The sequence below is a fragment of the Rhinopithecus roxellana genome, chromosome 8 (genome assembly GCF_007565055.1).
Source record: "Rhinopithecus roxellana isolate Shanxi Qingling chromosome 8, ASM756505v1, whole genome shotgun sequence".
In the NCBI taxonomy this organism is placed as follows: Eukaryota; Metazoa; Chordata; class Mammalia; order Primates; family Cercopithecidae; genus Rhinopithecus; species Rhinopithecus roxellana.
The window spans coordinates 127877878-127949966 of NC_044556.1; the positions used below are offsets into that span (position 1 = coordinate 127877878).

Here is a 72089-nt window from a genome sequence, read left to right on the forward strand (position 1 = left end):
GTGGAGATTGGAGCGGTGTGGCCATGAGCCACCAGAAGGTGGAGGAAGCAGGGAACGGATTCTCCCCGGGATCCTCCAGTGGGAACCAGCACTGCAGACACCTGGATCTTACCCCTGCAAGACTCGTTTCAGACGTCTGCCCTCCAGAACTGTAAGGTAATAAATGCATGTTGCGTGAAGTCAGCAAGTGTGGCAATTTGCTACAGCAGCCATAGGAGGCTTTTATAGCTGGGAAACCAATTATATCCATCACAAGTAGAAAAGCACTGGAAAAGGCCTGTTGGATCTTAGGAAGACTTTCACTCAACTTTTAATAAACAGGGGCTTTAATAAAAATTCATCACAGCCCCGCCTGCTTCTGGCTTCTTCCATAGCAAGATGTTGGAGGCTGAGGCCAGCCCTGGGCCAGTTCTCTTCCACTTGGCTTGGCCTCTGACATAGCAGTAGCTTTAGGAAATACTATTTTCAGACCTGACATAGAGAAATCATCTTATTTTTTAAAGAGCATTTGCTTCCCTAGCTTTTTCTCTCTTTATTTTTTTTCCCCAGTGGGAGGAGGAGAAAGAGAAGACTTCATGCCCTAAAGTAGAGATAATTCCCTTCCAGATTTTAAGACCACATTCCCACTGCTTATGCCATTCTGATCAAAGTCAATCACGAATGAAGAACAAACTGGGGCCCTCTATTCACTATTTCTTTAAATAATCTTTCTTCCTCTCCTCTTTGAGGAAAACAAAATTTTAATCCAAAGGCTACTATTAACCATAATGATCATGTTTCACATTTATATTCTCAAAGAACATCAGCATCATTAGGCAGTTAATGCATCTGCCACTTCTCTTGGTGAGGCAGGTCAGTACCATTCTTCTCTCTGAGCAACAGTCATCCAGGTGCCGTGAGATTCAGCATTCACTCATCTACTTGTCATCTATCAGTCACAGAGTCAGGGCTGGAAACCAGGTCTGCAGAACTGCAGATCTTTTCAACATACATAGGACCAGTAAAGGCCAATGGCCTCCGGAGAAGATTGAGTTACAAAAGAAAAAGTTTATCAATTAATAACAGGATTTAAATGAATTGTCCCCATTCTTTAGGAGAGATAAGATTTGTGACTAATAAACAGAGAACAGAAGACAATGTAAAATCCAAGAGCTACGTTGTATGGCATAGACAACAGAGCTGCAGCAATTCAAAGAAAGGAGAGGTGATTAAGGAGGCATGTCCCCGTGGAGTTCTCTTTTTCCCATGGTTTATATCAAGTAGAATTGTCATTCTCAGAGAGGTGCTCTGTATTACGTAGAGCACATATATGTTCTACCTAAAGACAAAACAGCGACTACACCCACGGCAAAAGAAAGCACATTAGACATTGGTAAATTGGGCCTCTGTGCCCCTGTTATTGACTGACCTGGATTTAAGAAATCTCCTATGTCTTAGTTATGGCATGGCTACAAGCCTGTGACCCAGCCTGGATCCCTGCTCTGAAGAGACAACACAGAGAGGAACTTGTACGACTTGAAGCATCTTATCATTTACTGAAATGTGCTATTTCTTTTAAGGAGCCCAGTGTCTCACTTAAGGCCAACAGGAGATGTCAGCGAGTTTTTTTCAGATAAGACAGAGATGAGTTGTCAGTGGTTCCAGACTATAGGATTTTAAAGACTCATGAAACATCCTCTCCTCTCCCTCTCAAAAAAATGTGGGTGATTCAGGAACCCGCAAAAAAAAAATTAGAAATTTGTTGTTTTACCAAATAAAGGGACTTAAGAGAGAAAAAAATAGCAGCTATTATCTACTATTACCTCTTTTTTTTTAGAGAAGAAACTTTAACACCAAATAGAGTAAAAGGACCTAATCTTAGAATTCTAATAGATAATACATTTGGCTCTATGAAAAGCTCACTCTACTGTTTTTATTTTTTCATCTCATTGCAGATGGGCGAAAATTTTGCAGTGTTCTGGCACCAACTGCACACCTGCATTTGGAAACCACCAGGGTGAGTGCTTCCTGAGGTCTCTTACAGCCCTTATTCTATAAGATTCTATTTGCCATTTTACCTTTTCATACAAATTCAAGGAAAGCCATGCCACATATCTATCTTGTTCCTTCAAGCCACAGTGACTGCAGATTGTGCCTGCAGAGGACAGTTCTTGAGGGAACACTTTTATCCATCCACCTATCTACTCATTCATTCATTCATTCAACATTTAGTAAGTACCTATTGACTATCAAGGACTATATTGGGAAATGGAGAAGCAAAAAGGAATTTCAAGTCCTACTGACACACAGATCATGAAACAAGAAGACAAAGTTGCAGGAAGACCTACAAAAGCAGTGCCGGAGCCCATCCAGGTATGATGGTTGGAAGGCAAGGGGGTTTGGGGCATAAGGAAGGTGGGGTAGTATGTACATGCTGCCCCCACCAAAAAGTACATCTTTCATTGTACATACCCCGGTAATGATGCTGAGCTGACAGCAAGCGTATCTTCAGATAAGCAGACAATGATACATCCCACTGTTCTAATTCTGGAACTGCTATGCCACCTCATTAATATGTGAAAATGTGTTAAAAAGCTGCTGATAAACAGCTGCACAGAGGCAGAAATAGTGGCTCCCATCACATTTGCAAGCTTTATTGGCTCTCCAACATGGCGTAAGAAAGGAAGCTTTGCCTGCATGTATAAACTCGGTAATTTGCTATAATGCTCCACTTTATTGGTAGACATTTTGCCATATCATATCTCCCCAACCACAGTTTAAGGACACTTCTGTTTTACACAGCTCTGTAAACTGCCTCTTTCTTAGGAAGAACTGTCATGTTGACTAGTAACGTTGCTTTAACATTCCAATTTATCAATAAAACAGAAGATTGACTAGCTTCCATGCATTGCACAATTTCTAACAACTGAATTTCTACTTGCTCAGAGAGCATTTGATTAAGAAATTAAATGCTAGTTATGTACGAATCAGTGCAAGCCCTGAGTTGACTGAGGCCATGGAAAGTGCAGTTCTTAGGCAAGGGGAGTAAAATTTTATTCTAATCCAAGACCAGCCCAAAAGTTAGAAAAGAGCCTTATCTGAAATGTTACAGCCACAGCAGATTTTCAAACCTCAAGGGCGCTACTTTCCAGCTCCAGGACCAAAAGTCCTAATTTACCTGACCTCAGGGATGGCTCTGCTTCGTATTTCTCCAGCTACGCTTCCAGCTAGAGAAAAAGTCCCACTGAAGCACAATCCAATTACCTCCTTTCTCCCGCCACCTCTCCCCTTTCCAGTGACAGATTGATGGACTCCTCAGGTGCCTCCTGAGTGTGTCCTGAGACAGGAAACAGAAACATTGAGTTCACGGAATTGATTTCCACCTGCTACCTATTTCGACCAGGCCTATGGAGGTGATTTTCATCACTGACCTCCCCTTGACCCCTCACCCCTTGCCCCACCCGATAGAGGAATTACAGCCTGTTGGGGGAACCCTCTGCTCTGGATAAATATTATACTGTTTGCTGTTTGGTACCAGGTGGCAGTTGCTCCCTTCCTTCTGGGTTGGGGATTATGTATTTGTATAATTTTTATATTATGTTTGTTTTCTTGGTGGATGGTTATCTCATTATTGGGGTGGCATGCTGGGGAGAGGGAGGGTGTAACTCTAGGGGTATGGTCTGCTTGATAAAAGGCAGATAATAAAAAGGTGGGTTTTTTTTAACACAGAGAGAGCAGAACTATATAATTTAACCAAATGCAAAGAGCCTTGCATCCTGCAATTATCCAAGCAATACTTGGAGCAGGATAACTTCGAGACTGAATTTTCTTTCTAGAAGCATTTAGATGATTCTCCTGGCACACACATCTCCTTTGGCCTAGTTCCCCTGGACCCCTATTCCCTTCCTACCCCCTTAGAAGAGTGCCCATATGGCCTTATCAGGGTGTCTCCATCTCTAAAAAAATGTGAGTGCTTCCTGGCAGTGCCGAGAGAAGGGGGCCTTAGAATTGCAAATACAGCATTAACTTAAAGCCCTTGGTATAAAATTTGACCTAATTAAGACACTAGCGGGGCAAAGCATTCCAATAGCAATTACACAGGTTGTAAAGGGGTAAATTACCTTTTAAAACCAAGAAATGCTTTTGCCAGAAATAAGCGCCCCTGAGGGTCAAACGAGGAGTTGTAAATACAGGACATCACTTGCCTTGACCTCAAGTAGGGTGCTTCCCTTCCCTCAGCTGCCACAAATGTCGCTGGCCTAGGGACGAAGCACTAGACTCCCTCTTCTGTAGACCTCCATCATCTTTTTCACAGACAGTTTCTCAGAAGCTGTGATGATCCTTTCATTTTGCCCGCCCTTACTAAGCCACTCATCCCTTCACAGATTTTGTTTGAGCACTTACCATACGCCAATACCTGTATCAGCTTCTAAAGATGCAGAAAAGGATCAAACTCTAACAAGAGAATGACTTCACATGATAATCTCTAGACCAAATATAATTTGTGGACATTTTTTGCAAGTTCTCCTGAAGTTCTCATGGTGGGAAATTATTCACTCAGTTCTGTTTTGAATATTGAGCCCTTATTAGGCATGGGTACTGTGCAAGGTGCCAGAAATACAAAAATAAGTAAGTTATAATATCATCCCAGTCCCTGAAAGTCATAAGTCTAGTGGAAAAACTAGGCATACACATAAACACTGGAGACAACAAATAATAGCCCTCAGTTGTACTTGGGAAAGAAAGGCACACAGAATCACCCTAGCTGAGACAGCACAAGACTCGAAATAAAGGTCAGTGGTCCTATTTGGTATTGCAGTACAGGTCCACCCACTTTAAATTAAGTGAACAAGAGATAAGGGTACAGGCCAGACTGCAGAAGTTCAAATACCAGGTCCTCCACTTTCTATGGGTGGTTCTGGGGTAGTTACTTACATTTTCTGCACCTCCATTTCCTGATCTATAAAGTGAGCTAATCAAACCCCCTCTCTAAGTTGTTTTAAGGATTAAAGACAACATATGTAAAGTACCTGCCTCGATGCTCTCCCAGTTCCATCATTAGCTGTGTAACGTTGGATGAGTTATTTGAACTCTGTGCCTTAGCATCTTCCAAATATCTACTTCCTAGGGCCATTAAGAGAATTTAATGAATAAACACATGTAACCTCTTACATAAAATGCCTGGCACAAAATCTGTTATTATACTGATGTTTTTATTAACCACAAATATACCCTCAATGTAATAATTAAAAAGCTTTACATTTTAAATTATGTTCTCCTATTCGAAGAAAAAGACCATCAGCCTGGAAACCAGAACTTTAGGAGGATTTAGGAAAATTGATTAACCTCTCTGGACCATAATTTTTTCACTGATAGAGCCCCCTCCTTCCAAGCCTTCCTGAAAACCTCCTTCCGTTGTAGGCAGAGTAGGGGCAACATGACACAACAAGGGTCCCTGGAGAAATGACTATCCTGGGTTGCCCTGGATCACTTATTAGTTTCCTAATTCATCTGTGAGCCCTTTGAGGGCTAGGACTTTGATCTCACCTATATATCCCACAGAAGGTCCTAAATAAATGCCCTTTGTTGATTGAGCAAGTGCCAAGTTTTTAGCTGAGATGTTTGGGGGCACTGAGAGATTCAATTGACATACTTTTAAAGTCAACCATCTAGCTAGCAGAAAATGTGAGCCTGGAACTGAAAGTCTTCTCATTCTTACTACAATGTCTTCCCCCAAGACTACAAAGTCAGCATCTACGAAGTGAGAAAATGGGAACGATTGTTTTCTTTATAAATAACTCTTTATTTCAGGGGTTTAACATCAATTACCTTTAAATTGTAAGCTACTCCACTGCATTTAAAAATTAATTTGATTTAGAAAATGTCAATGAATCTGCAACTCGTCAGAAATGTACCTGTTGCTCAAAGCAAATGAGGCTGGATCCCGACTCACAGTTTTAATTGATGTGTATTATTAGGATGACTAACGCCATCTGTGGGCTTGGGGTTGGTTTGTTGTTGTTTGCAAAGAGAAGCAGCTGAAAAATTAAATAAAGAAATCATGACTGTAAGTCTCTCATTGGTTCTTACTTAATTCGTGGGCATTTATCCAAATACTCAAAGAAGTGGAATGAAATCTTGACGCACAAAACTCATATTATTTTCACTCCAGGACAGTGAGGTTTTCGCATGACCCCAAATCATGATCGTAGAACATTAAAACAATGAAAAACAGTGATTATCTTTTACATTCCAAAATGAGCCCTTAAAACTCAGAGACAAGTTTTAGAAGTCAAGGTCTTAGATTTCTAAGAACCAGTTTGGGGAAACATAAAATTAGCTAAAATTTGCTAGCCAAAAGTCTGGATGTATTGACACAATCGTGTGCTGGTAAGTGGGACTTCACCGAGTCTTCGTAGTATCAGCCACTTGGAAGATGCTTTATGGAGAGGCTGTCTTCTGGGTAATTCTCTCTTGGGAATAAAGAGTAATTGCGAGGAAGGGGAAGTTAAAGAGGCTAGGAGTGGAGATTAGGTGAAAAGAGACATTCCGAAAGGAGCCTCATGGATAGCACCCACGCACGTGCACACACATGAAACCATATACACTCCTCACCAGGGCTCTTGCCTTCAAATGTGTTCCATTGCAACATTCACAGTCCTTTCCTGCCTCCAAACCAACAGCATGGAGAAGCGGGAAGAATTTCTGCAGTGGCAATTTGGCAAGTCTAAATCAGATCATCCTCCTTTCATAGATCATGGTAGTATTTGTGATCACAGTACACTATTACCCTTGTACATCCAGACTTTGTGTGCATCCACCACATCTTAAAGCCACTTTAAACTTGGCCAACAGATACGCTACTCTACATAGCTAGCAGTGAACTTCACCTTCATCCTAACCTATAGGGATGATATAATTTGAATATTTTATGTATTTCCCTCAAAATTATATAAATATGTGAAATTCATATATTATTAAGGGATTGAAGCTACGAAGTTATTTGTACATATATTTAGAACAGCTCTCACATTATGCAGAAATTTCTGTGTTTACATGTCTGTCTCTCCCACTAGACTGTAAGTATTTTAAGTGTCAGAACAATTTTTGTTGGGAAAACAGCAATGCCTGACATGCTATTCAATTAATATTTGATAAATCAGTGAACAAATGTACACATGTCCAGGGGCAACGTGGCTAAAAGCCCAGATTCTGAGATCAGACTACCTGGATTCTAATTCCAGCTCCATCCTTACTAGCTGTGTATGTTTGGACAAGTTACCTTACCTCTCTATTCAGTTGTTTTATTCCTAATATATGTTGAAATCACAAAACTATATACTGCATAGAAAGTATACATACATAGAATGCAAGTGTCTAACACAAAATACTCAATAAACGTTATACTATTATTATTGAAATTCAGGATGTCTGAACACTGGAGCTACCAAAAGACTCCTAGCATTTATCTGGTTTAATCTCCAATTCTACTGAAGAAAACCCCATTTTGTAAGACTTCATTTCATAAGCTGAGGCATGATTCAATGACCTTCCAAAATGTGAACGAGTTCCAAGGCACAGGTGGTGGTGAGCAGCTGTTTTCCATCTCTGCTGAGGACCAGTTAAGAGTCTTAAAGAGTCACAGGAGTGATTGGAATAGAAAGTATTAGAAATAGCTTCCTAATGTTTGAGGAACCACGGGCTGAAACCTCAAAGGAAGCCATGGAATCCCGCTCTGTTGAGAATTCTTTAAAAATTGGGTAGGTTAACTGGCTCTCTCTAAGATAGGTAAGGGCCAGGAAAACATCTCACAGTAAAATAACAAGCAGTTTGCAAAGGTCATTTGAGTTTGAGTTAAACTGCTGTTGACCCTGATTATCTGGAAACAGGAATATACAAAAAGGAAGAAAGTATAGGAAGCAGATTTCTCTACCTAGCACGATTGTAATGAAAACATTTTCATATGCTGTTAATCCTCGTTCAGAATAACTTTAAATCTCATTAAGAAACTATTTCTAAAGGACCTGAATGAATGATGCCTGGTATAAGTATGGCCAATTAATGAAATGAAAACAGGCCGTTGTTGAGGCCACATTTCGGGACAACCTCAGTTAAGTACCTAACATTCTGTTGCTTGCAGATCATGCTTCATGCAACTTCCAGCTTAAGGCAGCAAATAGAAGAGGGGAAAAGTCACTTCCATTCCACTCTCTGGTGGAAAAAGTGAGAGAGAAACTCACGTGATAGGAGAGACCCAAATTACATACCTATTATTCTTTTCAAGCAGAAAGAGGGTTTTGCACATTCCCTCTTGGGTAGAAAGTCTTCTGATGTTAGTGAAGAAGTAGATGCAGTCTCTTGCTCCTCTTCTTGGTTACTAAGAGGAAGCTACCAAAAAGAGACTTTCTAGGGGAAAACAAAGCTAGCAGAGGCTTTGATCCTGAGCAACCTGAAGCCTGGGAGAAGGCTGAACAGAGAGGACACACAGGTGACTGAGGACTCGCGGCTCATTTACAGCTCTATAGCCACATGAGGGGATTAGACAGAGGGCTGGAATGGTAACATGTGATAAAGACCCTGAAATGGAATTTAGTGGTTTGTTCACTTTCAAATTATAGAACATTACATTTAAATGTTTTCATATAAATATTGAATTATGTGTATATGGCAGAATCATAAATTTGCCCACTACTACTCAGCTTTTCAAGGAAACTATGGTTCATTTCGTATGACTGAGCTATTCTTCCTCCAAGCTTGGACTCTGTTGAGAAGCAGGTGAAAAAACAAACTTGCCAATTAACAATATCTTAGGCTCTTCCCTTTCATACCGTGTCTTTTGATAATTCATTTTTTGAGAGAGAAAGAGAATTCTGTTCATTCTCTCTCCCCAAACAGCTCACGGTGACGGAAAAGAGGGCTATGACCTTCACAGTGTGACCTATTCATTGCTGGTGGCTTGTCTGGCCCACTCCTGACCTTTTGCCTTTTGGGAGACTACTTGTCCCATCTGACCTTTGGGGTCATTATGTAATTATTCCCTGCTAGAGTCTACACTACAGCAGGCTTCAGGGAGCTCGGAGCTCTACCTCAGATCCCCAAAGCCAAGCTGCTATGGCTCCCCAGACACACTGGACACGTTGCCAAGCCAAAGCCGGCTTCTCCTCAAGTCTTGCAGCCTCCCTTCCCAAGGTTACCAGGGGAGCTAGAGGAAAGGGCCACTAGCCCAGTGTGCTCCCTTTCATAGCAGTGTATATCTGTCACAACCTACTCTATTTCCCAAGCTTCCACCTTATAAAAGGAGAAAACAGTATTTTCTTCTGACAGCTGCATTTGTTTCACCAAAACAGATTTTAACCAGTTGAAGTCGTAAAATAACCATGACCTTTAGCAATACCACCACCACTACCCAAACAGCACAGATGAGCAACTAAGAACTGAGAGTGACTCCAGCTCCTCAGACCCTTACTGGACCTAACCTAACCAATGAGCAACTGGGCTTGTTTTAACCAAGCATACACAGATTAATAGACACATTCTGACTTTGCCAGAGTAAAACCTTTAAATTATGAATTACCATAAACACCAAGAACCTCCTCCCTTTCTAGTGCATAGAAACCCTGACTCTTCCTCTTCACAAAGTATATTCATTGCTCTGTATTCCTTTGGCTGGGAGGTAACTAAACTCAGTGCTTGCTTTGTTGAGCATGACAGTAGCCACTGGTATTCCATGAATTCTCTTAACAGGAGGAGGACGAGAGGACACAGGCATCCGAGGTCTGCGCCTTCCTCTTTGGTCTGCACTCTCTCCTCCCTAAAGTGCTTTATTTCTTGGACAGAACCTCCCCTACACCATTGTTCCCTTAGGCACAAAGCCTCATGGCCTAATGTTAGTGTTAGAAGGGATGCAGGAAGAGAAACTGACTTGGCAATGACACATATTGAGAAGTATGTTTTAATCATCATCCCTGTCCTATACAGCTATCAAGAACAAAAAATCTATAGTCAGATCTGGTAGGCCCCAAAAAACAGTCAAGATCTTATTAGATTGCAAATTAATAATAAAAGACACCATAATAAAGTACAGTTGAGCTTTGAACAATGCAGATATGAGGGGCACTGAGCCCTGCAAAGTCAAAAATCCACATATGATTTTTTGACTCCCCAAAAACTCAACTACTGATAGCCCACTGTTGACTGGAAGCCTTACTGATAACATAAACAGTGTATTAACACATATTGTATATGTTATATGTATTATATACTGTATTCTTCAAGTAAAAAACATGATTAAGAAAATCATAAGAAAGAGAAAATATATGGGCTCTCCATTGAGTGAAAGTGGATCATCATAAAGGTCTTCATCCTCATAGTCTTCACATTCAGTAGGCTGAGGAGGAGGAAGAAGAGGGGTTGGTCTTACTGTCTTGGACAGGCAGAAGCAGAATAAAATCCAAGTACAAGTGGACACACACAGTTCAAACTCAGTTTGTTCAAGGGCCAACCATACTTAGCATATACCAGGCCCATTTCTAAGGGCCTGACTCATTTAATTTTTGCCATGTCCCTATAAGGCAGGTACTATGATTATTATCATCTTAATTTTATAGATGAGAAAACTGAAATACAAGACAGTGAGGTAACCTTGCCCAAGGTTACAGGGTGAGCTGCAGATGAGCCAGGATGCAAGACTAGGCAGTGTGGCTCCTGTGAAACTCACACACTAATGCCACAGCACCACCACTGGATGTCAGCATACCAAATTGAAGGAGCAGCAGCCTTTTAAGGAAAAAAGGGGAACAGCATTTACTGAGGGCCCTCCAGGTGCAAAACATTTATGCATACATTTTCTAATTTAATCTAAGAGGTTAAAACAACTTTTTGTGGAACAAAATACACAACATTTAGTTTAGTTAGTAAAGTGACTGACTTGCATCAGAGGAGCGTTTTGTTCATATTTTTTAAATTGGAAAAATAATAACATTAAAGTAGACTTAGAAGTTAAGAGGATCTGTCCCTAGATTCTTCATTAACAAAGGGCTCTTTCCAGCTATTCACACTTGATCACACAATAAAATCATTATTAGAAAGACTTCAGGGAAGAGACCACCAATGTACTGTCTTCCTCTGCAAAAATCAGCCAGAGACAAGCATTTGCTATAAAATTATCTAGGTTTAATTATTATCAACATCAGAACTATAGAACATTAACGTACTAAACCTGTATTTACAATTACATGTACAAAAAAATGTTCTTTGTGAGGAGCAATTTTCAGCAAATCTGACGAACAGCAAGAGTCATTCCTATTTTGGGTTTGAAAAGAGAAATGGAAATTTCCAAGACGCCCCCCTCCTCCCTCTCACTCCAGTGACCCTCCGAACATCAATTTGCAAAGGCCTGAGGTAGAAAGGGAGGTATTAACAATATCAGGCATTCATTCTTCCCCTCTTATGAAAGGGATGAATTTTTAGGAACCTTTTTCCATCATTTATTATACTGATGTGCCATCCATCTGCATCATTAGGTTCAGTAGTTACCATGACAATATGATGCCTAGAGCAATCTAACTTGATAGCCACATGCCAGAATGTGAAAAAATAGGACCAGCTAAGAAAGTGAGAGAAATAGAATTAATCTGAACCACATTTAAAAAAAAAAAAAAATGTGCACAAAACTAGGACCAAGAGGGAAACTGCTGAAGTATCATTGAAGAGGAAATTATAAAGGGCAGTAATAACCAAGTTTCAGTATAAAAACTTTGCTAAGTAGAGCCATGTATTGGTCTATTACTAAGACAGGAAGAAGTCCAAGTTGGTCTAGAACCTTGTTCTGAGCTCCTGCCCCTCCCCTGCTTCCCATTTCCTGCTACAGGGCCCTGTGGTCCCATCTTTGATTCTAGCTGTTAGGGCCCTAATTTCCCCAAGGCTCTCAAGCCACCACCATAAGTGCCACCACCATGTCACTCTGCTCATGTGCAGTCTGCTATTAGACCCAGACCTTCCACCTGATGAAATAATTTCCGGCGTTCTGAAGCTAATCTTAAGACACTGAATTGTGCTGTGTCTTGAGAGGTCTTGTCCTCTTGCCTCCTAAGTGCCTGGTGGAGGCATCGGGCTGACACAAACCTCTTGAGGGTCCCAGTATGGTAGAGAGGGACTGGGAGATTGAGAAAAGGAGAGCAAGCAAAGTTGCGGAGATGAACGTGGGACGCGTATTTATTCTCAGCATGGCTGAGTGGGATAGCGACGCTGAGCTAGGCGATTTGGCCGATTGAGGCTAGTGGCCATGGGCAGCTGGAAAAGAAGAACAAATATTACACTGAGTACAGCCCCAAACATGACTCTGCCCGGGATTGATTGGATGGATGGAGCTAGGGCACCCTGAGCCTCTGTGTAGAACATTTCCCAAGATTGTGTTCTAATTATCTACCTCCACCCAACACCGTCACCTAACTCTGGTGAAAAGAAATAGGATTTTATAAAGAGAGGAGGCCAAATGAGACATTAGCAGAGCTAAGTCTACCCAGTTTGCTGAGGAACAGGGAACTTAGCTTCTCTCAAAGTTTCCAATGATCCCTTTATCCCCAGGACAGACTGACAGTGCACCCACACTACTGATGCCAACACCGACTGTGTCTCCCACATCTCAAGAGCTGTTAAAATTTAAATACGATATTAAGAGTAACTACATTTATTGACCATTTTGTGGGTTCCAGGCCCTTCATATACATATCTGTGAGCTAGCTACTAATGACCTCATTTTACAGATGCAGAAACTGAGACTTGGACAGTCTCAAGACTTTCCAATTGCTCAAGAATTCACATATCGTAAATGGCAAACTGGGATGATAAACCTAGGTCTCCTTAATCCAAAACCTGTGCTCCTGGCCAGCCCCTCCCCCTGAGGGTTTCCTTACCTGAGGGACCTGAGATGGGTTGTAAAGAGGAACAGCCCCTTTTAAGGCAGGTGGAGGAAGCAGAACACCAGGGTTGGAGCAGAGCTCAAAGGAAACACTCTGTGATAGAAAAGCATGGAAAATCCCATCAGTGCCCACCTCCCAGATTCCAGAATGTTGAGGCTTTCAAGAAGCACATCAGGATTATTTGGTATTTTTCTCAGTGATTTCTCTGAGTTCCTTATCGACTCTCCAAAGGACATAAACAGAAATTTCTCAAAAGAAGAAATGGCCAATAAACAAATGAAAAAAATGTGCAACATCAATAATCTTCAGGGAAATGCAAATTAAAGCCACAATGAGGTACCATCTTACTCCTGCAAAAATGACCATAACGAAAATGTCAAAAAATAATAGATGTTGGCACGGATGTGGGGAAAAGGGAACACTTCTACACTGCTGGTGGGAATGTAAATTAGTTCAACCTCTGTGAAAAACAGTATGAAGATTCCTTAAAGAGCTAAAAGTAGAACTAACATTCGATCTAGCAATCCCACTACGGGGTATCGGCCCAAACGAAAAGAAATCATTATTTGAAACATACACTTGCACAGGTATGTTTATAGGAGCACAATTCACAATTACAAAATGTGGAACCAACCTAAGTACCCATCGACTAATGAGCACGTAAAGAAAATGTGGTGTACATCTACGATGGAATACACTCAGTCATTCAAATGAACAAAATAATTACATCTATGATGGAATACACTCAGTCATTCAAATGAACAAAATAATGTCTTTTGCAGTAACTTGGATGGAGCCAGAGGCCATTATTCTAAGTGAAGTACACAGGAGTGGAAAACCAGGAACCATATGTTCTCACTTTTAAGTGGGGAGCTATGAGTACGTGAAGACATACAGAGTGACATAATGGACTTCAGAGACTCAGAAGGGGAAGGGTGGGAGGAGGGTCAGGGATTAAAAAAAACTACACACTAGGTACAACCCACATCCATGCCAACACTGCTTGAGTGATGGGTGCAATAAAATGTCAGAATTCACCACTATATAATTGCTCTAGGTAACCAAAAACCACTTGGGCCCCAAAAGCTACTGAAATGTTTTAAAAGAGAACCGTATCAGAAGGATTTCTTAACAGAACTCAGGGAATCTCAAGCAAGCAAACATGGTTCAAGTGGACACATCCAACCCCTGGGTCTGGAGTGGCAATATTGACAAAAAGAAAAAGCCTCAATAAATTATACTGATACTATCATAAAAAGTAATATACCTTCAAAAGGCCTAAAATTATACAAGTGTTATCTAACCAGGCTTAAAGAAATAAAAATGTTTTCCTAGCAATAGATATGAAATCCATACTAATGTGGACAACTCATCAAGAATTTATCATAGCCCTGGACAAGGTCTCCATCGAATTCTGCCTCTTCCTGGGACAGGTAAAAAGGCAATTCCCCAGGCTTCCCCTGAGGAAGCTGTTATAGGTTGAAATGTGTTCTAAGAAAAAAAATCACGTGTTGAAGCCCTAGCCCCCAGTACCTCAGAAAACATATGTTTGGAGAAACATGAAAATACAACATTTGGAGATGGGGTCTTTAAAGAGGCAATTAACATAAATGGAGGTCATATTGGCAGCCCAATCCAGTATGACTGATGTCCCTATAAGAGGAAGAAATCTGAACACAGACATGCTCAGAAGAAAGGCCGTGTGAAGACGTAGAAAGAAGATGGCCAGGCACAAGCCAAGGAAAGAGGTCTCAAAAGACACAACCCTGCTGAAACCTAGACCTCAGCTTTCAGCCTGCGGAACTGTGAGAAATTAGGTTTCTGTGGTCTGAGCCTCCGTTCTGTGGTACTTTGCTATGACGACCTGAGCAAACTAACACAGCAGAGAAGCATTCCTCATGTTCCCCAGGAGTCAGCACCGTCCACACTGAAGGTTCAGTCCTCACACACAGGCATCTGCTGGGATCCGAGGCTCCAGCCCAGGGGCTGCTCACCTCAGGTCCAGACAAGCCTCCAACCCCAGCGTCCGCAGCTGCTCCCCCACTGGATGTGGATCCTCGGCCTTCACCCCCACCTGGAAAGCAATGAGTCAGAGCTGTTTCCTCTGCTCAGGACTGGAGGTCCCACTCCCAGAGGGCACCCCCACCCTTGGGAGTGCTGAGGGGACCACCCATGGCCCAGAGGACGCGAGGTGGCGGTACCTGTGCCAATGGAGAAGGCGCTAAGAGCTGGCAGAGGAGGGGACTCAGGGGAAGGTGTCAGTGAGAGGCCCAGGCCAGCCTGGTGGGGAGAAGATGCTCTGGGGGTCTCCCGCTTTGTGGAGAAAGAAAGGCAGCATTGGCGACATTGGTGGTTAACAAATTCACACCCACCCACTTGCGTTCCCACACTCAGGATGGCGGCCTTGCCGCAAACTGCTGCTGGGTACTTCCCAAAACCCCCTCTCCTCATCCCACTCTTCTGCTCAGTAATCCACACTAGCTCCCTACTGCTGACCCTTTAAAGTTACATTTCTTCATCACAACTTTTTTTTTTTTTTTTTTTTTTTGAGACGGAGTCTTGCTCTGCTGCCCAGGCTGGAGTGCAGTGGCCAGATCTCAGCTCACTGCAAGCTCCGCCTCCCGGGTTCACGCCATTCTCCTGCCTCAGCCTCCCGAGTAGCTGGGACTACAGGCGCCCGCCACCTCGCCCGGCTAGTTTTTTTTTTTTTTTTTTTTTTTGTATTTTTTTAGTAGAGACGGGGTTTCACCGTATTAGCCAGGATGGTCTCGATCTCCTGACCTCGAGATCCGCCCGCCTCGGCCTCCCAAATTGCTGGGATTACAGGCTTGAGCCACTGTGCCCGGCCCATCCCAACTTTTTAAAGCTTTTATAATCTGCCTTGCCCCCACAGGACCAATTCATTTCCCACCATCTTCTGTCACAAAACCTCTGTCTCGTGTGGCCTGGGGTAGAGTCAGGTGCCAGCTCTGAGAGCTCCTAGGTGCTAAGGCAGCTCCCTCTGAAAGACCCACAGACAGAGGCATCCTCTCCCTTCCACAGAGCCAACCTCAGAGTCAGGGCTGTCCGAGGAGTCCTCCTCTCCAGAGGGAGATGCGTTCTTGGTGGGCTTCGATCGAAACCAGCTGAACCAGCCAAACCCTGGGCTCTGGAAGGGGAAGAGGACATTTTATGACCTGCAGGTTTGCTTCTCCCCCGACTATGAGGTTAACCCGCCCCCATGTGACAGTCAGAGCCCAGACTTCCAAGTCTGCACCACCCTTAAGGAAGGGAATGGCAGGGGGAGGAAAGCCGGGGAGAGAAGAACAAGTCCCTCCACCTTTGTATGCTCCTTCCCATCTCTGAGCTTGCCTCTCCGGGCAGTATTTTGGGGAGAGTTTTTATCAGCCTCATCGGAGGACTCCTCCTCATCCTCCTTGGCTGAATTGGTGGAACTCTCAGAAATACTTGGTGCTCTGGCAGCCAGTGGTGTCTGGAATTAAAGAAAGAACTCACATTTGCATGGCACTTGACAGGTTACCAAACACATTTGCACGTACTCCCTCACCTGACCTGCTCAGAAGCAGTGGGATTGTCTCTCAGAATCATATTGTACTGAAGAGGAAGGAAGGCTTAGCCATGAAAAATGACTTGCTGAAGGTCGCAGGATAAAGTCAGAGCCCGAGCCCATGTTATCCCTAATCTTACAGACCTTCGTCTGTGGTGCCACCTCTCTAGAAACATACAGTTTTCAGAACTATGCCAAGGCCTGGAGCAGGGGTTATGGACTGCTACTGCTGGAGATGAAGAGAGCCAGAAAACACCCCACAGAGGCCCACAAGCACCCCCAAAGAAAACAGAGAATGTAGCAACCACCAAACATAACTTGTCTTAGAGCTCATTTCCTAACAGACTTGCTCAAGATCAACTGTGAACATATGCACCAGAGGGGGGTAAAATACACCCACATTCCTTTACATTAACTTTTTTTTTATTGTGGTAAGATAGATACAAAATAAATTTTGCCATTTTAACTATTTTTAAATGTGCAATTCAGTGGCAGTAAGTATACACACAGTGTCGTACAACCATCACCACTAGCTGTCTCCGGAAGTTTTTCATCATCCCCATTTGCCCCTCCCCCAGGCCCTGGTCACTGCCATTCCACTTCTGTCTCTGAGTTTGCCTATTCTATGTGTCCCACATAGGTGAAGTCATATGACATATTGCCCTTTTCTGTAATATTTACATTTTTTACTCTCAATAAAACACAATTGATACAAACCTTAGGAAATACTTTGGCAAAATAAAGAAAAAAACTTTATTTTTTATTCAAATGCATATAGTGTTGACTGTGTGCCTGGCACTGTTCTAAGGGCTTTATATGTAGTGATGCATTTAATCCTTACAATAGTCCTGTGAGCTAGGTGCTATTATCTCATTTTATATATGAGAAAACTAAGGCACAGAAAGGTGAAGCAAGCTGTCTCGGGTCACCCAGCTCGTAAATGGCACAGCAAAGGCTAAAGGTAGGCTGCCTGGCTTTCCTTCTAGGAATTCCTCCTAAGTGAATGATTCAAGACATAGACAAGGGCTTATATACTAGGATGCCCAGCACTGTGTGTTATATATGAGTGAGAAAAGGAAGAAGGAATGGAGGGAGGGAGGGGAAAGGATACAGCACTCACAATGATTAACGACAACACGGGAATAATCTACCAGAATGCGAGCTCCTTACTGTGGTCATGGAGGCCCCATAAGCTTGCCTCTGCTGCCCTCCAGCCTTGTTTCTCAGCCCTCCTCCCTACTGCTCCCCACTCTCAGGGCACAGTGGCTCCCTTGATCTCCCTTAACTACACCAAGGGGGCCACTGCAGGGCCTCCAGTCCTGCTGTTTCTCTGCCTCGAATGCCTTTCCGCTAGATATTCACCTGGCTCATTTCCATGCTCCATCCTCATCTCCACTTGAAGGCCTCCTCAGTGACACCTTCCTTAGCCACTCCTCTGAAGTGAGATGCCTGGCACGTATACTTGTCTATGTTTAGTCACTTCCACTAGACTTGAGTGCCTGAGGGAAAGCTTGGGCTGACGTGCTGATGCCTCCCCAGCCCCTGTGACAGAACTCAGAGAGTATTTTGAATAAATGAATGAATAGCACTACTTTCATAAAATGAATTTTGCCATGCCAATACTAAAAATTATATTTATGGGGGGCACCAAGATGGCCGAATAGGAACAGCTCCAGCCTCCAGCTCCCAACGTGAGCAACACAGAAGATGGGTGATTTCTGCATTTCCAACTGAGCCTCCGCTGCTGCTACCCAGGCAAACAGGGTCTGGAGTGGACTTCAAGCAAACTCCAACAGACCTGCAGCTGAGGGTCCTGACTGTTAGAAGGAAAACTAACAAACAGAAAGGACGTCCACACCAAAACCCCATCTGTACGTCACCATCATCAAAGACCAAAGGTAGATTAAACCACAAAGATAGGGAAAAAACACTGCAAAAAAGCTGAAAATTCAAAAAATCAGAGCACCTCACCTGCTCCAAAGGAGCATAGCTCCTTGCCAGCAACAGAACAAAGCTGGACGGAGAATGACTTAGACAAGTTGAGAGAAGAAGGCTTCAGTCGACCCAACTTCTCAGCGCTAAAGGAGGAACTATGAACCCAGTGCAAAGAAACTAAAAACCTTGAAAAAAAGATTTGACAAACGGATAACTAGGATAACCAATGCAGAGAAGTCCATAAACGACCTGATAGAGATGAAAACCGTGATATGAGAACTACATGACAAATGCACAAGCTTCAGTAACCGACTCGATCAACTGGAAGAAAGAGTATCAGTGATTGAAGATCAAATTAATGAAATGAAGCAAGAAGAGAAGTTTAGAGAAAAAAGAGTAAAAAGAAATGAACAAAGCCTCCAAGAAACATGGGATTATATGAAAAGATCAAATCTACGTCTGATAGGTGTACCTGAAAGTGACGGGGAGAATGCTACCAAGTTGAAAAACACTCTGCAGGATATCATCCAGGAGAACTTCCCCAACCTAGCAAGGCAGGCCAACATTCAAATTCAGGAAATACAGAGAACGCCACAAAGATACTCCTCGAGAAGAGCAACTCCAAGACACATAATTGTCAGATTCACCAAAGCTGAAATGAAGGAAAAAATGTTTAGGGCAGCCAGAGATAAAGGTCGGGTTACCCACAAAGGGAAGTCCATCAGACTAATAGCAGATCTCTCGGCACAAACTCTCCAAGCCAGAAGAGAGTGGGGGCCAATATTCAACATTCTTAAAGAAAAGAATTTTCAACCCATAATTTCATATCCAGCCAAACTAAGTTTCATAAAAGAAGGAGAAATAAAATCCTTTACAGACAAGCAAATGCTTAGAGATTTTGTCACCACCAGGCCTGCCCTACAACAGCTCCTGAAGAAAGCACTAAACATGGAAAGGAACAACCATTCCATGTTGGAATGTACCAGCCATTGCAAAAACATGCCAAAATGTAAAGACCATCGAGACTAGGAAGAAACTGCATCAACTAACAAGCAAAATAACCAGCTAACATCATAATGACAGGATCAAGTTCACACATAATAATATTAACCTTAAATGTAAAAGGGCTAAATAGTCCAATTAAAAGACACAGACTGGCAAATTGGATAAAGAGTCAAGACCCATCAGTTTGCTGTATTCAGGAGACCTATCTCACACGCAGAGACACACATAGGCTCAAAATAAAGGGATGGAGGAAGATCTACCAAGCAAATGGAAAACAAAAAAAGGCAGGGGTTGCAATCCTAGTCTCTGATAAAACAGACTTTAAACCAACGAAGATCAAAAGAGACAAAGAAGGCCATTACATAATGGTAAAGGGATCAATTCAACAAGAAGAGTTAACTATCCTAAATATATATACACCCAATAGGAGCACCCAGATTCATAAAGCAAGTCCTTAGAGACTTACAAAGAGGCTTAAACTCCCAAACAATAATAATGGGAGACTTTAACACCCCACTGTCAACATTAGACAGATCAACAAGACAGAAAGTTAACAAGGCTTATAATTAATAATTATTAATTGAGGCAATAATTAGTTGAGGCAATAATTGAGGCAATAATTAGTTGAGGCAAATAATAATTAGTTGAGGCAATAATTAATAACCTACCAAAAAAAGTCCAGGACAAGATGGATTCACAGCCAAATTCTACCAGAGGTATAAGAAGGAGCCAGTATCATTCCTTCTGATACTATTCCAATCAATAGAAAAAGAGGCAATCCTCTCTAACTCATTTTATAAGGCCAACGTCATCTTGATACCAAAGCCTGGTAGAGACACAACAAAAAAAGAGAATTTTAGACCAATATCCCTGAAGGACCTCTTCAAGGAGAACTACAAACCACTGATCAGCGAAATAAAAGAGGACACAAACAAATGGAAGAACATTCCATGCTCATGGATAGGAAGAATCAATATTGTGAAAATGGCCATACTGCCCAAGGTAATTTATAGATTCAATGCCATCCCCATCAAGCTACCAATGACTTTCTTCACAGAAGTGGAAAAAACTACTTTAAAGTTCATTTGGAACCAAAAAAGGCTATCCAGGAATGGAACTCAACTCTGCACCAAGCGGACCTAAAGATATCTACAGAACTCTCCACCCCAAATCAACAGAATAAACATTCTTCTCAGCACCACATTGCACTTATTCCAAAATTGACCACATAGTTGGAAGTAAAGCACTCCTCAGCAAATGTAAAACAACAGAAATTATAACAAACTGTCTCTCAGACCACAGTGCAATCAAACTAGAACTCAGGACTAAGAAACTCAATCAAAACCACTCAACTATGTGGAAACTGAACAATCTGCTCCTGAATGACTACTGGGTACATAACGAAACGAAGGCAGAAATAAAGATGTTCTTTGAAACCAATGAGAACCAGATACAACATGCCAGAATCTCTGGTACACATTTGAAACAGTGTGTAGAGGGAAATTTATAGCACTAAATGCCCACAAAAGAAAGCAGGAAAGATCTAAAATTGTCACCCTAACATCACAATTAAAAGAACTAGAGAAGCAAGAGCAAACAAATTCAAAAGCTAGCAGAAGGCAAGAAATAACTAAGATCAGAACAGAACTGAAGGAGATAGAGACACAAAAATCCCTCCAAAAAATCAATGAATCCAGGAGCTGGTTTTTTGAAAGATCAACAAAATTGACAGACTGCTAGCAAGACTAATAAAGAAGAAAAGAGAGAAGAATCAAATAGATGCAATAAAAAATGATAAAGTGGATATCCCCACTGACCCCACAGAAATACAAACTACCATCAGAGAATACTATAAACACCTCTACGCAAATAAACTAGAAAACCTAGAAGAAATGGACAAATTCCTGGACACATACACTCTCCCAAGACTAAACCAGGAAGAAGTTGAATCCCTGAATAGACCAATAGCAGGCTCTGAAATTGAGGCAATAATTAATAACCTACCAAAAAAAGTCCAGGACAAGATGGATTCACAGCCAAATTCTACCAGAGGTATAAGAAGGAGCCAGTATCATTCCTTCTGATACTATTCCAATCAATAGAAAAAGAGGCAATCCTCTCTAACTCATTTTATAAGGCCAACGTCATCTTGATACCAAAGCCTGGTAGAGACACAACAAAAAAAGAGAATTTTAGACCAATATCCCTGAAGGACCTCTTTAAGGAGAACTACAAACCACTGATCAGCGAAATAAAAGAGGACACAAACAAATGGAAGAACATTCCATGCTCATGGATAGGAAGAATCAATATTGTGAAAATGGCCATACTGCCCAAGGTAATTTATAGATTCAATGCCATCCCCATCAAGCTACCAATGACTTTCTTCACAGAAGTGGAAAAAACTACTTTAAAGTTCATTTGGAACCAAAAAAGAGCCCGCATTGCCAAGACAATCCTAAGTCAAAAGAACAAAGCTAGAGGCATCATGCTACCTGATTTCAAACTATACTACAAGGCTACAGTAACCAAAACAGCATGATACCGGTACCAAAACAGAGATATAGACCAATGGAACAGGACAGAGGCCTCGGAAATCACATCACACATCTACAACCATCTGATCTTTGACAAACCTGACAAAAGCAAGAAATGGGGAAAGGATTCCCTATTTAATACATGATGCTGGGAAAACTAGCTCATAAGTAGAAAGCTGAAACTGGATCCCTTCCTTACTCCTTATACAAAAATTAATTCAAGATGGATTAGAGACTTAAATGTTAGACCTGAAACCATAAAAACCCTAGAAGAAAACCTAGGCAATACCATTCAGGACATAGGCATGGGAAAGGACTTCGTCTCTAAAACATCAAAAGCAATAAAAACAAAAGCCAAAATTGACAAATGGGATCTAATTCAACTAAAGAGCTTCTGCACAGCAAAAGAAACTACCATCAGAGTGACACGCAACCTACAGAATGGGAGAAAATTTTTGCAATCTACTCATCTGACAAAGGGCTAATATCCAGAACCTACAAAGAACTCAAACAAATTTACAAGAAAAAACAAACAACCCCATCAAAAAGTGGGCAAAGTATATGAACAGACACTTCTCAAAAGAAGACATTTATCCAGCCAACAGACACATGAAAAAATGCTCATCATCATTCGCCATCAGAGAAATGCAAATCAAAACCACAAGGAGATACCATCTCACACCAGTTAGAATGGCGATCATTAAAAAGTCAGGAAACAACAGGTGCTGGAGAGGATGTGGAGAAACAGGAACACTTTTACACTGTTGGTGGGAGTCTAAACTAGTTCAACCATTGTGGAAGACAGTGTGGCCATTCCTCAAGGATCTAGAACTAGAAATACCGTTTGACCCAACCATCCCATTACTGGGTATATACTCAAAGGATTATAAATCATGCTGCTATAAAGACACATACACACATGTGTTTATTGCGGCACCATTCACAATAGCAAAGACTTGGAAGCAACCTAAATGTCCATCAATGACAGACTGGATTAAGAAACTGTGGCACATATACACCATGGAATACTATGCAGTCATAAAAAAGGATGAGTTCGTGTCCTTTGTAGGGACATGGATGCAGCTGGAAACCATCATTTTCAGCAAACTATCAGAAGAACAGAAAACCAAACACTACATGTTCACACTCATAGGTGGGAATTGAACAATGAGATCACTTGGACACAGGAAGGGGAACATCACACACCAGGGCCTATTGTTGGGCGGGGAGAGGGGGGAGGGATAGCATTAGGAGATATACCCAATGTAAATGACGAGTTAATGGGTGCAGCACACCAATATGGCACATGTATACATATGCAACAAAACTGCACATTGTGCACATGTACCCTAGAACATAAAGTATAATTTAAAAAATCATATTTATGAATGACATAGAAAAATCTCATTATATAGTGTTAAGTAACAGGAAATAAAGCTTTGCATACATATGTTCTTAGCCATTTAAAAACATGTATATGTGTATAATGTATATATAGACATACATATATGTGTGTATACATATGCATATACAGAAAAATAGTGTAAGAAAAGAAAAACACTTTGACTGTTGGACTGAGTGATATTTGATTCTTTATATGATACTTCACTTTTAGATTTTTCTACAACAATAATGTACTACTTTTCAGTCAGGAAAAAAAAAAAAACGAAAACCATAGAAGTTTGTTAAGACCTGTACCCCTGTTTTTCTACTTTAAAAAGTTACAGGATGTAACCCTCCAACCAGGAGAAGCTGGAGAACGCCTGAGGTTTGGGACCAACACTGCCCATTGCTGAGGGCAGGGGTGTGTTCAATCAGAGCTAGAGAGAATGATTCGTCAGACATGGTCACCTCCAGGACCTTAGAGCCTAACTGAGGAGAAAAGACAGAGGCAGGCACTGTCACAGCTACCACAGATCTTTCTTTGAAATAAAGCCAAGTAAAAATTAAAACAAGGAAATATCAACAGTCTTCCATGGCAGGACAGGGTATGGCAAGCACTTTGTGCAGCACTGAGAAGATGTCAGAGGTAACAGAGATCTGAGAGGCCAAAACAAACCAGCTCAGTTGCTCCCTCTTACCCCATGGACATAGGTTGGTGGGGTTGAGTGTAAACAAGAACACAGCCTCCCGCCCAGCTCCCAGGAGTTGGTACAGGAAGAGGCATGGCGAGATGTGGAAGAGAAAGCTGCTGTAATGCTGAGGAGGAGCTTGCATGTGGCCAAGAAACCAGGGCAACTGGTAAAAACCAGAAGCGTTTGAGTGGGCAGTGGTATCTTTTATGCTGTGTGCTCTCACCTTTGCTTTGGAAATGACCTCTTGGCCATCAGGAGGCTGGGAGGTTTCTTGAGACACTGTGTTCTCTCCTGAGTCACAAACAGAAATGGAAATAGCAATGGGAAGTTGTGCTTTTCCCATCTATCTTGAAGAAGAGTAACTGGGACACAATCAGCTTTCTTAACTGCAGCAGAAGCTCCGAGTCCATAAGCCCAAGCCAATCACAGCAAATACAAAGAACGCTCACATGGCTCAGCTCAATACCAGCCACCCCAGGACATGCTATTCAACTCATCCTCTACTTCCACAGCCACTCTTCAGGAATCTTGGAAATCAGAACATCAAGCGAGGTCACAGGGATCCTCCACCACCTTCCTCTCCATCTGAGCCTTCATCTTGGACAGGACCTAATCCTGGAAGGTCTAAGATCTAATCATTCTAGGTGACTTCCAGCATCTCCCTGGCATCGCTCAGCATTGCTCACCCATACTTGGCCATTGTTGTCAAAGGTCTGATGAGCCTGAAAAAACTCGGGACCAAGACAGACACATGGGTTTCTGCTGGAGACCCTGATAGTAAGCTTTTGGGTGCAGGATGATTGGAGAAAGAGAACTTGGCCTCTATTTCTCCATCCTGTAATCTCTCTCCTAGAAACTATGTAATCATTTGTATGGCAGGTGTGGCTCCATTTGCCCTGCTGTACCCAGAGGAGATGTGGACCGGGCTGGAAGACAGCAATCTCCTTCAGATACATGCAAAGCACCAGTATAGTGGCTGAAAACTAGCAGGCCCTCGGTAACAGGCACATACCCCCGCATCTGTGTCCTTCCCAGCTCCAACCCAACCTCCTCTGACTGGTCCCAGCACCTCCCTTTCCTGCTTCCTCCCTACCCAGACCCTATACTCAACGTGGCCACCCTAGCTGCCAGGTCTTACCAGGGCCCAGGTGTGTCTGCAGCGTTTCCTCCCAGACTGTTCCTCCAGGGGCCTCTGTCACTGCCACGCTGCTGCCAGTTCCTGGTAGGTGGATCTCAGGAACTGAGTAAAGAGGCATTGGTGCCCCTGTCTGCCCTGCACCCCCTCCTGCTGGGTAGGAGCCCGGCTGGAGAGGGAGGGGCTGCTGTGGGCTGGGCTGGTGCAGGCAGGTCTGCTCAAGCGTCAGCCACAGAGCTGAGCGGTACCCAGGGGCTTCAGAGTAACCTTGACATCCAGAAAAGTCCTGGTAGAAAGTGTTTTCTAAGGACATAGAACGAAGGTAAAGAAGTGAGACCTGAAATGTGGCATTTGCATACTGATCACACCAGAAACATTCCTGCTCATGTCTGTTTTGGAAAGCAGTCACAAGGACAAGCTATCTAATGTGGCTTCCAGTAACGTGATGACAAGTAAAACACAGATGATGGTAACACCCTCATTGCTGTTTACAGAATTGTTTCCTTCACTAGTGTACCCTAAAAATAAAATCCTAAGCCCCTCCATTGACTTAACAGACCCCCTCTTGGACAAGGGGACCCCAGAAAAACCTTAAAAACTGAGTTCCCAGCCATGACGGAATGGGAGGTGAGACACCCTTCATTATACCCCCTCTCTTTTGTAGTTCAGACACAACTGACCAGCATTAATGTTAAAAGCGAGATCTTAAGACTAACAGATCTTATGGCTTGGTGGCCATAAGATACCAAATTATACACAGAACCTAAAGCCCTGCCAGGCAACGGTTAAGTTCCGCACCTTAAGAATAAACTGTGTTCTGGCCGGGCGCGGTGGCTCAAGCCTGTAATCCCAGCACTTTGGGAGGCCGAGACGGGCGGATCACGAGGTCAGGAGATCGAGACCATCTTGGCTAACATGGTGAAACCCCGTCTCTACTAAAACATACAAAAAACTAGCCGGGCGAGGTGGCGGGCGCCTGTAGTCCCAGCTACTCTGGAGGCTGAGGCAGGAGAATGGCGTCAACCCGGGAGGCGGAGCTTGCAGTGAGCTGAGATCCGGCCACTGCACTCCAGCCTGGGCGACAGAGTGAGACTCCGCCTCAAAAAAAAAAAGAATAAACTGTGTTCTCATGGCCACGAGGTTTTTTCTCTAGCAGCTCAGCAAGCACTGGCCTTGAGATGAGCAATGTTAAAACAATTACAACTCATTCCGCTCGCAAATGCTGACTAAATGAGCCTCTGTTCCATCAGCCATAACCACAGCTTTGATTGGACAAGACTGATTTCAGTAACTTTCTCCAGATAAGAAGACCACCAACCATGAACTGGGTCTGGCCAGTTTACAGAGGGTCCCCACTTGAGTGCTTCTGTGTCCCGAAAAGACCTTTTGACAGGTAAGGCCTAATTGTAATATGCTTAAAGGATAAGTCTCCACCCCAAGGTGAACATGGGTCGTGTGTTACATGCACGTTAGCTCATTAGGCATGTGTGAGGATCTCCTTCGTGAACAGTCACAGCTCCTCCTATAACGTGTTAAATACGCATGTTTGATCAACCCATTCAACTTAAATTCTTGTCTTACCTCTCCTTCCCTCAAAGTGCCTGGCTATACTTCCCAGCCTGTGGGATGGCCACCTTGCAGGCTGGAACCCTTTGTAAGAAATAAAGTCTCCTTTCCGAATGTACACATTATATGACCTTTTTTTTAAGTTAACACTACCTTGTATGATCTCTGAGCCTCTAGCCAGTGGGTTGGGAGGGCTGAAATTACCATCCTATCTAACTCACATCTTTTTAATTTTTGATAAATTATTTCTTCTGTAAGGACTTCCTAATGGACTTGGGTATTTAAAACTTAGAAAGCTTCCAGCTAAAAACCCAAACCAGATCACAGAAATCATGGCTTTGTTCTTACAGAATCAGAGTACATTTGCCCTGGAAAAGACCTGATTGGTAACATAAACTAAGGTGTGGACCTATAACATGACTGGTCACAGGACTGGCATGGGTGGCCGACCCGCCTGCTCCATTGGACACCAGGAGCCAGGGCTGTGGGGAAGCAACATCTACAGGCACCCAGCCTAGCTCTCCTCCACCCCCCACCTTTACAGATCCTGCTACACAGTGAGAAACAGAAGCCAAGGCCTGCCCTGCCCTCCCTTCCCTTTGCTCATGCCTGAGGAAGGACACAGGGCTGGGAAGAGACGAGGGCCCTTTACTGACCCTACTGCTGGGGGAACTTGGGGAAAGAGTACAGAGTTAACCAGGGATATGGTGCCTGCCAACCCACCATTGGGAAGCATCCCAAAGGAAGAATAGAGATGCCGTGAAAACATTGAAACATACTTATTCCACAGTCATCTGGTAATTGCCAGCTCAAAACTCTTAAGGACTTTCGACATCCCCAACACTAACATATGATACCGATGAACCACAATCTCTGGACTCAAGAAATGTATCCAGCTGAAGAGAAGTTAACACAGGAGAAAGAACTGGCTAACAATACAGTGCAACACAAAAAACACTCAGGTATTTAAAAACCTGAATCATGAAGCAGACGCTCTCAGACTGAGGGAATTTAGAAGTGTCGGGGATGTGTGAGGCTGGCAGGAGCTGTGTGGAGGAGGCGCCTGGACCACGGGGTGGATTTACACAGGCAAGGCAGGCACCCTGGGAAGGGAAGGGCGAGTGATTTTGTAAATTACTTTGTCTCGTAGAATCAGATCCTGAGCGTCAGCTATGTAATGCTCAGTTCATCATTTGGGGTACCTGTTGTTGTTCCTCTGGCTCCCAAAATAGCTGAGCGAGTAGGATGAGGATCCCCAGTGTCTCCTGCTGTCTTTTGCTATTTAAAATAAATTAAAATTCCTTTTAAGCAACACAAAGGAAAAACAAGAACAGAGAAACAAAGTGATTCAAAACTTAAGCCAAAAAGAAACTTCCAGTGGGAATGACAAGGTAAGGGAAACACTTGTATGCTTAGGGGCCTGGGGGGTCATGTGGATGGGGCTTCCAACTCTGCCCAGACCAGGCAGAGACAGCTGGAGACCAGAGTCATCCACCCTCCCCTGAAGGAAGGAGCGCATGGAAAGAACTAAACTGTAGGCCTCAGCACGTGCAGCAGATAGAAGGGGTAAGGCTTGGTGTGCTTTAAAAAATCCACCCTGTCTTTCCTTCAGAGCAGAATGGGGAAAAGAAAATGGAGGAGGCCCCGTTCCAATTACTGTTCCAATTACAACCAGCAGCTTTTGCGATTGTCAGAACAACAAAGAAAAGGCCCGGAAGACTTTTAAGCAATTGCCCCACGTTACATGAAAGTGACACTGGTCCACTGTGATCCATTGTTCCTAGCAGAGATGGGGAAGCTTTGATGGTCATGAAACATATTCTCTGGGGCCTCAGGGAAGGGTGGCAAGAGTGATTGGGAAGAGCGCCCCAACGTGTCACATGTGAACATAGGAAAACGCTTCCACACAGGGACAAGCAGTGGCAAGGAAGCTGAGTCCCACCCCTTCCCCAGACACCAACTGTGCCTCATGGGTGATGGAAGAGACCGTGGCGAGGCATGGGGACCAGGGACTTGCTAATGTCAGCGCCTACCTGTTCCATGTCTAGGGGAGGGAGGAGGGAAACAAAGGCCGACACCCACCCCCCACCACTGCCCTGGCTCCAGCCCCACTCACCTCCAGCTGCCTCCGAAGTTGCACTAGCCAATCTGGCTCTAGGTCCCTGTCTCTACTGCGTCTTTCTAAAACCAGAGGATCTGACAGCTTCAGTTTCTCTGCTAGCTGTGCCAGGTTTCCAGATGGGTTAGGGGCAGAAAGTAAAAGAGAGGAGAGGAGAGAGAGGGAAGAGAAACGGAAAGACAACAGGGAAGAGAAAACAAGGAAAAAGGAGAAAGAGAGCCTTAATTCACTTGTAAATTACATTATAAAAAATAATCGAAAAATAGCTAATTCAGCAGACATCCTTCCAAAATTGCAACATAAATAATTAACCCGTCTTGGGTGTTAGATTCTAAATAAAGTATGAGGAGAAACAGTTACTCAGCTTCATTTCTCTGCAAAGCTGTCTGCTCTGTAACAGTGTTTCTCAAACTTAGGTGTACATACAAATTTTGTTTGAATTCTAATTGTAAACTTGTTAAAATGCTAATTCTGATTCCATACTTCTGGGCAGGGGTGAAGAGTCTGCACTTTTAACCCGCTCCCAGGTGATGCTAATGTTACTTTGTATTTCAAGGATTTATTCCATAAACAAGTTTTAGTTACCAAAACTTTTCTAGTCATTCATTCTGAGCTCCTTGCAACCATCAACCTGTTGGCAGAAACTTCAGGGAATGGGGAGGCTCACCACCACAAATTTTTATACGTTAAAGAATCCAGCACTTGGGCCTCATCTAAGGCAAAACAAAAATTTAAGGGTAGGCTGCTTTTTTACTCTCTAGCTAATGGGTTTTTCTTCAATTAATTGAAACAACTATTTGCTTGATTGTTGTTTTCTTCCCTAGGAACTAAAGGTTGATATGTTTTTGTTTTCTATTTTAAATGTATCTCACATGTGATAAAATATTCCATGCATTTAAAAGCATTTTAATAAGGATCATTTACTCTTTTAATCACTAAAATATATTTTCTAAGGCCAGCTTTTATAATTAGGATAGTTCACCATAGCATGTATTTTTACTGTACCAGAAAAGCAGATGCAAAAATGAATTTCTCAAGTAGCACCGACATGGTTTCCAGTCTCCAATCCCACCACCGCCCACCCAGAGAGCATCCTTCTTTGTGTAGTGTTGGGCCTCTGCTTATCGTATCTGGGCATGCATACGTGGTCAAAGACGGCCGTGGGCTCCAATTTTACGGCAGGTTCAAAGAAGATGAAATGTAGAGTCTAAGCTGCTCTACAATGGCTTTCTCTGAATAGTGAAGATAAAACAACTGCACAGAACCCTTTGAGAGGCTCACCTTGATGAGTTCCGCTAATAGCACAGGGTGACTGCTCTCTCCCTGGTTCAAGACAGCTGCACCAATGGCTTCGCAGTAATGCAAGGCCTGGGACACGAGGCCATAATCTGCCAGACGGGAAGCATAAAGGAGCTTATACACCTGTGAAGGGAAACGAGTCAGTGACTAGTCCATCCAGGCAGGGAGAGAGAGAGAGAGAAATGTAGATAAGACTTCTTGGAAGTCAGCTGACTGTCAGCTTCCGCTAACTCTGGCATCCAAATATCAGGAGGCTTGTGCCATTTGGAGCATTTTATCTATGCGCAGGCACAACTCCAAATCCAGCCTGCAGTTCCTGCATTACAGAGAAAAGAACAGGAGTCCCATCTGCTCAACCTTCCTAGGTGCTGGTCACCGTGCAAAGTGCACTGGAGTCCTTATTTATTGGGTAGCCCACATATCCAGAGAGCCTGATGTACAGGCACAGGACCAGGCAAAAGACAAACATTAAAAGAAGCAAAAATAGCCTGGGTGCGGTGGCTCACGCCTGTAGTCCCAGCACTTTGGGAGGCCGAAGCAGGCAGATCACTTGAGGTCCAGAGTTCGAGACTAGCCTGGCCAACATGACGAAACTCCATCTCTACGAAAAATACGAAAATTAGCTGGCATAGTGGCATGCACCTGTAGTCCCAGCTACTCAGGAGGCTGAGGCAGGAGAATTGCTTGAATCCGGGAGGCAGAGGTTCCAGTGAGCCGAGATCATGTCACTGCACTCCAGCCTGGGTGACAGAGCAACTCTATCTCAAAAAAAGAAAAAGAAGGAAAGAAAGAAAGAAAGAAAGAAAGAAAGAAAGAAAGAAAGAAGGAAGGAAGGAAGGAAGGAAGGAAGGAAGGAAGGAAGGAAGGAAGGAAGGAAGGAAGGAAGGAAGGAAGGAAGGAAGGAAAGAAGAAAGAAAGAAAGAAAGAAAGAAAGAAAGAAAGAAAGAAAGAAAGAAAGAGAGAGAAAAAAGAAGCAAAAATAGACCCTAGTGCAAAGGGCATAAAGTTAATGGAGAGAGCTTACTGAGAAAAACAACTAACTCTCATGAAAGCATGAGTGGCAGGGCAGGAGCAAGTGTGAGGGCTTTAGTATCAGACAGACCCAAGTTCACATAAAAGCTCCATGTGAGCTGTGAGACATTGGGCTAGTTACCTCATCTCTCTGTGCCTCAGTTTCCTCTCTACTACATGGGACTACTACTACTACCTACGCCTTTGGTTGTTATGGAGATTAAATGAGGTAATTCAGGTGAAGTACTGAGAAGAAACAGCACGCAAGAGATGTGGGGCGACAGCATGTAACCCTTCCGGGCCTCCGTTTTCTCTTTTGTAAAAGGGTTTTAATCAGGCCTACATCACAGGATTTGAAACAATACACAAGAAGTATAATGCCACAATGCCAGGCACACAGAGCACATTCAATCAAGTAGCTAATCTCATTACTAATATCAGCCCCAAGCAGCACCAAAATAACGGAGAGTTGGGATGAATAAAGAAGAGAAAAAAAAGGAGACCAAAGAGCTGGTCGAGGAACTGCAAAGAGGAGCTCATCAGGCAAGGTTTTGCTGGAAAAGGTGAGTCTTTGGCAAAGCCCTTAAAAAAAACAAGATGCTATAGGACACATGCCTAATGCATGTGGGGCTTAAAACCTAGATGACAGGTTGATAGGTACAGCAAACCACCACGGTACATATATACCTACGTAACAAACCTGCACAAACCTGCACATTCTGCTCACGTATCCCAGAACTTCAAAGAAAAAGAAGAGAAGATGCTAATTGGGCCATTTCTCTATGACACAGGAATTCACTTTCAAGGCTTTGCGTTGTGTGTGCATGTTGTTGTAATTGTTGTTGTTGCTGCTGCTGTGTGCACCCTCGACACCAAGCACTGAAGAGAAACAAGGCATTGCTGGAAAAGGTCTCTACCTAAAGAAGATAACTAAGGTAGGAAGGTAAGGTACCCGTGCATGAAAGGCAAGAAAACGCAAGACAGTGTGATTTCAATGTCAGTGGGGGCCCCTGGATTCAGCTGTGGGAGCCACACTGTGCCTGCCATGGCCTCAACACTGACAGCAGTTGCTGTGTGCCAGGCGCTGTTCTTGTGCATTAGAGAAACTAACTCAATTTCATGCCAGCTCCATTACAAAGCACCACTGTCATCCCATTTTACAGCCGAGACCACTGAAGGCTGCCATCTCAGTCATACTCATAGGCGTGGTCCGGGGAGCCTGCATGGAGGAAGGGATGGTGCTGGACGTCAGAGCTCACAGAGGATTTAGACAGAGGAGGGCACGATGTCAGCACTGGTCTTAACGAATGTAAGGTGACAAGGGCATCATGGAGAAACATTGCGAAGACAGGGCAGGAACCACAGCATGGTCACCAACCGCACAGCTGATGCCCTGAGAGGGACGAAGAGGAGTGAGGGCCAGGGCTGAGCACAGAGGGATGTCCAGAGGTAGAGGACAGAGGAGTTCAAAAGAGGCCAGAGAAGGAGCGTGGAGCAGAGGGAGGGTGAGCAGCCACTGGGCTGGGCCTGCGTTCCCACTCCCTCCCACAGGACAGCTGCAGGGGCTCAGAAGAAGGGAGAGCTGTCTGGAGAGATGGGGAGAGGGAGCTGACAGCAGGAGTGAGGCAAAGGCCAGGGCGGCAGGCAGGATGTTCAAACGTCCACAGTCAGGCAGGAGCCTCCAGCAGAGAGGCCTCTGCAAGGTTTTACCTTTGTATTATAAAACGCAGACCTTTAGGGGACATAAAAAGAAATCCTACACCCTCCCACGCTTAAGCTAATGAGGAAAAGTTCAGTGATAACTTAGCCCTAGGTACTAAGTGCCAAAAAGCAAAGCTGGAAATACAGCTGCCTACAGCTGCCTGACAGTGACAGTGGTGGCCTCATCTGGGCTCAGTTACCTGGAAAGAAGGGATGAAGGATTTGGGGCGGCCCAGCATCTGGCAGTACTCGAAGATTTCCGTCCTCTGGATTGCCTCAGTTGTTGCAAATTTCAAAAACTCTTGACTAAAACCAGGGAATAACAATGAAAGAGATTGAGGTGTGGGGCACACGGGAATTAAATCCTAGTGGATCGCCAAACACCAGCTGCAGCCTTTCATGGAGGAGCTTCCCTCCTGGGCTGAGCCCTGCAGCGGCTGCAAGAGAAGAAAGAGACTCTGGGCTCCCAGAATGAGTGTCTCACCTCCTCTCCCTCTCCCTCTCCCTCCTTGAGGCTGAGGAAGGAACAAAACAGAACTCTGCACCAGAGGCGCTGGGAGGCAGAGGCTGCGGAGAGAGGGCGTCGCCTGCCTTCTTGCTGAAGGGTAACTCAAGGCAGGCTACCTCGAAGGGCACTGGGCCCTCCTCTTAAACACACAGAGAGCTGGCCCCCATGCCCATAAAGCCTGTCATGTACCTGTAAAGAGCACCCCTAGTTTGAGCAAACTCACACAAAAGAGGGGAGCCATGTAACACCCCAGGAGCACTGAGACCAAAAGGCATGGCAGAGCAGGTGAGGACTGCTGAGCCAGAAAATCGAACAAGCGTCTGTACATTGGATGTTCATTCCACCAGTGAGGATGGGGACTGAGTGAGTGTGATCTGGTCGGGGCAGGTGGTGGGGGGCACAAGAGTCTCATGTGACCCAAAATTTCTCCCATCAACAGCTCGCCATGGTGTTTAAAATCACAATCACCAGGTTATTCCTGCGGGGTAGGACTTTATTTCTAGGAATTTCCTCATTCAACATAAACCAACATAAACATAGGAGGGGAGACATATTAGCCCACACACTTACTGTACATTTGGCACAGAAGGGATTCTTTGACAAGCTAGCCATGTGCTATCAGAGACCTGGACCTGGAAGGAACAGGCAATGAGCTGGGTATGTTGCCTCAGCGGTAGGCAGTGTGGTGCAACAGTTAAAAGGGCTTTGCAGCCTGACTGCCTGGATTTGGAGTCCAACTCACCCACACCCTCGCTGTACCATCTGAGACAAGTTATTTCATCTTCCTGTGCCTCAGTTTCCCTCCTCCATGAGTACGATTGATATCTTTGCTTGACTTCACTTCTTCATAGGGTAAATGTGTAATAATGAAAGGAAATAGTGCAAAGAAAATGCCTGGCACAGCGTAAGAGCTTAGTGACTCTTAATGCGTATGGGGAGGGGGATAGAGAGATACAGAACAGGGAAGGCCACTAGGGAGCGAATCGTTCTGTCTGTGCATTCATTCACTGGGAGCTGACCAAGGGCCTCCTGCAGGAAAAGCCTAATGCTATGGCCAACAGAGAATGTCACCAGTGGGACTCTAAGTAGCTTGTGCACCAAGTCATTGTAGGGATGCTAGGGCCCCAAAGAGAGACTAAACATAAACTTCTTCCATTATCCAGTTTTGCCCAGGGCGGGCTCTCAGAACAGGCCCAGGGCTGCTTAAGACCAACCCACAAGCCTCCACACATAATTGGTTTTTTTAAGGAACAAAGTCAGCTTGTGGAGCCAGGGTGCCACCTAGTGGCCAAAGGACACAATACTACACAAAGGCATCAGCCCACCTCTTTGCAGAGCAAGACCTAGGGCCTGAGACCCCCGCTGATGCTGTAACATGGGGCCCACGGGGCGTCTCCTTGCACAGACCTGCACAGGTAACAATCCCAGATAAGGGAGCCAGTGGAAGCTGAAATTCACATGAGGAAAGGAAAAATGGATTCATAAAACCCAACAAGGGCTAAAACAATCCCTTGGAAAATGTCCTTCCTGTTTCCTTTCTCCCAGGTCACATACCTGTGGCTGCTGCCCAGCAAGACCAGATGATCTGTCTTCACGGTGTAGTGGCCAAAGGGCACATGAGCCATGAGGTAACAGAAGTGAGCTGCCTCCACAAGCCCCTTCCCAGCTGCAGGAGGAAGAGAACAAGACCCAGTCCCGGAGCACACCCGTGTGGGGGCCCATCATCTGGGTGGGATAGGAGAGAGATGGAACAGTGGCCTCCGGGGTCAGAGGGGAGAAGCCACATGGGACTAAATGAATGAGCCTTTCATAACATGAGTCACAGACCCCTAAACCCCACTCCTCCCACCAGCCCGTTTGGCCTCAGACGTTACATTTCTCTTCAGCCAGAATAAGGCACGATTTCACCTTCTTCCTAAAGGATTTTTGATGAGGAATTCTCTGAACATTTTAGTCTTTCCTGAGGGTGAAAAATGAGTTTGAAATGCCTGCACCTGAGCAAAGAAGGAGACTACTGGGAGTCGCCATTCTTAAACTAGGCTTCCTGGAGCACCATTGTTTTCCCTGCTAAAGTCAAACATAAAAATCACATTAATTACCAACATGTTTTGAAATGTTCTCCCATACATTTTCCGCTGCCTCAAAATTGAGTTAATTCAACTAGGTACAATACCTAGCACAGTGTCTGGCCCCCAAGAAGGGTTCAACAAACATTAGTTCCCTTCTACTCAGGGTGCTGCAGGGTCTCCCTATGACTTGGCACAACCTTACCATAGCTATTTAAGTTTAACAGAGCAATAGTTTAAAGAGCCCCATGGGAGCACCATGATTTCTAGATGCTCTGCTTCTTGGCTAAATTTGAGAACCACTGGTCTGGAACATTCAATAGTCCCTAAGTGTTTATAAGGCCACATTCACAGAGAGATGATAGAAAGAAAGACTACAGGGTTAACCCAGAGTGGTTCAGGCAAAAACAGAATTTCCTATCTGATTGAACTGGGTCACTGAGAAATTTACAGCAACAGGAGGCAAGGTGTCCTATGCGTTAACTCCATCCACAGGGGAATCTGACCCAGGGCTAGAAAAATCAGCTGCTCAGAGCAGACTCCTACAGCTGCAGAACACCAAGTCTCAGGGGCCTGGCCTGCATTCACTCACAGCAGAAATTCTGCGAAACAGAGAGACAAGAAGGACATGCATTTCCCTGGAGTTACTTTCCTCAAAACATGGAGGCTCCTGGGTCCAGGAAAAGCCTGGGGCATAGACTCTGGCCCTACCTAGAATCTGAGAATCTAAGAGCAGGATGTTTAAAGCTGGCCTGGACAGGGAGGAGTTGGGGAGGGGAGGGGAAGGGCGGGTCAATGCTGGTGTCGCTTACCCAGAGTGTCACCCATGGCAACAATCGCACGCTGATACAGCTCCGGGTCCCCAGCCTGATTTGACAGAATCACAGCCAAGTGAGGCCTCCAGTCTCCCCACTGCTTTTCTCCACAACACTGAAAAGCACCAGAAAAAAATAACTTAAATGTACAATCATTTAGGAATGGCCAGATGTACATAAAGAAGGCTTTTGTCTATTTCCTGGTTCAGAAGCTGTCAGAGAACGCCCACTCTACCACCTGCAATGCTGCCATTCATTTATTTAGAGTTCTCATCTTTAAAAAGGTAAAACTCTCAGAAGGACACAGATAGACAGATACGTACACATGCATACATACATGCATTCACAGGGATATTGGAAAATGGATAAATTTTTTTTTTTTTTTTTTTTTTTTTTTGAGACGGAGTCTCGCTCTGTCGCCCAGGCTGGAGTGCAGTGGCCAGATCTCAGCTCACTGCAAGCTCCGCCTCCCAGGTTTACGCCATTCTCCTGCCTCAGCCTCCCGAGTAGCTGGGACTACAGGCGCCCGCCACCACGCCCAGCTAGTTTTTTGTATTTTTTAGTAGAGACGGGGTTTCACTGTGTTAGCCAGGATGGTCTCGATCTCCTGACCTCGTGATCCGCCCGTCTCGGCCTCCCAAAGTGCTGGGATTACAGGCTTGAGCCACCGCGCCCGGCCTGGATAAATAAAATGACATTGCTCACTTACTATTTTTCACATTTCTCCCCAGTGCCTGACCCCCAGATAGCTAGAGACAAAACTCAGAAAAACCCTGAGGCTTCAGCGGTTTTTTGGTTCAAGATCAAACATCCTTGGCTCATGAGTAGAAGAGGCCACAGCCTGTCACAGAAGTCAGGGGAACACGGGCTTGCTTAATGTCTTACCAAATGCCTATGTTTTCTGACTTTACAAAGCCCATTCACACACATCCTCTTATTTAATCTTTACAGCAACCTTACGAAGTCCAGTTCCTATTACTACTTCAGGAATAAGAAAATCAAGCCAAGTGTCCCAGCTAGGACAATGCAGAGGCAGCAGAATTCCACCAGGGGGCAACAGAGAGTAAGCAGCGTGGTGGAAATGTACAAAACCCCGCATAAATGGTGTTTTCCCTACCATCTCTCCCTAAGGCTGTCCTACTAAACAAAGGAGAATTTCAAGGCAGAAAATATCAATAAAGAAACAATATAATGTCATGGAAACAACACAGGCCCCAACTCGAGTCCTGCATCTTACTAGCTTACCTTGAGCAAGTTTCTTAATGTCTCTGAACCTTTGTTTTCTCATCCCTAAAATGGAGATCATAATTTCTACCTAACAGGTTATTGTTGATAATAAAATAAGATAGTTGTGTAAAGCACATCGCATGGTGCTTCACATTTGGTTTGCACTTAATTACATATAGGTATAAATACACACACACACACACACACACAGTTGGAAGCTGAGCAGAGGAAAGAGGTGATTTGCACAGCTGCCTACCTTCCGATTTGTTATATAGATAGGTAGGGCAGGAGATTGCCAATAATAACTAAGATTTGGAGGTTAAAACCATTCATAATTACTTGGTCTTTGTAATTATCCCAGGGAATAAAAGATGCTTTATTCAACTCCATTTTATACCCACTCCTTGTTGATCTGGTCAATGCAGTGTGAAGAGGATGATGACAATGATGGTGATGATAAATCATAATAATAGCAGTTCTCATGTGTCACATCGAACCATGAACCATATCCTGTGCTAAGCATTTCTCCTACCAACAATCACATGTGCTAAGTCCTATTATGACCTTCATTTTAACATGTAAGCCAAGCTGCTTCTTGCTGATCTACAGAAACCAGCAAAAGAGAAGGAAATCCCTTGCTAAACACACACACACACACAAAGAAAAACTTAGAGGTCATTATTCTGTCTCCTCGCTGGTGATTTGAAAAAGATCACTATGAATCAGATCAATGGAGAAGTGGAGGGGACACAGGAGAGAGAGAGAGAGAGAGAGAGATAAAGCACCAACATTTATTAATTAACGTCAATGGGCCAAGCATGATGGTTGATATGTTCAGATGTTCTCTCTCCTTTAATTTTCACAATAACTCTACTGGTTAGGAACAAAAATCCCAATAAAGATTAAAAACTGAGGCTCTGTGAGATTAAGAAACAAAGCCAAGTTCACCTGGCAGAAAGGCGTACAGAGTCTAGGTTAAACTGGTGTGAAACCCACGTCTGTGTTGTCCTGTTGCCGTGCTTTTCCACCACCCCACTCATCACATGAAACTGAAATCCAGCCTTTTAGTACATGCTGAAGTGCTGGGAAACTCCCTAAGATCGAATAATGCATTGACACATCACCTCTGGCTCCTCCGTTTTCTCATCTAAAAATAAGGGAAATTTAGCTAACTCTACTATTACAAAAAAAAAAAAAACAACAACAACCATAGCTAATTGTATCACTTCCTGCATTTAGTGCTTCGTGACATAATGCAGTTCCATTGTGGAGCACAGGCCAGTCCACTGAATTGTGAGGCACACTCTGTGCTACAAAATAGCCAGTTGATTTGATGACGGGGCATGAAAATCATTTCTCTTTTCTTGGAATTAGCCACAAGCAATAAGAAGGATAAAAAAATAAAGGAAAAGCGTGAGGTCAATTTTTATTAAAACTAGTGTTCACAAAACCCAAGCCTCAAGATATAAGAAAAGGCTACCAAAAGTAACGGAGATTGGACAGAGTCCCTCCATGGGGAAGCCGAGAGGACACAAGGGAGAGGACCCCACAGCTCTCCCCACCAGCTGGAGAGTGGCAAAGGCAACTCAGGCTCACACGGAAAACTCTGGGTCCTGCAGAAAATGCCAGATGGCCTGGAATATGGCCTGGCCCATCCTCTGCACAAACCTAATATCAATAACTGGAAATATAAACCCAGGAAAGATTCAACTCCTTTAAAGTTATGTAATATGAGAAAGCAAGCACAGAATATATACAAATACACCCTAAGACAGAAGGAGGAAGGTAACATGAAAAATAGAGGGGAGAGAGAACATTTACTACAAAAATGTTACCACAAAACAAATGAAAAATTGTCACCAAACATTTTGTCATGAATTTAAGTAAAATAATGAAACAATTGCGTCTGTGAAGCAAGAGCATAATCTGAGTTATAAGAGCCCAGGAAATAGATGGTGGATAACAGGAGATGAATGTAATGTGCAGAGCTCAGGAAAAAAGTAAGGGGAAATTGAAGAAATAGACAGAAACACCAGAGCACAAAAGCAAGAGACACCGGTGAAAACACAGTAAAGGACAGAGGAAGGAAAAAAGAAAGGAAGGAAACAGGGAAGGAGGAAGGAAGGGAGGGAGGGAGGGAGGGAGGGAGGAAGGAAGGGAGGGAGGGAGGGAGGGAGGAAGGAAGGGAGGGAGGCAGGGAGGAGGGAAGGAAGGGCGGGCAAGAGAGGAAAGAAGATAATAAAAAATTATTAAAGAGAAAATTATAGGTATAATTCATATATGTATATATATGAAATATGTGTACATGGAATTCCTGAAAAGGAAACCAAAATAACGGGAACAAAACAAATATTGAAGGATATAATCCAATAAAACATTCCTGAACTCTAACATATGAATGTACATATTAAAAGAACATGTTATATATACCCCAAGGAAAAAAATGGATCCAGACAGTCAACACCAGGGCATAATCTAGTAAAGTGACTGGACGTCAAAGGTAAGGAAGGAATACTTTGGGGCCAAAAGATCAAGTCTCCTATAATGGGCAAACTATCAAGCTGGCCTCAGACTCTCAGCCACATCAACTCTAGAAGACTGAAATTGCGTATGTCCAGCTTTGAAGTGCCAGTGTGCAGTGGTGGGAAGCATTCCTCCAGAGAAAAAGAAGGGCAGCCCTGCCAGGGGAAGCCTGCAGAACAGGCACAGGTCCTCTTGCCATTCACAGCAGAGCAGGCAGCTTTGACATTTTGGGAAGGCCAAGGTCTTCAGAGTCAGACAGACCCAGACAGATCCTGAGCCCACCACTCACTATCTCTGACCTTGGGTCATCTTACACCTTTGCAGCTCAGTTTCCACATCTGCAAAGCAGAGAGAATATTTCCTACCTCTATGCATTAAACCAAATAATATGCATCAAAGCACTTAGCACAGGGCCCAGCACATGGTAAGTGATTAACAAACTATTAATATTATCATCACGTTTGCTCCTGAAAGCCATCACACTCCTGAGCAGTCCCCACCCCATCAAGCCCTTGGGATGCCAGGGTGGTAAAGGAATCCTGTCACAGGGGTACCGTGGCTGCCTGTGGAATCCTCCCCGACATGAGCTGGAATAGGGTCTGCAGTGGGTCATTGACCGCCAGCGTGCTGGTGAAGCTGCAGAGAGAAGGATAGTCAGTGAAGACCACACCCAGGGAACCTCTTTACCCATTGCCCACAAAGCTCAGGGCCTCACATAATTTTATCAGATTTTGGCAGCTTCCTTAGGAACGTGAACATCTCTTTACTTTCTGCCATGCCTCTGTCACATCCTCCTTTGAGGAGAGATGGCAGGGTCCTCAATCTACCGCACACCCCAGCTAGATCTCATTGTTGGGGGTATTTTCTGCACCTTGGTCTCAATGGCCTAACTATGGAATAACCATTTCTGTGGGTCTTCTTCCATCACTGAGATGACCCACTGACATCTCAAAGGTCCCCTGGAGAGCCACAGCAGTTTATCTGGAAGCTCTTCTCCATGGGCACCCCCCTTCCCAGCCACCCAGATCTCCCACTCCCTGCAGCCCTCCCCCACACCAAGCCCACAGCACTCAGTGCCGTTTTTCTGGCTCATCAAGAGCCTGGGTCTGTAGTGCTTTTGCTCACAAGCACTAAATAGCCATTTTCAGTAACCAAAGAGGCGTGGAACAGGGGCCAGAAATGATCCTGCTGATGACAAACCATGGGATATGCTTAACAAGGATATAATAAGCTCTACAGCTGATTTGAGATTTAAGCCTACTCAGTGAGAGGTATTTTTCACAATTCACTGGGCTCCATCAAAAATCAATGGCCCAAGGCAAAAACCTGTAGCAGAGATGTATGCTACAATGTGGGGCTGTGGGATGTTCGTTTTCAAAGCCGAAAGGCAAATCATCCTCAAAACACCGTCCTTTATTTAACAGCACTCTTGCCACCGGAACTCCAAGCAGGTATCATAATACAACTTCTATGTTCCTCACCATTCCAGTCTCCAGGAAGACTGAAGGGTGGAGTCGTCACGAGACTCAACCGAGGCCATCACGCAGAATGGGCTGGCCGGTGGTGCAGTCACTAGTCCCTCAGACTGAACTTAACATGGAAGTGTTAAGTGTTTTTGTTTGTTGGTTTGTTTGTTTTTTTGAGATGCAGTTTTGCTCTTGTTGCCCAGGCTGGAGTGCAATGATGTGATCTCTGCTCACTGCAACCACCACCTCCCAGGTTCAAGCGATTCTCCTGTCTCAGCTTCCAGAGTAGCTGGAATTACAGGCGCCCGCCACCATGTCCAGCTAATATTTGTATTTTTAGTAGAGACGGGGTTTCACCATGTTGGCCAGGCTGGTCTCAGATTCCTGACCTCAGGTGATCCAGCCACCTTGGCCACCCAAAGTGCTGGGATTACAGGCGTGAGCCACCATGCCGACGCAAGTGTCATCTTCTAATTCAACCTCTGCCCAACAGGATTTACGGCCAATTCAAATGTAAGTTCAGCTGAGAGGATAGCTTCACAGCTTTAACCAGCACTAGAAGCTAAGCACTTTGAGGTAGCATCTTTCTTGCTGTCTGACCCAAGTCTGCCCCTTACAGGAGGGTGCCTCACCCCACCCACCACATTTGTCCCTGCCAACCCATGGATGCTAGGAGGAGCCTGAAGGACTTACTCAGAAACCCTTCTCCATCCAGCACCCCTATTTGATCCTGGCTTTCTTTCACTCTGTTTCATCTCCTTATTCCAAACTCCTGGCTATGGACCCTTGCTTCCATCCCTACCTCATCCTGGTTTGGGCATTTTTCCTGGTCCACGCTGGCACCCAGACCACAGTGTGCTGACGTCATTTCTGACTAAGCACATCTCTTCAGTCTCAACACCTCCCACTGCTGCCGATGCAGACTTCTGGATCTCACTGCCAGTGCAAAAAATCCTTTTCCTACCACAGCTCACGACCCTGCTACCCCACACCCCTACCCTACTCTCAGTACCCAGAACCTCATCACAAATATAAACAGTAGACAACTGCTTACACCAAAGACCCTCAGTCCCAAGGCTCTAAGGAAGTGATCACCTACCCCTTATTACCAGAACTAGCTGGAACAGCCCCTCCCAAAGAGAGAAGGCTACTGCAATGTAAAAACCTATTTAATTTTTGGAAACTCTCACCCTGGGCAATTTTACTAAAACTCTGTATTCAATTTAGCAGGTAGAAAGAATGTATCTGTGTCTAAAACAGAGAAATGCTATGTCCAGCTCAGAAAAGAGAACATGGAAAGATCCTTGGAGTGTGAGGCTCCTCGGTGCGTCTGGCGTTTCTCCACACCCTCATCCTCCACCTTTGGTGAGGAGGCCTCTCTGCCCCACTGGTCTCTTTTGTTAAGTTCCAACTCACCCACTCATGACCCAGCTGTAGGTCCGTGGGTCCATCTTGCTGGACAAGAACAAAGCATGGCCCCACAAGTGGTTCTTCATGGCCCACTCCAAGGCTTCCTGAAAACCAAAACATCACATTCAAGAGTGCCTTTCCCACCTTCCACTCACAACAAGTTCCTGTGCTTAGGCACTGCTGCATCCTGAGCAGCGGAGGCTGGGCTTCAGAAAATTCTTAGAGCCTCATATAAGAATGTGAACAGCCAGGAAGTAGGTTATAGCTAGCATAGTGTTTTTCTCTAGGCTGTCACCTTCACCAGCCTTCACTTTATCAAAATCCACTGTGCTATTCCATCAGCTTCCCGTCAGACATGGTTGCCAGTTAGCCTCAACTCTTTAGCAAAAGTTTCATAGCACTTGAACATCAAGACTACAGTAAATACCAATGTATAGTGTACTTGAAAATCACTAAGAGAGGAGATTTTAAGTGTTCTCATTAGAAAAAACATGATAAATATGTGATGTGACACATATGTTAACTAGCCCCATTTAGCCATTCCACAGTGTGTGTATATATATACATATATATCATGTTGTATACTATACATATATACAACTTTTGTCAATTAAAAAAATAAAAGACAGCATCATATACAAAAACAAGGAATTAAATATTTAAATGGAAAAATGAAAAGTACTTCAACTTCATTTTTATAAATTAATTTTGAAGTAGAAAAAGCCTTTCTAAACATGACCCCCAGAAACTTACAATTTTACACAGAAAGCCCTAAAAACATAAAGAGCTCCAACAAATCAATAAGTGAGAATCAGAGACTCAATAGAAAAATGCAGGAAATCAATGACAAAAAATTCACATATTAAAAAATATTCAACTTTGGCCGGGTGCGGTGTCTCAAGCCTGTAATCCCAGCACTTTGAGAGGCCGAGACGGGTGGATCACAAGGTCAGGAGATCGAGACCATCCTGGCTAACAGTGGTGAAACCCCGTCTCTACTAAAAAATACAAAAAACTAGCCGGGTGAGGTGGCGGGCGCCTGTAGTCCCAGCTACTCGGGAGGCTGAGGCAGGAGAATGGTGTAAACCCGGGAGGCAGAGCTTGCAGTGAGCTGAGATCCGGCCACTGCACTCCAGCCTGGGTGACAGAGCGAGACTCCGTTTCAAAAAAAAAAAAAAAAAAAAAAAAAAAAAAAAAAAAATTCAACTTCATTGAATTCATTTTGAATTGAATTGAATTGAACGTATTCATTTCAATAAGAGAAATGCAGGCCCAGTGTGGTGGCTCACACCTGTAATCCCTACACTTTGGGAGGTTGAGGGGGAGGATCACTTGAGCCCAGGAGTTTGAGACCAGCCCTGGCAACACAGCAAGACCCCATATCTACAAAAAAATTTTAAATTCGCTGATAATTTTTTCTTTTGAGACAGTCTCTCTCTGTCACCCAGGTTGGAGTGCAGTGGCATGATCTCAGCTCACTGCAACCTCCACTTCCCAGGTTTAAGCAATTCTCATGCCTCAGCCTCCCAAGTAGCTGGGACTACAGGCTATACCACCATGCCTGGCTAATTTTTGTATTTTTTGTAGAGATGGGGTTTCTCCATGTCACCCAGGCTGGTCTGAAACTCCTGGCCTCAAGTAATCTGCCTGCCTCCCAAAATGCTGGGATTACAGGCGTGAGTCACCACGTCCAGCCTTTTTTCACTTCTCAGACTGGCACCTATCAAAGAGTTTGAAACATACTGTGGTAAGAATGTAGGAAAACAGGCACTCTCTTGCATTGCTGGTAGAGTGAATTGGCACAACCTCTAAAAGGCAATTTGTCAGTATCTATCAAAATTACAAACCATATCCTTTGCCCAACACTCTGCCTCTAGAAATTTATCTTACATATATTCTTTCACACTGGGCAAAATGACAGTGGTTATTCATTGCAACATTGTAATTGCAGAAGACTGGAAGTACTCTTCATGTCAAGCTATATGAGGTTTAGTTAAATTAATTATAATTTATCAGTAGAAAACTATGCCAATGTAAGAAATAATGAGAAAGGTATTTATATAGGCTATAGAGCAGAGGTCAGCAAAATATGGCCTAAAGGCCAAATCCAGCACACTGCCTATTTTGGTACAGGCCATAGCCTCAGAATAGTTACTACCTTTTTAAGTGATTGGAAAAAAAATTTTTTTAATTTCACTATGCATTATAAGTATATGGTAACTCAAATTTCTATGTCTATAAATGAAGTTTACTGAAACACGGCCACACCCATTCATTTACATATTTTCTGTGACCACTTTCACACTATAAAGGCAGAGCTGAGTAGTTGTACTAGAGGCCCCATGGCCTGCAAAATGTAAAACGTTTACATTTTACATTTTTTACATCTGTCCAATTATAGAAAAAGTTTGGCAACCCTAAAAAGAGTGTTTTCTGAGGTATTTTGTAAAATGGAAAAGGGAAGGCACAGAAATGGTATATAGTACGCTATTTTTTAACAAAGAGAAAATAACAATATAAGCATAAAATTTCTCTGGATATTTCAGAGAGAAAAATTGGGTGACTAGGGGATGAGAGCATCATTTCCCAATTATGTCTTTTTTATATTTTAATTTTTGAATGAAATCGATTCAAATTGATTTTAATTATCTATCCAAACACTTAAATTTTTATGACTTTTGTAAAGTATAATCTCAACCTCAAAATTAAGCTAGAAATCAATCTTCATCTGTTTAAAGTACAGACAGTCCCTGCTTTATGAGTTTTTGACTTTACAATGGTGTGAAATCGATACACATTTGGTAGAAACTGTACTTCAAGTGCCCATACAACCATTCTGTTTTTCACTTTCAGTAACATATTCAATAAATTATATGAGATATTTAGCACCTTATTAAAAAGGAGGCTCTGGGTTAGATGATTTTGTGGGTTAAGGTAAACATTCTGAGTACATGTGAGGTAGGCTAGGCTAAGTTATGATGTTGGGTTAGGTGTATCAAATGCATTTTCAACTTATGATTTTTCTATTTAATGATGGGTTTATTGGGATATAAACATTGTAAGTCGAGGAGCATCTGTATTCAATATTGATTGGAAGCCTTAGATATAGCAGCAGGAGTATTTGTAAACAAACTTCCTGGAAATTAATTTGGTGTATATATAAAGAACCTTTTTTTTGTTTTGTTTTGTTTTTGTTTTTGTTTTTGTTTTTGTTTTGAGGCGGAGTCTCGCTCTGTCGCCTGGACTGGGGTACAGTGGCCAGATCTCAGCTCACTGCAAGCTCCGCCTCCCGGGTTTACGCCATTCTCCTGCCTCAGCCTCCAGAGTAGCTGGGACTACAGGCGCCCGCCACCTCGCCCGGCTAGTTTTTGTATCTTTAGTAGAGACGGGGTTTCACCGTGTTAGCCAGGATGGTCTCTATCTCCTGACCTCGTGATCCGCCCGTCTCAGCCTCCCAAAGTGCTGGGATTACAGGCTTGAGCCACCGCGCCCGGCCATAAAGAACCTTTTAAAAGTGCATACCATTTATATACCCAGTAATTCCACTTCTAGGAATCTGTCCTAAAAAATTTAAAAGATCAGCTAAAGACTCATGTAACAAGATGTGTAAATGATATAATTTATAATGGTGGACAAAATTGTAAATAGTCTAAATATTCAATAATAGTAGAATAGCTAAATAAAATATGATACATAATATGATGGAATATTGTATAACTATTTTTTAAATGGTGTTGTTGGAGCATATTTAATGCCATGAGGGTATTTTACCATATCATCTTAAGTTTAAAAAGAGAAATAAACAATTGTATATGCAATTTTATTTTCTTTTTAATATATATGCATGGAAAAATGCTGGAAGTAAATATATCAAAATGTTAACAGGTATTATCTTTTCGATTTTTAATTTTTTTATTTTTAATTTTTATGAGTACATAGTAGGTATATATATTTATGGAGTAAAATATATGAGATATTTTGGTACAGGCTTGCAATGTTTAATAATCACATCATGATAAATGGGGTATCCATCCCCTCAAGCATTTATCCTTTGTGTTACAAACAATCCAATTATACTCTTTTGGTTATTTTTAAAAGTATAATTAAATTATTATTGACTGTAGTTCCCCTGTTGTGCTATAAAATACTGTCATATTCATTCTTTTTTTTTTTTTTTTTTGCACAATTAACCCTCCCAACCTCCCTCCCACCCTCCCCTACTGCCCTTCCCAGCCTCTGGTAACCATCCTTCTACTCTCCATCTCCATGAGTTCAACTGTTTTGATTTTTAGATCCCACAAATAAGTGAGAACATGTGATGTTTGTCTTTCTGTACCTGGCTTATTTCATTTAATAGTTCATTGTCTTTTAATGGTAGAACTGTGGGTGTTTTTATTTTCTTTGTTGTTTCTTTCTGAACTTCTCGCATCCTCCCTGAAATGAGTATATACTATTCACACAATTGGGGCAGGGGTGAGTGGTGGAGAGGGATTGGGCGAAGGGCATACTTGCCTTCTTCCTTCCATAGTAGAGCAGTCTAGTGAATTTCTCCACGATCTGCGCAGGTGTCTCCACACTGGGGGGGATCTCTCCGGTGAGCAGGTTCGGGGTCCCAGAGCTCAGCACTGGCCAGTCCTCATCGGTCAGGCTGATGAGGTTGGCCACAGGGGGCTGCCGTTGGTACTTCTCCAGCTTCTTGCAGTCTTGCATTAGCAGCTCAGCAATGTCAGACCCCACCATGGACTGTAAGGCAAAGAGGATCATCTGAGGAGAATCCTATGGGTCCTCAGGCTGGCCGCCCCAGCTGGAGAAGGAAGGCACCAGGGAGCCTGCCTTCTTCGCAAGGAGTCCAATTATGCAAACATAAGGCAGTCCTTTCTTAGATTGCTATATTTCAAACTTCAGCATCACTATCATGGTTATTTTCTGCCTGTCAGGAGCCACAAAGCTTACCAGAAACATTTACAATTTCACAGGTATATTACCTGGCTGGTGCAATAACTCAGAAACTACAATATTCCCAGACCAAGGAAGATCATCAGGGAAGATTTGCATTAGCAAACTGGCATTGACATGTGAGCAATTTTTCCCCTTGGAGCAATTTGTGGCTTCTTTAACATTGCCATAAACATAATCTTATCTATCCCATGAAGACTTAAATTTCAGCCTGCACCTGCTCTCCCACCAAAACAGTAACTTACCCCATTTTGGCGACAAAGGAGAACCAAGAGCTGCCACAGTAGAGCTGAGTCTCTGCTCCCCAGTGTCTCATATTTGCAGCTCTGAGCTGCTTTCTGCTGGCAAAACGTCATAATATCCACCTTATGTATATCTTCCCTACATGGAAAAAATTTAGGGAGCGAAGAGTGAGCAGGCAGACACTTCCCTGTTTCGGACCCCAGGCTCCTCCTAAGTATGCAAGTCCTGGCTGGGCTGTGGTTGAGATAGAAATCTGACAAGTCAGGGCTAAGAGTAATGAGTCTATAGCTATAGGATAGTTATTTTCTTATAGAACAGGAAGAAATTTCAGAGATTCTCTCATGCACCCCCTCCATTTCATAGATGAAGCAACAGAGGCCCAGAGACCTGAAGTCACTGTACAGGATAGCAAGTAAAAGCAGACTTTGGAGTCAGATAACCCTGGGTCTAAATCTTGGTCTGCCACTTCTCTGTTTAGACAAGTTTCTTACCTCCTCTGAGCCTCAGCTTTGTCCCCTAAAATAGGGACAGTAAAAGAACATACCTCCATACAAAAAGGAATTAGAAAATTGTGCGGCATGTATTAAGTGATCAATATGATTGGCATTATGATTTGCTCAAGATCATCCAATAATATCAAAGCCAAGTTAGGCTTAGTACCCCACTCTTTGAATAACCCAACTCGCTTTTTTGCCCCATATCTGTATACCCGTGTGTAAGAAACAGAGAGAACACTCATTTTTACTTGAGGGAACTGTCAGATGCCATAAGAGGAATACATTTATATATTGGTGATGATACTTTCCATGTGAATAATCTCACTTGAGACTCACAGACAAGCCTCGGGTAGGGAGAGCAGGTGTTATACCACTTCCAGGGGGAAAACTACGGTTCAGAGAGGGCTGACCTGTCCACCATGGTATTCCTAGTACGTAGGATGCCTGAGCCTGAGACCCACGTGGGCTGTCATCCAGCAAGGACTCTCTCCTCAACAAAGATGCCCTGAGTTACATTTATCAGAAATATAACTAAATATTTAAAAGCAGTCCTAGCTGAGTACTGCAGAGGGCTCACTCGCACACTGTTCCATAACTTGAACACTGCCGATCTTATCTACCTCTCCAGGAAAAAGCCACTGTTACAAGAATTGTTTCTGCTATGATCCACTCGTCAGGGACTTCCCAGGCGATGCTCCACTTTTCTGCTAACATCTATCAAGCACACGGAACACTAAAACTTCCTACCATGCAGCCTCTGCAAAATGGAACTGGTTTTAGATTTCTAAACTGTCATGCTAATTTTGCTTTCTGTCCTTCAACTATTGAATGGCTTGTCAGAATGACTCAGGCCACATCTGGTTCTATCTTGCAGCACAGAGAATTCCACTCCAACAAGGACGGACTTTTTTTTTTTCAAGGAAACCAAGAACATATCTCCAAAATGCTGATCTGAGCAGGAAGATTGCCCTTACTCAGCAGCTCTTACAGCATTTTACCTAATCAAGGGTCCTGAGAAACTTCTCATCTCCTCTTGCTCTTCAGAATCATTAAGAATAACCTGCAATAAAACAATCAGATTTTATCTTTACGACTGTGTCCACCCTAGGCCCCTTTCAGTCAAGTCTAGTATCAGACCCCAGGGCCGTGGGGCTAGGATGTGGCTCAAGGCCTTGTAGAGAAAGCAGAAAGAAAAAAGTGAATCTTGTTGCTAAAGATGAGCCACTGACATCTCAGGAAAAACATAACTCTAGCATCAATTCTTTCAGAGAAGAGCCCCACCCATTCCTGCACCCCCCAAATCCAGGGGGTACATGGCCCAGTTTCCACAAGAGCATCCCATTCCTGGAGATGCCCCAGCTCAGGCACAGGAAAGCAAGGTAAGCACGTTAGGAGTAGTTAGGTAAGCAGTGTGCCGGCATTCCAGGGACACTGGGTCTTCTTTACCTCTATGCTGTGCAGTTCAACAAGAGCTGCTTGCCCGTCAGTGGGAGAGCTGGGACCTACACGCACCAGCTGACCTCCTGGCCCGAAACTCACAGGAACATGAGGAACGTAGAACTTCATGGGTGCTTTGGGACCAGCTGAGGAGACATCCTCTGACCAACAGACACAGATGGACATTGTTAGCGTTACTTCCATCACTTTTCTTTAGTTCAGGAATATGCCACAGACGTATTTCTGCCCAAATTCTGCCTGAACCAAAATAAGATTCTGGGTGGGTCGTGTAATTAGAAGAAGCCCATGTTCCCTGCGCCAGTCAGATTTAAGCCTCTGAGAATGTGTCATAATACAATGCATGGGCTTGATGATTCAGTCCAAATGATAATGCACTCAGCCCAGACTCTAAGTGATGTTGAGAGGCCAACGAGTCTCTGGCTTTCGTGGCCTCTATACTCATGACAAAGTTCCTACATCCAGACAAAGCAATGATGCTTTGCATCTTGCTTTTGCTTTTCCTAATTCTCTCTGGTCTTCCCTTTCTTAAAAGCACCACTGAGTGCCCCCTTTCCCAACCTGATGATGGATAGGGGCAGTGCTCCCTTCCAGGAATCAGCTATGATGCAATTACTATTACAAGCAAAAAGATAGAAAATGGAACCAAAGTTGACCTCTCTGCCCCAGAGACCTACATAAGCAAATGAGGTGGACAATGATCCATCATATGGCTGACTTTCCCAGAGACTTTCCACCCAGCCTTTCCACATCAGATTCAACCAACTCTTGTGATCATTTTAGAACCCACCAGCCTGAACTGGACTCCAAGCTGCTGAAGCTGGAGGATCATCCCGCTCAGGGGCATCTGTGATGTACTGACTGAGCTCATAGCTGCTGGAGCTGAGACCAGACTCACGCTGCTGGAGAAGGTTGGACTCACTAGCCAGTGATGGCTGAAAGTTAAAAACAATACAAACACATAGGAAGAAGTTTCAGAGAGCTGGTCTTCTCAAGCGTTCCTTCAAAGAAACAAAACACATACAGTGAAAGTGGATGTGTTGAAAGGAGAAAAAGAGAAAATCAAGTTGATAGGCATTTGCCAAAGGATATATTATGACCCAATGGAAAGAGTGGAGGCTTGGGGTCAGGGGCCCTTGAATTCAAATCTCGGCTTTGTCTTATACGCAGCTGCTGTGCCCCCGGACACGTGACTTAGGCTCTCTGAGCTCAGTGCTTTCATCTGTGATATAATCATATCTGCCCTATATACTTCAAGTAATTCATGTATTCATTCATCAACTTTTTTTTTTTTTTTTTTTGAGACAGAGTCTTGCTCTGTCATGAGACTGGAGTTCAATGGCACGATCTCAGCTCACTGCAACCTCCACCTCCCGGGTTCAAGCTATTCTCCTGCCTCAGCCTCCCAAGTAGCTGTGACTACAGGCACACCACCATGCCAGCTGATTTTTGTATTTTTAGTAGAGACGGGGTTTCACCATGTTGGCCAGGATGGTCTTGATCTCTTGACATCATGATCTGCCCGCCTCAGCCTCCCAAAGTGCTGGGATTACAGGCATGAGCCACCGTGCCTGGCCCTCATTCATTGACTGTTTAATGAGCACCTATTATGCTCTAGGTACCATGCTTTCCCCTTGGATGCAGGTGTAAAGAAATTCATGGGGCCAGGTATGATGGTTCATACTTGTAATCCCAGCACTTTGGTAGGCCAAAGCAGGAGGATCACTTGAGCCCAGGAATTTGAGACCCCAAATTGCAACATAGCAAGACCCCATCTCTACAAAAAAAAATAAATAAATAAAATAAAATAAAAAAATTTAGCTGGGCATGGTGATGCACACCTATAGCCCCAGCTACTTGGGAGGCTGAGGTGGAAGGATCACTTGAGCCCAGGAGTTCAAGGCTGCAGTGAGCTATGACCATGCTGTTACACTCCAGCCTGGGTGACAGAGCAAAACTCTGTCTCTAAAGAAATAAAGAAAGAAATTCATTGATTTACATCTTGTGTGCATACAAGTAAAATAATGAATTCAAAAGCTCTTTGGGCCAGGCCAGGGGCTCACACCTGTAATCCCAGCACTGTGGGAGGCCGACCCAGGAGGATCAGATCGCCTGAGGTTAGGATTTCCAGACCAACCTGGTCAACATGGTGAAACCCCATCTCCACTAAAAACTACAAAAATTAACTGGGCATGGCGGCACACACTTGTAGTCCCAGCTACTAGGGAGGCTGAGCCAGGAGGATCACTTGAATCAGGGAGGCAGAGGTTGCAGTGAGCCGAGATTGTGCCACTGCACTCCAGCCTGTGCAACAGAGTGAGACTCTGTCTCAAGAAAAAAATAAAATAAAATAAAAAGTAAAGCTCTTCGTACACTGTAAAGTGCTATACATGTGTATGTGGCTGCTGTCATTGTATTGTTACTATTAGTCATAATCATATGTGCCCTACCCTATTTAAGCACTAAGTATACAAAAGAAATTGACCTAAAAAATCATACAAACCTAATAAAGGAAACAAGATCAATACAAGACTTTCAAAATTAAGACCCAATCTCTGGCTGAGCGTGGTGGCTCAGACCTGTAATTCCAGCACTTTGGGAGGTCAAGGTAGGCAGATCACGAGGTCAGGAGTTCAAAACCAGCCTGGCCAACATGGTGAAACCCTGTTTCTACTAAAAATACAAAAATTAGCTGGGCATGGTGGGGGGTGCCTGTAACCCTAGCTACTCGGGAGGCTGAGGCAGGAGAATCGCCTGAACCCAGGAGATGAAGGTAGCAGTGAGCCGAGATTGTGCCACTGCACTCCAGCCTGGGCAACAGAGTGAGATTCTGTCTCAAAAGAAAAGAACCATCTCTGTAGTATATTTGCAAATTTTCCGCAAATCTAAAATTATTCTAAAATAAAAAGTTTATTTTAAAAAAGATCTCCATTTTGTGGCCCAGCTGGTGCATACGATAAGATTTTTAGAGGAGAGGGATGAATGAATAGTTAGAAAGGGTTTCAAGCCCTGCTTCTCAAACCTGAATTCAAAGATTCTAGCAACTTCCCTCTTCCTGGGTTAAACCAAATTGCTAGTCCCCTGGAGTCCCTAACACCTAACACCTGGATGACAGCATCCTCTCTTTCCCAGTATGTTAGAGTGAGCTGGGTGACCTTTCTCAATCCCCTCAATTTGCTGAAAATGCAAAGGAGTTCAGTTTAGGGCCTCGGTTGCCTAAGACTGAGGCAGTAAGGAGGGAAGAAAAGAAGACATGGGTGGAGGTTCTGCCAAGAGTGAAGGAATGGGTCCTCCAGACAGCTGGCCGCTGGACATCCATCCCCAAGGGCCCTGTTCTGCCACTGCTGACAGTGTCAGCTGAGACACATGGACACAGTCTCCAGCCCCCATGTCACTTTAGGTTACCTTATTTTTCTGGGCCCCAGCAAGCAGGCTCCCTGGAAACAGCTCCCCGGGCCACTCCTGTCCAGAGTTGGAAGCAGGGCTGTCTTTATAAGGGTTCCTACTGTTAGATCTGCAGCAAAATGACAGGAGCAGTGAGCGAGGTCCTGGGCAAGCCAGCAAGGCTGAAGCACTCTCCACCGGAAGCTGACCTGCTCCAAAGCATGGTCAGGTGCCATGTCAGCCTGGGTGCCATGGGAGAAAGCATTTTCCTCCCACTTGCCACCTCAATCTACTAATCCCAGAAAAACAGGAGTGCTTGAGTTCCACAGCTCAGTGGCTGGAAGCGGCCTCAGGTCCTGATGAGAAGGGTTGGTCTCTACAGCCTGACATTCTGGAATGACTTACATCAGGGTGTTTAGGTTGGTGAATTCCAGAGCTGCGAGCACCAGGACAGATGCTTGGGCAAAACTCTCTTCCCTGTCTTGTCTTACCACAGGGAGATGGCCCATTCTCAGGGCTCAGGTGTAGGCTGAGGAGAAGCACCTCAGCCTCAGGCAGGTTCTCATGACCTAATCATGAGAGCTTTTTCTAGGCCATATCTGTTCTGAGGCCAACACAGAATTAAAGTCCTCTTTTAGGACAGACCTCAGGGAACCTCACAGGACTCAGACTTGCCCAGCTTTGGGAACAGACTCTCAGTGATAAGAATCTCTCTTCCCAGGGTCCATATTAACAGCGGACCAGGCCCATCCTGGAATACTCCCATATCCCTGTGGCTAAACCAAAAGTACACAGGCTTCTGGAGGTAAGAGACCAGCATCAGACGCCAGAAAATTTGCCCAACATAGTCTGAGTTTGACAACATCATGTCAAACTGGCCTCTCCTTTCGCACTTACTGGAAGTGGGTCTCACTATTTGTTCCAAATGGACTGTGCTGGTTTTCATAATGATGTTCATCAAGGTACTTTTGCTCTCGGTAATCTTCGTGCCAGATATAAGGACTCCTTTGCCTTGGCACTGCACCCTCAGAGAAAACAAAATCAAGACAGGTCACTTCCTATTTCTGAAAGTTCTTAGAAAGATATTAGTGAGCTGTGAGGAGTTCCTAGAGCACAGTAGATCTAAAAACATATTTTCCAAATTGAAAAATAGATAGGTGAGAGCTGATGGTGAAAGTCCATAGGACGCCTCTCAGTCCCCTCTGAACTAATTAGCATGGATCTATACAACCGCACAACGATGGGGATTGGTGTGTACATGTGTGTGGGGGGGGGGGTGTTCAATGTTGAAACAGATTTATCTTTGCTAGCAGTTCAGACGCTGCCATTAAGACACACCCTATACCTATTAGTATAGGGGAGAACACTCCTTTGGGTGCATATCTGCTGTCCTCAGGGTGAAGTGACAGACTCCTACTATAGCCCAGCAGATGTCCTTAAGAACTGACTTCACTATTACTTGGTCGAAGACTATAATCTTGGCTATAAGGCAAAGTAGAAGAAAAAATGTGGATGAAGTGCAAACTACCCATAGTACTAGTGACAGTACCATCATCTATGCAAACAAAGGAAAACAACTCCTTTATATCTCTTCTCAGGACATCGAGGAGGAGTGTTTCTGCTGTGGTCTCGTCTGGCCAAGAAAAGATGCCCAAGGTGAGGGTCTGAACATGGCTCCGTTGGTCTCTCCCCTGCCTCTCAGACCAGCTGCCCCATCCCGAAATCCCAGAGGCTTCTTGGAGACTTTTCCATACCTCTTTCTTCCTGCAGCCACTGCGGGTGTCCGTGATAGTAATAACTTCCATAAGCATATTCCTCCCTCATTGTGGGAGAGTGATAGCCCTGATATGAATTCTCATAACCTGGCCTAAAATAGCACAAAGAAGACTGGTCAGTTGAGGACAAGGGTGGTAAAGACAGAAACCAATGGAAGACTTGACAAACTAAACAGCTTCAGAGGACAGAGTTGTGACCCAGCCTAGAATCTGCTTGAAAGCCATGGTTAATTCTAGATCCTATAAACAGAATCAGAGCAGGAGTCAGGCCTTTGTTGCATAACAAGAGTAGAATTTTTATAGTAAAATTTTTTTACTTAAAACTCTATTCTAAAAACCCCTTTTTAATTTAAAACTCTTTTACTTTATAGTAAAACTCTCACTCCCCAAATACATACATACTATCTTAGAAAACTCTGTCCTGACATTATCTGAGAAAATCACTTCCTGAGATGACTGTGTTAAGTCTCCAATATACCACTGTAATTTCCATGCTTATTCCAGATGGAATTGAGATTAAAAAGTCAAACTGGACTATCTTAAGTCTGATTACTTTTATTGCCTCTGTCCTGAACATGCCTCTCTTTGAGAATTCAACAATCCAAAAAGATTGGGGAGAGGACCATCATAATACTAATGTTTTTATCAATTAGTAATTTTTTTTTTTTGAGACAGAGTCTCACTCTGTCACCCAGGCTGGAGTGCAGTGGCATAATCTCGGCTCACTGCAATCTCCATCTCCCAGGTTCAAGTGATTCTCACATCTCAGCTACCCAAGTAGCTTGGATTACAGGTGTGCACCACCACGCCCAGCTAATTTTGTTTTGTTTTGTTTTGTATTTTTAGTAGAGACAGGGTTTCACTATGTTGGACAGGCTGGTCTCGAACTCCCGACCTCAGATGATCCGCCCGCCTCGGCCTCCCAAAGTGCTGGGATTACAAGCGTGAGCCACTGCACCTAGCCCAATTAGTAATTCTTTAGTATTTCTTAGAGACAAATTTCATTATAATAATAGTCGTAATTTCAACCCTGAATCTGTAAGCAGGTAAATATTACCCCTAAAGTAGAACATAGACGGCTTCCAACATTCCATGAAACATTAAGTCCAGTGCTACAGGCCAGGGAAACAGGAATTCCAGATTCTCCAACCTGAACAGAATGACCTCACTGCAACCTCTTCCTTCCGGACTTGTAGCCTCCAAGTTTCTATCTAAGGTCGATTTTTTTAAAGTTCCCATTCATTCAATATGGATTATTGGTATGCCTGTTACATTCTGGGTACTGTGGTAAGCACTAGGACTCTTCTTGGTGCTGGTAGTGTCATGCTAATCCCAAGGCAGAGTGGTCTAATGACAATGAGGAACTCCTTATAGGGATCTCCAAGAAAAATTTTCCATAGTCTACACATACTACCTTTTGCAATCCCAGAGCAAGAGGATTCCATCTGCTCTTTTGAATTTCACCACTTTTTCTTCCCTCTACACTGCCCCCCCCAAACCCCCAATACTCAATTGCATTTGTGATGGCTTCTTTAAGAAGCTCCACTAGGGGATAAAGAGGAGAGAAATACTATCTTCAGTCATCAGAAACAAATTTGGGAGAGGACAGGATTTAGCTAAGGCCATGTAGTAAGGTAGAGAAGGAAAAAGAAAAAAGAGGGAGAAAAAGAAAAGGAAAAGGAAGAAGGAAAAGAACAATCTATTCATAAGCATTTAGGAGAGTTGCATTCATTCCAAGCCCTAAAGCCATACCTTGAATACAACTGACTGGGATAACCACTTTCGTAATAGTCAATTCTAGACAGAGGCTGATGCCAGTCCCCAGGCCTGGAGGCATAATGGGACTGTTGATGGTCTGCCCTGGGCTCCTGCTGTGGCTGGGGGCTCCCACGGTTGTCTTGCCATTGGTGAAACCTCTCTCCACTGTGCCGAGAGTGAGGAACAGGCCGATGATGTCCATCTCTCCAAAACCCTCCGTCTGGATCCTTTGAGGATGCTGTGACCTTCCCTCGTGTCTGGGGCAGCCTCTGGGGAGCCCAAAGTTCCATCACTGACTCTGAATTTGTCTTGGGTTTTGAGTAAGTTGTGTAGTTATTTTATCTTCCTGCAGACAAAAGAAAAAGGAAAAAAAATCATCATTTGAAATCTATATCCAAACATAGTGGTTGATTAGGTTTTGTGAAAAGAGCAGCTATGGTCCTCGAAACCTATCTAAAACAAACCATATGGTCACGGATACAGAGAAATCCGAAAAAAAAAAATCTCAGATACATGAAGCAAATAACAGACTAGACAATTATATTGATATTGCTTAAAAAATTAAAAAGTACATTTGGAACAATGACAGATGGGGGAGGCATGGGAGACAGATAACAGTAATAGGTACAGCTAAAAATGCTATCAAGGAATCCCAGTTGATGTTTCTTCACATATTCCCCCAGCACTTACAGTGGAGGCCCTGTGGTATCATTGAGTGGGTCTTGCAGAGAGCTAGATCAGAGTTCAAATCCTAACTCTGCCACTTAACTAGCTAGTTCATTTTTTCAAGCCTCAACTTCCTTACCCATGAAATGGAGACTGTAATGACTACCTCGCAAGGCTATTGACAGAGTTAAAGATAACCTATGCAAAGTGCCTGACATGTTACCCAACATGTTAAAGTGCTTAATAAATAGTAGTGTTATCAAGGATAAGGATGAGGGTAGTATGAGTGGCTGAAGATGTTTACTAAACAAAAAGAAGTTTAGACTGACCTTTTCAAGAAGCACCTTTTCTGAATCCTTACATTAACCCCCTCAAAGAACTAGAACCTATATAATATGGTCGTCCCTGCTCCTCCTCCAGAGGAGCCAACAAGAGGCAAATTTAGGATTGTTTTCATAAAAAATTAGAAGGCCATGTCTCCGGATTCTTCCTGGCTGGAGATTTTAAATCCTGGAAGTCTCCCTAGCATCAAACTAATTTTCCCCCACGTATTCCTGAAAAGGGAAATTGCTCCAAGGACTGATTACCTTCCAGGTTCCTCTGCTCACAGCACGGGGTGGTGGGGGGCAGGGGTTGCACCCGCCAAAGGAAAGCACACCTCAGATCTTACTCTTGCTCAGGATTCTCTTGTGTCAGGAGCATCCACAGACTAGGTCGACCTCGATTTTTTTCTTCCTTAGAAACTGTTTTAGGTTGCAAGATTCTGATCAAATCAGTTAACTTGTTTCCATTACTGAAGATCCCAGCCTCACATAAAAATTCATATCAGAACAAAAGGTCAAAAGGGTGGGTGTTGAAATCGAGACGTCACTCTGCTCAAACACCAGGGAGCCAGGGTCGACAGCTATGAGCCAAGAGCTGTGAGACAGCAGAACATACAAGAAGAGCAAGGTGCAGAGGGGGCCTCCCACCTCAAGGTCACTCTCAAGTCAGGGGAACCTGTGGCTTCCTTCCCATGTCAGCTCACTCCCTTGAAAAAGCCAGGGCAATGACAGCTTTGCCAGCAAATCCCAGGAAAGGCCAAATGTCCCAGACACAAGGAAGGGCACATGAGCCTTTTCTGAAGGCTGGTGGAACTCAAAACCATTTGGACCAAGTAAGCGGAATGAGAAGAAACCTGCTTTCTCCTTGTCCCCAGATAGTCTCACTAGGCAGCCCTTCCCCGAATGCAAAGGTGCAACACCCAATCTTTCCACTGAAATCACATCATTTTGCTGCCAAGAGACATCAACTCCAGCAAATCAGTCCTCAGATTAAGGACACCAAATAAATAGCACCTTCGATTCTCAAAATGAAGGAATTACATCTATAATGACAAATCACACTCACACATTCACATAAATGACCTTTCCTCGCCCCGGTAAAGGCCATCTTGCCTTTCCTAATCTGACGGCACAGCACGTCCAGCTCAAAGAAGGGAAAGAAGGGAGCAAGTGTTCCCACACACCTGCTCCGATGGCTTCCCACCTTCCTTCAGCGCTGCTCCAGGGACCTGGCCCAAGAGTGCCCCCTCTCCTCTTGGAGACTGTCAAAGTCCAGGTGCCACATCTACCACGACCGACCGGGCCCTCAGATCTACAGCATGTCAGTTACCTTTGCAACTGCCCAGCCTCCATGGAGCTGATTCATTAGGGCAAAGTACAGCCGAGATACCGCAGTCCGGGACCCGCCTGACTTGACAAATTTACTCTGAACCCTGTCAGAGACTGGCGCTTCTGTTTGCCTGAGCATGGACTGAGCCAGGTTCACTCACATGAGAAATCATCCAAATTCCCACAACAATCACGGAAGAGAGACATCAGGAAGAGGAAGTCCAGAAGCCCCGAGGCAGTCTGGTCTGGCATGAAAAGCACCACCTTTGGGGTGTTAACTCGGGGCCCTACCACTAGCTGGTTCTGTTACTTAACCTCTCTGAGTTTCAGTTTCTTTTTCTTTAAAATGGGAATGGCAATGCTTAGCTTATGAGGGTCATTACGAGGATGAAATGTTGGTAAAGCATCACATGATATATAGGTAAGTATGCCCTGCAGATCAATATTATCTTTTCCTTTCCAACGAGACGAGTTAATTCCACCAGTCGAGGTGCATGGGGAAGGGGACATGTTCGCTGGTGGGAGTAAACACCTGGTTTGCCCAGTGTGGGTTTTTCTCATGTATGTTTCTCTCCACTGGGCTCTGGTTATGTAATACATTCTGTTATCTAGCTGGAAGGCAGATTTATATCCCCAATATTGAACTGAAGGCACTAAAACGTTTTCCATTCTAACAAGAAAGTAGTTTCTCACACTTGGAATACACATTTCTTCTGCAATATCAAGGTAAACACGGAGAAGCACATGACTACTTCTGAATTAATATTTTAAAATTCTGAATTTTAAAAAATCCCAAATGGTTTATTCTTTCTCTCAACAAATGCTTACTGTGTTCCTATTAAGGGCCAGGATTTGACACACATAAATATAAAAGACACAAATTAGTCTCTCATATCTGTCATCACTAGTCCAGGGAAAACCACCCTCTTGGGTCTCATGGTCGTATAGGGTCATGTATCTAAGCTACAGGATTTTCTCTCAGCCCCTCAGCTGACTCTAGAACCCAGCAACTGAGTGTAGAATTCTCTGACTGCAGCTAATGGTTTCTTCTTATTATTTTTTTTTTCCAAGACAGAGTCTTCCTCTGTCACCCAGGCTGGAGTGCAGTGGCGCAATCTCGGCTCACTGCAACCTCCACCTCTCGGGTTTAAGCAATTCTCCTGCCTCAGCCTCCCGAGTAGCTGGGATTACAGGCACGTGCCACCACACCTGGCTAATTTTTGTATTTTTAGTAAAGACAGGGTTTCATCATGTTGGCCAGGCTGGTCTCAAACTCCTGACCTTGTGATCCACCCGCCTCAGCCTCCCAAAGTGCTGGGATTACAGGCATGAGCCTCCGTGCCCAGCCGTTAATGGTTTCTTACCTCACTCTTGGTCTGTGAAGTTTGGCTCTCTAATGGCTGCACTGTTGTTTTTAATCCTTCTGGGAAGAGGAACTAGAGAAGGACACACACATTGACAGCAGGAATCAGAACGTGGGTGATGATTACACTGACTTGATATCAAATTGTATGTTCTGATATATCACAATAACATTCATAAAAGTTCTTGATGTCACTCTTTTGGCATATAATGTGACATTATTCTTGCCCTATAACACCAGCTGCATTATCGGAATGTTAACTTTGAAAAGGACCTTAGAGGTTATTTTAGCAACTTTGCTTTTTTGATGATAAAACCAAGATCCAAAGAAGTGAAATGACTTACCCAAGATCACAAAGTTAACTAGAAGTCCAGTGAAAATTACACTGGTGTGCTCTAGCTGCCTTGCACAAGGTTAATAAGAGCTGATTATTAAATATTCAGGAATTATGTGAGCCAGTTGTTAAACCATGGAAAACTTGAAATCCACCATGGTGGGAGTATTTACACCACAGAAATTGACAAATGCTACAAAGCGAGGTTGTTGGTGGGTTGTTGGTTTTTTTCAGAGAACCTGTTTAGCAGCATACTGATTTTAATCCCAAACTCTTACTTCCTGATTCAGTGTTCTTGCAATTATAGAATTGTCATTCTGTTACTAGCCTTCATTTCACAACTCTGGCTTAAACATCTAGTCAAATTATTCCAAATGCTTCTTTTGTGACATCCCAAAGTATCTCTAATTATCTCTAGAGTTATTATGAAACTCTTTAAACACTCACCAACCAAAATTAATTCTAATTAGCTTTAATTATTCTATATAGACATATGGCATACAACAGTTATATGGGTCACAAAATTAAGTAGATTGTGGTGGGATCTCACCACTCCAAAGGGTTTGGGATTTATCATTTCCTACCTTCCCAGCCCTACATAACTAGAATTACTAAGTCTTTCAGCCCGGCAGCTCAATTCTTCCTGATTTCTAAACCAAATTGACCCAGCCTAACAATACACTAGGAGCTCAATCCCCACCAGGAGGTGGACCAAAATGAGTCTTCCACCCCAAGTCCTGGCTGCAGTGTTCTTGGATAATCCAGTAGCCTCCCTTATGCCCAAATGGCTACAGTCTTCATATTATCCTGCCCCAAGTGCTCTGTCCTCATACCTGATTCCTGCTCTGCATCCCAACTATGTACCAGGATTGGAATCCTAGAAGTTTACTAATTTATGTGAATTTCCTTTCCCAGTCTCCGTCCTCCTTTCCAAATGCCAGACAGCACTGTCTAAGGTCTAGCTTCAAACAAGAGTAACTGCCCGCTGTGAACTGAATGTTTGTTTCTTCCCAAAATTCGTATGTTGAAATCCAACTCCCAATGTATTAGGAGGCAGGCCTCTGAAAGGTCATGAGAGTGGAGCCCTTGTCAATGGAATTTGTTCCCTTATAAAAAAGACACAAGAGGGTTTGCTTCTCCTCTCTCTCTCTGCTCTCTGGTATGTAAGAATACAAACAAAAGATGGCCATCTGCAAACCAGGAAGTGGCCCTCATCAGACACCAGATCTGCTGGAATCTTGATCTTGGACTTCCCAGCCTCCAGAAGGGTGAGAAATAAATTTCTGTTGTTTAAGCCACCTAGTTTATGGTTTTCTGTTACAATATCCCGAACTGACTAAGACACTACCCTAGTTTGACACCTGTCTAGCAAAAGTATTATCACTGTTAATGATGCTGCTAATGTCTAGCCACTGGATTAGTGCTGATGGATGTGAACACCCACCTAGATCTAGGTCAAGTTTGCCATGAATCCTTGAGCACTGTGATTTAATGACTGGTTACTCTTGCAAAGGGCAGCTCATCATTTAAGACATCCCCCAGGCTTCATCCTATTCCTTTACTGAAAGTAACAATTTAGAAAACAAGCTGAGAAGATCTACATCAATGTGTTATCAGTAGTTATCCACTGGGTAATGGAATGATGGATGATTTTATTTTCTTCCTCTTGCTTATCCATATTTTCTAACTTTTCTACAATAAGTGTATATTATTTTAAAAGGCAAAATTAACTAACATTATTTTTAATCAATAGTGTTAGTTCAACCACCAAATGTGTTATTGTCACATCAGTAACTAATTAGGCATTCAAGCTGCTAAAATGGGACAGTGCTCAAAGCTTCCAAGATTGATTAACTGTGCTCAGTCTGCTCTTCTTGATAGAGGTTGAGTCATTTATTCACTGAACAAGTGTTTGTTGAACACCTACTATATGCCCATCATTATCACATGCACTGGGGATACAAAGATAAATAACATGCAATATCTGCCCCCAAAGAAGCTCTCAATTCAGTAGAGCAGTAGACATTGAATCATAATACAATCAGTCACAGTACAGTGCAATCATAATACAATGCAATCATCATTCTAATGGATATATCACTGATTTTTCTAATAGAAGAAGCACAGAGGAAAGCAGGAGACTAGAAACGGTAAGTGTGCTATTCAAGGCTATTCCACAGATCAAGCAGGACAGATGAATGCCTGAACGAGAGCAGCTGTGAAGAGACTGGAGGAGAAGGGACATATAGAATACATATATGTTTATAAAATATAATCAACATGCATTGATGGTCTGTTGACTGTAGAAGATGAGGGAGAAGGAAAAGTCAAGGATGATCCAAGTTTTCAGGCTGTGGAGATGAGATCAAGCTACCTTTTTTTAAAATTTTGGCTAATAATCTTAGAAGAGGAGCCAGTTTGGTGGGGAAGATGATATGATTTTGCACATGCTGACTGTGAGGGGCCTGTGGGACACAGAGGTGAGCGTGGTCAATAAGTAGTTGGCTGTAATGAGCTCAAGAGAAAGGATGGAGGAAAGACGTGGTGGTTGAAGCCACAGACACAGATAGGATCACTGGAGAAAAGCTTAGAAGACAAGTCTGAGGAAGGAGCTCTGAGATGGACACAGAAGAACTGGACACAGAAAGAGGAGCCTATGAAAGATAACATGGAGGTACCAGAAAGATGAGCAGATAGCCAGAAGAGGATGGTGTCCCAGAAGCCAGAGGTGATGGCTTCAAAAGCAGGATAGTGGTCAACAATGCCAAACCTAGGAGGAATATTGAGAAAGACAACACGTAAAAGTGTGTTCTCTGAATCACTGGATTTGACAATTAAGAGGTTTGATGATCTTAACAGGAAAAATTTCAGTAGGGCCATGGTCAAGGGAGTGAGGGATTAGACATAAAAATCACTCCTACAGCACATGGAAATTAAGGAGGAGGAGGCAGCAAGTAAAATGACTCTTTCCAGAACCCTAGATGTGAAGAAAAGGGCTGGGGCTACCATGAGGCACTCAGATTTGAAGAATTGGTTTGGGGTGGACTAGCCAAGAGAGAGTTTCTGCTGATTCATATGGAGAGACTGAAAAAAACATTTACTGAAGGAAAAAATCTCAGAGAAAATGGGTCACATGGGATCCAGGGCACAGGAGCAAAAGTTAAACCTAGCCGAGGAAGGGCACCTGTTCCTCTAAGACAGGGAAAAAGAGGTGAAGATGGGCATAGGTGGAGACAAGTTTGAACATAAGGGGACAGAAACCAAGAATTCCCTGTGGAGTAGAATGCCAAGTTCTACTGGCCATCTATAGGGTTAGCATTTGGTAAGAGACTTGAGAAACATTACGATGGTTTGGAATGGCCACTGTGGAATACAGGAGTGGGCTTTCACTAAGAACGTGTGCTCAGAGTAACAAGTGGGCTGGAAATGCATCTGTCATTGGACACCTAGGCTGACATCAAGCTCCATGGGGATGTCAGCCTTCTGTGCTTTGTTCCGTGCTATATTTGCAGTGCCTTGCACAGTGCCTGGCATATGACAAGAGCTCAAAAACATTTTATTTATAAATGAATGGACACCTTAAATGTATACCAACAACAGCTTATACTGTATGACTGTACCCAATAGTTTTCATAGCCTGAGTATAGAATTAAATATTGAAAGACAGTTTCCAGAGAAAGTAAAAGAGAAGGCAGAGGCAGTCAGTGAGTCTAGGGAGCTGATCTAAGTGTGGATAAAGGGATGCTGCGTGGGATATAAATGAGACAAAAACAGACACAAATTACCTGCATACTTTATTAAAATGAGGTCCCTAGCTAATCTTAAGAGACCCACTCCAACAAGACAGTGAAAGAAAAACATTACATTACAATAATTTTTTAAAAATTCTTAACCAAAGTGGGAATGATGGGATAATGGCCACACATGTATTTCCAGCCACAACGTCGTGGCTCTTTTTAGTCAGCAAGCATCTCATATTTCTGACTCCAAGAATGAATCAGGGGGTGACGGTTTCATGCAGAGCAGCCTCTTGACTCCAGCTAAGCTACCCCCTGGAAACAGTCTTGGGATATGGAGGTCACAGCCTCAGCCAGTGTTGGCCGCCAAGACTTCAGCCCCTTGCTTCAGGTGAGCTGAGTGGCAGACAAGATGCAGAGCATCCTGTGCTGCTCAGCTGTTCTAGTTATTAGGAGGGTGTGTGCCAAGAAAAGATGGTGCCTGTGCCAGAGACAATTAGCCTGGCACAGGTGCCATAAGCTACCAGTGCCAGTCCTGGGATTGTTACTCTTACCATAACCTTAGAAGCGAAGGTTTAGGCACAATGCAGACTTCCTACGGGACCAAGGCACCCTGTGGATGCACCCGCACAGGACTCCTTCAAATGCCACCTACGTGGCTGCCTGCAAACCTGCCCAATCTGCATCCACCTCTGCTGCCAAGAGCTGGAGAGGCAGTCTATCACTCAAGAAGAATGACTCTATGCTTCTTTATTAGCCCTAGACTGGCAGAGGTGGCCCAACCTCCTCCTCTCTTCACCCCTCCCATTTGATTAATGCCCCCTGAATCAAGAACAGTGGGCAGCAGATGGATGCTGCTGTGACTTCTGACCCCATGTCAAGCTCCAGCAGGCAGAGGTGACTCATAAACCCACCAAATGAAGTAGGACTGGGATATTCTTGGAATGTTCTCTCAGCTGCAGGCCGATAGGATGTAAATTCCCCAAAGGAGCAAGACAACTTGGTGGTCCTGGAATAAAGCTGTCCAGCAGTGAATCCCAGCCCTACTATGCTGGCTGCGTGAACTTGGGCAAGCTACTCTGCATCTCCTTTTCTTCATCTGTAAAATAGGGATAATAATAGAACCTCCTACCTCACAGAGTTATTATGAGGGTAAAATTAGATTAAAACCCTACAAAGTGTTTGGCAAATCACAAAATGCACAATAAATGTTAACTGTTATTATTTCCCTGGAAATAGCATAAATTGCCTAAGAAGTATTCTGCACAAGTCATCAGTAAGGGATTAATTGATTATTCATCACTGCTATGAAATCTACAACTCCTCCTTGACACATAATCCAGTGCCCCCATTGAGCCACGAGATCAAGAAGAAACAGCAAAAATGTGTCATACAATGACACAAGAAAAAAGTAATGGGCTAAGGTGAAAACAACAAAATTAGAAACTTTAAGAAAATGTAGCCCAGTGCTTCTCACACTGGAGTACTTGTTGTTTCAGGAACAATGCAGGATGCCATGGGATACTCATCAATTTTCTTTTCTAAATAATTTAATAATATCTTAATTTAAAACAAATACAAATGGTTTTGAACGAAATTCAAATTTGCCTTAATTTTTAAGATGAAGCATGATACTTCAAAGAAATTTTACATGTGCAATGGGACAGATACAGATACACACACACACACATACCCTGTACCCCCAGAAGTCACTCCCTGCCATTTGTTGGAAAATTTTGAGAGATGCACTCTAAACAGAAGCGGACATTCAGACACACAGAGCCAATGAGCTGGAAGGGATCTGTGGAAAGTCTCCATCCCTGCAGGTGAAGCAGCGTCTAAGCCAGAGACTCAAGCCAAGGTGCTCATGCACACACAGCTCTTTCATTTACAGTCGTAGAACTTTAACTACTCTCTATTGCTGGATAAAAAATATCATATTATATAAGACACTACAGGGTACCCGGGTACCCAGGGGGCTAGTGACACTCTCAGTTTTCCTGAGATGGGTAGTGTTTGTCCTTCACGGAAGGTAGGTCGTCAGGCTCCGTACAGAAACACACCCCAGTATTTTACAGTCCCATACGTGACTCAGACCCTCACTGCAGCTGTCTGAATAGCGTAGACCACCCCCGTACCACTCAGAAGTCTGCTCCTCTCTGGGTACAGAGCTGCGGTCTTGTTTATATCTCCTTAAAACCTGTCCTTTCCTTAGTCATTTTGGGAAGTAGCAAGGCCCAAAGGAAAGAAAATAGAAAATGAAACCTGGATTTGGTTTTAACTACACCATTTGCTAGTCATGTACCTTTGGAAGAATTGCCTAATCTCTATGAGCCCATCTTTAAAATGAAATTTTTAAATTATATTTTAAAAATGAAATCTCATTTAAAAGGGCTGTGAGGTGGATGAAATGATATATGGCAAAACACCATAGAAAGTGCCTTTTAATTACAGGAGTGGGTTTTCAATAAATCTTTGCTTTTCTCTCTTTCAGGTTCCTTACATTCTTTTAAAGGTGTGAGAAGCTAAACTGTATACAAAGCTCATGACTTTGGGACACTATGGGAATTGAGAGCTCAGGCTTTGCAGTCAGAATTGGATTTGGGTTCCAATGCCTCCGCTGATTAACTGTGAGCCTTCAGGCAAGTTATTTAACCTCTCAGCCTAAGTGTCCCCATTTGCTCAATGAGTATATAATGATGAATATCTTCACAAGACTGTTATAGAATAAATGAGATAATGTACTGTGCATGGCCTGTAGGAGGTGCACAATTAGCATTTGATAAATAAATGAATGCATGATATAGGAAAAGCACTCAGCACAGTCCCTGCACCTTGGTAAGTGTCCAACAAATGGTTGTTGTCAGTGTTGTTTAAAAGAGCATAGCACTATTTCTAACTGGGCATGGTGGCTCATGCCTGTAATCCCAGGAATTTGGGAGAATGAGGCAGGAGGATTGTTGAGGCCAAGAGCTCAAGAAACCCTAGTCAACATAGTAAGACCCTGTCTCTACAAAAAAGAAAAAAATAGTTGGGGGTGGTGGCTAACACCTGCAGTCTTACCTAATTGGGAAGCTTGGGTGGAAGGATCACTGAGCCCAGGAGTTCAAAGTTGCAGGGAACTATGAACATATTGCACCCCAGCCTGGGTGACAAACTAAGACCCTGTCTCAAATAGATAAATAAATAAAGAGCATAGCAGAAGAGTTAATTTATAGGCTGTTCAGAGTATATGTTCTTATTTAGCTTTTACCATAGCAGTTCATATTTAACTTTTATCTTAGCTATTCTTTATTATTGACATAATCTAATCAGAGGTTATTGTTTTTAATTTTTATTCTGCCCTGTCTGTCATGATAATAATCCATTGCAGTCATAGCTTATCTTTCCCAGAGATGCCTATCCTTAGCTCATTATTTTCCTTACCCAGTGGCATCAGTAGAATGTCCATTTTAGAGGCTATAAAAGTGATACTTTTACCAAATTCACAGAGTGTGTCAGTATCAGTCATCAAGTAGAGGAAAATCAACTGCAGGTTTTCTAGTGGAGTGCTTTTGCTCAGAAGAGCATATGGCTTAGTAATAGCTGTGTAATATATTTAACACAAAAATGCAATTGTTTAAAATCTATTTCATGTGAATATAATAACTACAACCTTCAAAATTATCCGTCAGTGTAAATAGGTTCATTCAACCTGATGACAGATAGATAGATAGTAAATAATGGGACAATTTCTCCTTGTCCCATTTGTCAGCTAATAAAGGTACATACCATTGTGCAGGTTCTACTGCTCTGCCCACTGCTCCATGTACAGAAATGGCCCATGCGTGTGTACAGTGTGGATGCATACATGTGTTTAAATGGCACTCACATCCCGTGCTCTACCAGTCTGGAATGAGTGACTGCAAATATAGCAAAGCTCCCCAGCAGTGCTAATGCTAAATTTACCAGAGCAGGGCAATTTCCATAGAAGTCACTTATGATGCCAAAAACCAAGTTCAAATTTCAGGTTCTAGAGGACACTGAAGGGCACAACAAGACGATTTTCTAAGTGTATTTGTCCATTTTCATGCTGCTGATAAAGACATACCCAAGCCTGGGCAATTTACAAAAAAAAGAGGTCTAATGGACTTACAGTCCCACATGGCAAAGGAGGCCTCACAATCATGGCAGAAGGCAAGGAGGAGCAAGTCACATCTTATGTGGATGGCAGCAGGCAAAGAGACAGCTTCGGTAGGGAAACACCTCCTAAGAGAACCATCAGATCTCGTGAGACTTACTCACTATCATGAGAACAGCATGGGAAAGACCTGCCCCCATGATTCAGTTACCTTCCACTGGGTCCCTCCCACAACATGTGGGAATTCAAGATGAGATTTGGGTGGGGACACAGCCAAAGCATATCACTAAGCATATGTGTCTGCAGTCATTACAAGGGAGATAGCTAAAGTTCACTATTTTCTGGGAGCATCCCATAAATGAATGTTGTAGATTCTCTGCATGCAACACTGCTCCTGTGATGTAGTTTCTGTACAAGCTTGCTAGATGTATTCCCTTTTACACTTAGGATGCAATATTCTGTATGCCCCGTAACATTATGACACTGTGACACCATGTCCTAGTTCTGATCCAGATGTCATTCATTAAATAAATTATGTTGCTAAATGAATCCAACTGCAGTATAATTTCATCCCTGGGATAATTTTTTTAAATTATCTCCTTCATTCACCAAATAATATTTTAGACAATATTAATTCATTTATTTATGAAATAATAAATGAAGACCTTCATTTATTCAGCTCATATGGGAGAAAAGCCTTTTCTTAACCAAGAAACAGGTGGGAACCCAGGAGTACTTCATTATTGTGTATTTCTTGAGTATCTACTATGTGCCAATAATCATTTTAGGTGTTAAATTCAGGCCACACTAAATGGGCAAGGTGAACCTGTTCCTTCTCTTCTTGGAGTTTAGTGCCTAATGGGGATACAGCCTAGGTGACATGCAATTCCAATGATAAGTGCTAGGAGAGGATGACAATGAGAAGCAGACGTCATGCACAACGAAGGTATCAACCCTCACCAGAGAAGGTTTCTCTGGAAAAAAAAAAAAAATCTCTCTCAACTGAGACCTGAAAGATGAGAGTGCATTATCCTGGAAAGAGAGAAAGGAGAGCAAGAGAGAATGTGTTCCGGGCAGAACAGACACGATGAGGGCTAAAAGGCGAAGGAAGACCTGGTACATTTGCAGCATCATAATGGGTTTTATGCTCAATGTGATTTGAGCTTAGAATGCAAAGAAAAGTTGAGAGTTGATACTGAAGACTGTCCCTGCTTGGCACCTGGACAAGGAGAGTGGAGGGTAGAAATGGCAGGTACTCATCATAAGTATGTGCAAACCCCCAATGTTTAGCTTTTATCATAGCAGTTATATGATAAAAGCCAGGGGGTTTGCACACAGTTATGATGAATACCTGCCATTTCTGCCAGCATCCTATACTCTGGCTTCTGGTAACAAATTATCAATTTTACTTTTATGAACTACCCTACCCCCTCTCAGTTTATCTGTCATGTGTGAGACTGACCCCATCTCTTGCTCTAAGAATGGGCACAAAATTTAGACCTGGACAGTAAGAGTCTTGCATCTCCCTGGCCATGGTGATTAACTCAGCAGTCAGTACATGTCCAGAGACATTCCAAAAAGCATGCACCCAGAACTTATGCGTGAACTACTGTGAAAGAGCAATGTTTCTCACTGACTGGGTTGACTGACACAGAATGTCAACCTACTGCAGCAAGCAGCCATCTGTCCACAATTTATTCGTTCAATAATTAATGACTGAATAACTATTATGTGCCTCCTGTTGTAGGCATTAGGAATACAAAAATAAAGACATAATTCTATTTCTCAAGTTTTCACCATTAACTGGAGAGACAAATAAAGTAAACTAATCACTTTAATAAAATGTGGTAAGTGTTAGGGTAGAAGTTACATACATTATTATATGCAGAGGGAAAGGCAGCCAACTAAGAGAAAGCTATGTTCAGGATGGGCCATGCTGAGTTGAGGTGCCTGCAGGACAATGTACTGGAGGTGTCTTAGGCAGTAAATATGAGTCAAGAGTTCCCAAGAGAAATCTGCAGAGACATGCATCTGTAGTGGGCGGTGTTCATTTGTTTATACTTTGCTTCTTTCCTGAAGATTTGTATGTGCTTTGATTTTGGCATTATCAGCATACAAACCGTAATTAAAATCTCAGATATGAATGAGATTGTCAAGGAAGAGCGCATACTTCAAAATAAGAAAATAATACTTTAAGGTAAAAAGCAGAGGAAGAGAAGTCAATGAAGACTAAGAAGGCAAAGTCAGAACAGCATCAAAAGCAACCAAGGGAAGAGAGGCTGTCAAGAAAGGCATAAAGACCACAAACACAGTAAGACATCAAATTACATAAGAACTCAAAAGTGCTCACTGGAGGACTCCAGTGGGGTTGGTGAAAGGGTCAGAAAAGGGAGAGAACAGTAAGGAGGGATTGTGTTTGCTCATTGGCTGGTTTGGTGGGTAGTCAGTTGGTGTATTATAAAATGGGAGAGACTTAAAGATGTTTTTACTTGTGGTGGAAAGCCGGTAGAAAGCCAATGGAGAGACTGAAGACACAGCCAGAATAAAGGAACTGAGTGATGAGTGTGGTGGTTCCAGAGGAGGCTTATGGGGATAGGTAATCCAGGAGAAGGGATTTGTTCCGGGTCAGGAAGTACACCTCTGTCTTGGGGAAGGGAGGGAGGCAGCAAGGGTATGAATGCCCATGCAGATAATTTTGTGATCTAGGCTAGCAGGGCTGATGGACAATAAGTCTACATAAAACTTGTGCTTTTTTAAAAATGGATTTGATCCATCATTCTACTAACATATTATGAATCTCCCACAACTTCCAAAGTCAAAAAGGACTGAACTGATGGTGAGGAGTTCTAGGAAGCTGAGGCTGCACTGCATGGCTGCCAATGGTGGGTATTTTCTGTTCTACTTGAAACCACAGCCTGGCTGATTTTTTTTTTTTTTTTTTGACAGTTAAATTTCTTTCAAACTTTAAGTCTATGGGTCACACTTATTTCAAGCAATTTCATTTTCTTAAGAGTCAGGCTGTTGTGTCTTTGCCTCTCAAAAGTCAGCAGCAGTTTGAAAGGTACTTGTGCCAATCAATAACCATTTGAAAACAGAAATAGATATTTGAGTCTGTGTGGAATTGCTCCCTTTAAGACATTTTTCTCAAAAGCAACCTTTCTACCTATCAACATTACACTGTAAATGGGCCCATCTAGGAGAATCCTTCAAGTTTCTGTTATAGAATATCTCAATCTGATGAGGCCTGGCTGGTGACATGTGAGATTCATTTCAGAAATAAAGCGCCTGTCCCTGAATTGGATGTG

At 43.4% G+C, this 72089-nt stretch overlaps 1 protein-coding gene across 1 annotated transcript; it reads right to left on the reverse strand.

Moving 5' to 3' along the window:
- Positions 1 to 11129: 11129 nt before the first annotated feature.
- LOC104672018 (protein transport protein Sec16B) lies at positions 11130 to 59446 on the reverse strand. The gene is made up of 26 exons (XM_030936452.1): positions 59392 to 59446; positions 56907 to 57258; positions 55134 to 55246; positions 54277 to 54397; positions 53401 to 53509; positions 50786 to 50930; positions 49987 to 50138; positions 49539 to 49600; positions 48046 to 48181; positions 47357 to 47587; positions 42851 to 42948; positions 40523 to 40604; positions 36216 to 36333; positions 34892 to 35003; positions 33030 to 33135; positions 30100 to 30240; positions 28816 to 28920; positions 27902 to 27977; positions 25137 to 25436; positions 24222 to 24289; positions 16219 to 16371; positions 15949 to 16047; positions 15101 to 15212; positions 14894 to 14973; positions 12894 to 12992; positions 11130 to 12270 (listed from the first exon to the last, which is right to left on the reverse strand). Exons 2-26 carry the CDS (start codon positions 57200 to 57202, stop codon positions 12199 to 12201), a joined length of 3186 nt encoding a protein of 1061 aa, XP_030792312.1. The 5' UTR covers positions 57203 to 57258; positions 59392 to 59446; the 3' UTR covers positions 11130 to 12198.
- Between the last annotated feature and the right edge of the window lie 12643 nt (positions 59447 to 72089).

What these genes read in the sequence shown, in the direction of transcription:
- LOC104672018 (XM_030936452.1), bottom strand. Translation starts at nt 57,202, where the DNA reads ATGGAACTTTGGGCTCCCCAGAGGCTGCCCCAGACACGAGGGAAGGTC. An exon ending in TTCTCAGGACCCTTGATTAG is followed by an intron (nt 48,182 to 49,538) that starts GTAAAATGCTGT and finishes TTTTCCATGTAG; the next exon opens with GGAAGATATACATAAGGTGG. An exon ending in TCCTTTGTCGCCAAAATGGG is followed by an intron (nt 47,588 to 48,045) that starts GTAAGTTACTGT and finishes TTTGCCTTACAG; the next exon opens with TCCATGGTGGGGTCTGACAT.